The 72089-nt window shown below is 41.7% G+C and overlaps 1 protein-coding gene across 2 annotated transcripts; it reads left to right on the top strand.

The window, feature by feature from the left end:
* The first annotated feature begins 37270 nt into the window (after positions 1-37270).
* LOC135702657 (uncharacterized) lies at positions 37271-39143 on the top strand. 2 transcript variants are annotated; one of them, XM_065223689.1, is made up of 2 exons: positions 37271-37305; positions 37388-39143. In XM_065223689.1, exon 2 carries the CDS (start codon positions 37401-37403, stop codon positions 39111-39113), a length of 1713 nt encoding a protein of 570 aa, XP_065079761.1. In that variant the 5' UTR covers positions 37271-37305; positions 37388-37400; the 3' UTR covers positions 39114-39143. The 2 variants fall into 2 exon arrangements, with proteins under 2 accessions (XP_065079761.1, XP_065079762.1); XM_065223690.1 differs by having other exon boundaries at positions 37301-37317.
* Positions 39144-72089: the final 32946 nt, after the last annotated feature.

Raw genomic sequence — 72089 nt, 5'->3', positions numbered from 1 at the left:
CGAAGAATATTTCACCCCATTGTACCATATGGGATGATTACTTACTAGGTGAATTTTGGGCTTCGTTCTTCGGACATACCCAAACATGGAGCAACGGAAGTGCACTCACACATCACAGGACAGGAGACGATCATCGATCATCGATCATCATCGATCGGCAACAGGAGCGGTGGGAGAAACAACGTTCTTTCGCTCTCAGCCATCCCAGAATCCAAAGACAGTGACGATCAAGGCAATTAATTGGATCATCAGTGCCGGTTGGACCTCAAAGGAAGATGGATAGGCTACCGGGCAGAATTTTAACGTGTTCTTTGTTACTTGTGATATTTGTAACTTAATGTAAATATATGTAGTGGTTTTATGTTTATATATAGTTAGTGATCGGTTCTGAACTTCAGCGTTAAGGGGGCGACCCCGGCGTAGTGGTTAACATCCATACCTCTCACGCCAAAGTCACGAGTTCAAATCTCACCCCCGGACAAGTCACGAATGACTATAATTAAAAAAAAAAAAAAAAAAAAAAAAAAATTAAGCGTTAACACTGCGGGAGTGCAGTGTTTTTGCTACATCAAGCGTTCCCATCAATACCACCATCGTGTTGGAGGAGTGGAGCACCACTCACATTATACAGTCCACGAAGGAACTGTACAACTGAGGCTGGTGAGCTGTATGTTGTTTGGAATGAGGGTGACACGCTTGGTATAGATGGCCAACAGCGGCTCACGAAGAGCTACTGATTCCGATCAGTAGTGGTGCGGCTTCTTCCTCCTTCTATGAATGTTCATGTGGGCTGCAGCTCGTTGTGTACTGGAGAACAATGTTCAACGCCACGTGTCGAAAGCACTGCTGCTGCTGCTGCTGCTGCTGCTGATGCTGACGACCGGACACCACCACACACGGTGATTGGAACTGAATCAGGTTGTGGGCAGCCTTTCATTGGGTACTGGAGAACACCACCACTCACCACGCGGTGAGACCGGATGGAATTCAACTTTTAAATCTGTCTTAGGGAAATCGCTTTTCGCAGGCAATCAGTGATAATTTTAATTATCATAGCAACAGTTGCACATTCGTTCAATTTTTCATAGTAACATCGTAGATGCGTAGATGCGTAGAATTATTTCTGATCGATTGGTGATAAAATTATTGAAATTGGTCCAGGGACAGCTGAGCTATTAACGTTCAAAATCTTTCATAATTTTGTAACATGCTCCATTTTTTGGTTTTCACAAAGTGTACCCCCATATAGAAATCACAGACGTAGTCCTACGTCAACATTGACGATGTTTTCTATGTTGCTTGGGTATCACTCCCCGTCATGCACAATATTGGGCTTTTAATTCTCAAAAGTTGATTGTTTGTGGCCAATCCAGAGAGTGGCCGTCTTTCACTGGGTGGCCTTCTTCCGCCCTCCTCACTTATCTGATTTGGAGTTAAAATTTAAAAAATCCACTACATATTTTTCAGCTTGCCCATCAGAACCAATAACATTTAATATAATTCTTCAAATCCCATTCTACCATTATTCAGTCCACACGAGTTCAGCTTCATGCCGGACAATTCCAATGCCATGAATACAAAAAAAAGTAGAGTGTCATATTAAAACTAAAAGCAATCGACAAATAAATCGAAAACCATTCATTCAAGATAATTAATTCTATTTAACGGTACAATAACTCAATCGCATTTCCATCAGGTTTCACTCGTTTTTTCCTACTTGGAGCGCGGGAGTCAAAGAGCACCGCTTCCTGTAGGACCGAAAACAATGGCCTCATCCCACTTTAGGCCAACGGCGACGCTGCCACGAGCGGGAGGAGCACAGCAAAACAGAATAAAACTGACCACCGAGGAACGAACGTGGCAGCACAGGACAGATAGGAATCCTTTACCCATTTTGAAATTAGTCCAATGCTAATGGTGTGCTAGGGAAAATACACGGAAAATTAATTTCCATGCATTTTTTGTTGTCTCGCTTCTCGTATTTCGTTTGATGTGTGTGTGCGCGCAGATTTGCATAAAATGCACCATTTCATCAGGACAAAAACTAACATTGGACCGGTCGCAGGGGGACGCATCAGGAAACGAAGAGCAGTTCCTCTGTTGATTGCTAGGAAAACGTCGAAAAGCGGCCCGGTAAAACTAGAATCGAGCACAGGAGGACAAAAAAAAAATGGAAAATGAATCCATCACACCACCGGCAGCTGGACGTCATAATGGAGGTGGACAACGACGAAAGTGAATTCTGAGTGCTCTTCCTAGTCTCCGTCGCCAGGGCCCCGCTACACCATAGCTTTCATGCAACGCGCGAGAATCGGCTGCCTACGAATTGTGTCATTACTGTTAAAAATTCGCGCTCACTTTTTTGTTCTGTGTTCCAGCCTTGTCGTCGGCTTTTTACTGGGAAATTGAAATCATAATTGGAACGAATTTGAATGCAGATGGATTAATTGAAATGTCTAGAATTGTGGCTGGGATTCTTTTAGCGGTGAAACCTGAGTCAAATTGGGCCATCACAGTCTTAATAAATTTGCGAGATTGCATTGCATTTTTCGTTTCAAGTAGCAAGAAGCGAGTTTCCGTTTTGGATTTTTTGTAATGAAATCATGTTTCGGGCGCTAAATGGTTTTTGTTTTTTCTTAAAGCAGCATTTTACGCGATTTTTGCTTCGCCTCTATTGTTGATCGAGTGATCAAATTGAGTTTAAAAAATACTGTTCCCATCCTTGATGAGGACATAATTTAAAAAATTAAATCGCCTTAAAACTGAATTGAGGCATTTTCTGGCAGTAGTTTTATCGACCAACAATAGAAAAGGGTCTATCAGCTTTCGCAAACAAAACTTGTAATTCCCTTTTCGTCCGAACCGAAGCTCGCCTGCACAGACCAATCGCAAAAGCTCCAAAACTACCCCGGAGTTCCAAAAGCGCACATCTAAAAAAAAACACCAACGTCGTCATCTGTCGTGGGAACGGTGCCAAATGCTTCGGCAGCAATTAAGCATATTTAAATGCTGGATTGTTTCAAATTACACGCTCATTAATAAAACACTGTGTAGTTTCCGTTGGCTCGTCCGTCCGCCGAAAAAAAAAAACTAAACAGCCATTTCGTTGCAGTGTCGCGCGTCCGTCGTTGCAATATACACTGAATATGTTCTAGCTTCGGTCAAAACCCAATGAAGAGAGAGAGAAAGAGTATAGAATGAGCGCCAAGAACGAAGGCTGAGGCGTTAGACAAATTGGCCACACACGTTCCAAATCACCAAGCACTCGGTCGGTTCGCTTTCCCTCCCCCGTTCCGGCGGCACACCAAAAATGCCGAGGTGAAGCTCCAAATGCAGTCCCATTTCGAATGGACATGCCACCATTAGAATTTGGTGAGCTGCTGCAAATTTCTATGCTGCTGCTGCTGCTGCTGCTGCACTAAATACTGTGCTTAACTGCACATGTGTGCACGGGTAGTTCAGAGAGCGGGCTTTGGTGGAACGAAAAGAATTTTTCGACACGTTCAAATCTTTTTCCCAAGCGGTGCCGCCGGCCGGTTTCCTCAGTTTTCCTTGCATTTGATTGGGAGGAACGGTGGAATTGTCTCGGTTGCCCCGAAACTGGTCCCAACCACATATAGCAAATAGTTTTGTCCATTCGGTCAGTTGCCTTGGGCGTGAGCAACACCATCTAGCTAGAACAGTGTTGCCAGCTGAATGGATGGAGGAAGTCGATGATTTTTAATTTATTTGCATACATTTAGGAGTAAACGGAATAATTTTACAAAGACTTAGTTTATTTGTATAGCACACTATCTTTTCAGCAACACTTCATACTTTACCTCCCTTCTATACTAGGCGAGGGTCAAGCGTACATACAGATCCGTAGAACGCCTAGTCCAACATGACCGCCGTGTCACGTTGATGAATGTACACCGAATCCATACCGTCAGCTGTCGTTCGCCGACGTTGGGGCCTGCTGGTTCTGGTCTCAATCTCGGACCCGGGAGCTAGTCCCGGCAAGTGGCGCGAGTGGATGAGTGAGTGGATGTTCACAAAGCACACGTTGATTGTGATGAAGCTGATGTGGTAATGCTCCCGGATCAACTGGCCAACGACGGACAGTTAGGTGAATAGGTCGACCGATGCAGTTGGATGGGAAGAGGGGTTCTGTGTGTACTCAGTTGTTGCAGTTTGAAATATTATGTGAAATAGAGAAATGGTTGCGTCCACATGAATGAATGAATTAAATAATTCATTAAACAGGACTGCATGGGACATTTGTACACTTGCTGCTTGATGTCTGAGTCGTAGGAGGGGTCCATTTCAGGCTGTGGGATTGGCGAATCGTTTCGGAAGCTCGTGGCTGTCAGCCACTCAACCATCCGGTCCCACGTGGGGACCGATTAGGAGGTCGATTTCGGTTGCACAAGTTCAGAATTCAGCATCTACCCCCGTAGTAGAATGTGGAGGATTTGTACTGATGGGCACTGGACAGGTTTGGTGAGCTGTAAAATGCGGAGCAACGCTATTATTTAGAGCCGTGCATTACGCGAGGAATCTATGTCATCACGGGTTGATACAATTTCTGCTTGTTCTGCACTAGTTTGCGGTGGAAACCATCAATTTAATGACTAAGCATCAAGTGAAGCATTATCTCCATTGAATGCGTTCGATTATTCAAGCAAACGATGGTTTTTTATTTTGGGTTTGGTAATCTGTCTTTGCATGGATTTGTTGCTGTGGAACGAAACTGTTCGATTTTTTTTACATTTTGGATTCCCTTCAATGCAATGTGGCGATTCCATGTGATGCATATTTCAGGGCTGGATCGCTAACATACCAAACATAGTAATTATAGTGACCTGAATGGGTCAAATACAAGTGGCAATCCAACACCCGCTAAAATTGCTCGGCAGAACTGGGGTACTCGTAAACGTCTAATCAAGAATAGTTCGGTTCAAAACCGTATTGATGCGTTTCGATCAGAACACTCAGAACCTCCTAGAGGCAAAGAGGGTAAGATCAACCCATCCTACGCGATGTTGCTAAGTATGTGAAGCTGGGTGTGCTCCCAAAAAAGCAATTTTAGCTAAAATAACAGGACAACGAAAAGCACCATTGAAACCAAAATTTGGCGATTATGTTTTCAAGTTGGGCTATTTGGTCATAGCCTGTAAAAATAAAGAAACTGCAGGCTGGCTAAAAAGCATTATTTCTACAGTAACTCTCTGGTCAGGGGCAAAACTGTTAGCAGTGGATGAAAAGGAAATCCCACGTCCTGAAATACTCATTGGTTTCTTCCCTTGGAGTTCAGAGGACAAAAATGAAGATATTCTGACTCTCCTAGAAAGTCAAAACGATGGGTTGACTGTTGATGCATGGAGGATACTGCAGCGCAACGTAAAAAACCAACATGTAGAACTAGTTTTCACTGTCGACGGAGGATCCTTGAACTCCATCAATAACAGTAAATTCATCCTTGCATTTCAAAAGAGAAATCTACAGGATGGTAGTGAAAGACCAGGGCAAAGGGATGATGGTGAATCTCAAAAGACCCACGTTGGCACTGGCGATGGCAATATGATCGTAGATCAAATTGACGAAATCCCAGGACCAAGTGGTGCGAGAGCAAAAAACAAACCGTAATGCTCCTGGCCACACTACAAATACAGTCGGTGACAAAAGAAAAGAAAAGAATACACCACAAAAACAAGGATCGAAGGCAGGATACAAAATTACAAGGATCCAAGCAGAAAAGTATCCAAATAAGAAGGACCGCAAAACCAATGTTGGGGAAGAACCATGCGAACGGCGAATAATAACAACACAGGTTCACAGAGGTTCACAGAGAGAAAACTGGACATTGCCCTTATCCAGGAGCCATGGACAAATAAATGTAGGATATTGAGAGTTCCTAAAAAATCTTGTAAGGTAATTTACGATGAAGGAAAATTAGCTCCAAGAGCTGCAATTTTAGTAAATGGAAGAGTAAATTTAGTTCCTATTACAGAATTTATAAAAAGAGACATTCCAACAACTCACGGGAAAACGGAAATATACATTGCTTCAGCATACTTTCCAGGAGACTTGGAAGATGTACCTCCACCAGAAGTAGCGGCGTTTCTTTCATACTGCAAGAAACAAAATAAGGCATTTATAATTGGCTGTGATGCAAATGCTCATCACACGATATGGGCTAGCACGGACATCAATACCAGAGAGGAGTAACTTTTAGATTATATTTCTAACAATGATATAGATATATGTAACAGAGGAGATGCTCCAACCTTTATAAATGCAATTAGACAAGAAGTTATTGATTTGACTTTGTGTAGTCCAATAATCTCAGACAAAATCAAAAATTGGCATGTGTCAGACGAAATATATTTGTCTGATCACAAGAAAATATTATTTGAATATGAAGCAGGTCAACAGCTCACACAAACTTTTAGAGATCCTAGGAAAACAGACTGGGAGCAATATAATTCAGAGCTAGTGGCAGGAAGAGACACGATAGCAAATGGCTTTAACACTTGTGAAGAACTTGAGAATAGTTCTAAACAACTTTCGAATTTGATCCAACATGCCTTTTATGAGAGTTGCATCGAAAAGGAACGCTCTACAAACAGTAATTGTAAATTAGTATATCGATCTGAACCTTTAAAGTGAAACATTCAATAGAAGGATTAGGACCTAACCCACGGTATTAGCCAGGGAGTCTACTACCTGGAAAAACCTGGAAAGCCGGGAATCCTCAGAGATTTTTATTTTTACTAGGAATCAGGGAATCTCATCATTACCCCTAGGAATTTACTAATTTTCTTACAAAGGATATTTCAAATACAATCTTTTAATTTTCACATCTTGAACTTTATAGATCCAAAGTGGATTGATGTTTACAAACAAATTTTTTTTTAAATTCAGTGGCTTGAATATGCATATTTTCCACAAATTTTAAAATTTGTACAAGTTTATGAAATTTTGGTCTCTAAAGTTATAATACTTCAAGAAATTTTCAAGAATCTGGAGTCAAATTCCTTGCACAGTTTTAAATGCTCATGAAATTCTGAAAACTTTTACACGCAAATCAAAAATTTATTACGTTGAATGTTAGTTGCATTTCCTCGCATCCTCTGCAGCGAATACCGCAGAGAATGGTAGAAGTTGACCATGCAGACGATGCAATGATTTTTATCTTTTTTATTTCGTGTTCTGTCTACGCTTTTGAATATTCAAGCAAGCATTTACCATGCGTTTTATTTATAACATTGTACACGCTATTTTGAGACTACTCAGTGACTAAGTAGATCGTGCTTATTTTTTCATGCTGTATAGAGTTGTCAAAAATTGAGAAAACTGGTTTTGCTACAATGAGTGAAATATACTCAGATTCTGGGTAAATAGTTCTGATATAAATTTTTCCTACGTTCAAAATGACGCAGTTTGAAATTGAGAACAGGCGATTTTTGCTAAAATTAGTTTATAGAAGCGAAGCAGTAAAAATGGAGCAGCTACGTAATAGCCTGGATGGCAAAAGCTATCAGCAGCTAATTGGTGAGGTAAACAACTTCAACGAATAGTTCGTTGGTATCAATATATGCAGAATTATCATTTTCATGTTTTTTTTTTAATATTCTTCCTGGCTGAAATAATGTATATATAAAGCATTCATGGGACATTCATTAGTTTCTTTCGAAATGGATAAGGTTTACTCAGCTACAAAATGGTGAGTTGACAACCTGGAAGGAGCGGAATACCTAGCCCTGGTCCTCACAAGTTCCTACTTCACGCCTCCTCGAGTCATATGATAACAAAAGACTACCAGCTGAAACATGGACACAGCTGGTTGGCGTAGCCTGGGCAATGTTGCCAGTCCGGCAATAGCAAAGTGAAGAGGTGCGACGCGAACACTGGTGCGGTAACCATAGTACGGTGATAGAGGAAATGCTTCACCAAACCTGAGCGTCTGCTCACCATGGAGGTGCGGCTCAAAACGGCGTCTGTTCTCCATGTTAGGAGCGGCTGATCACCGTCCTAGTGCCAGCGTGGGACTCTAAACAGAGCTGTGCACGATGGTCCCCCGGCGAGACAGGGGGTTGGGGCAGGCCCAACAAGCCGCCCTGGAAAAAAAAACAAAGTTGCAAATACCGAAGAAAGAAATACGGATCGGAACAATCGGCACAGACCTACGCGACGAAATAAGGACTACGATTGGAAACTCGGAACATGGAACTGCAAATCGCTCGGCTTCCCGGGTTGCGATAGGTTAATCTATGACGAACTTCAACCACGCAACTTCGAAGTCGTAGCACTGCAGGAACTTTGCTGGACGGGACAAAAGGTATGGAAAAGCGGGCATCGAGCGGCTACTTTCTACCAGAGCTGTGGCACCACCAACGAGCTGGGAACCGGCTTTGTAGTGCTGGGTAAGATGCGCCAACGCGTGATTGGTTGGCAGCCGATCAACGCGAGGATGTGCAAGTTGAGGATTAAGGGCCGTTTCTTCAACTACAGCATCATCAACGTGCACTGCCCACACGAAGGGAGACCCGACGACGAGAAAGAAGCGTTCTATGCACAGCTGGAGCAGGTGTACGACGGCTGTTCGCAACGGGACGTCAAAATCGTCATCGGCGACATGAACGCTCAGGTAGGACGGGAGGCATTGTATAGACCGGCAATCGGGCCAAACAGCCTGCATGCCGTATCGAACGACAACGGCCAACGATGCGTGAACTTTGCAGCCTCCCGGGGTATGGTAGTTCGAAGTACCTTTTTCCCCCGCAAGGATATCCACAAAGCCACCTGGAGATCACCTGACCAACACACAGAAAACCAAATCGATCACGTTCTAATCGACGGGAAATTCTTCTCCGACATTATCAACGTCCGCACGTACCGCAGTGCGAACATAGATTCGGACCACTACCTAGTTGCAGTATGCATGCGCTCAAAACTCTCGACGGTGCATAACACACGTCGAAGTCGAACGCCACGACCCAACATTGAGCAACTACGGGACACCGGAGTTGCCCAGGACTACGCGCAGCAGCTAGAAGTTGCACTACCCACGGAAGAGCAGCTTGGCGCAGCTTCTCTTGAAGATGGCTGGAGGGACATCCGTTCAGCCATAGGTAGTACTGCTGTAGCGGCACTAGGTACTGCAATCCCGGACCGAAGAAATGACTGGTTTGACGGCGAATGCAAACTGTTAGTAGAGGAGAAGAATGCAGCACGGGCGAGAATGCTGCAACACCGCACGAGATTGAATGTGGAGCGATACAGACAAGCGCGGAACAGACAAAACTCGGTTTTCCGAAGGAAGAAGCGTCAGCAGGAAGATCGAGATCGCGAGGCGATGGAAAATCTGTACCGCGTAAACGACACACGGAAGTTCTACGAGAAGCTAAATAGTTCGCGCAAAGGCTACGTGCCGCAAGCCGATATGTGCAAGGACTTGGACGGTAACCTTCTCACGAACGAGTGTGAGGTGATTGAGAGGTGGAAGCAGTACTATGACGAGCACCTCAACGGTGAAGCAGCAGAAAACGAAGGTGGCACGGCAACAGACCTTGGAGCACGCGCAGAAGACGACAGGCTACCGGCCCCTGATCTTCAAGAAGTTGAGGAGGAGATCGGTCGGCTGAAGAACAACAAAGCAACTGGTGTAGATCAACTACCAAGTGAGCTATTGAAATACGGTGGTGAAGCACTGGCTAGAGCGCTGCACTGGGTAATTGCCAAGATTTGGGAGGAGGAGATACTACCGGAGGAGTGGATGGAAGGTGTCGTATGCCCAATCTACAAAAAGGGCGACAAGTTGGATTGCTGCAACTACCGCGCGATCACACTGCTGAGCGCCGCCTACAAGGTACTCTCCCAAATTCTATGCCGCCGTCTGTCGCCATATGCAAGAGAGTTCGTGGGGCAATACCAGGCGGGATTCATGGGTGCCCGCGCTACCACGGACCAAATTTTCGCGATTCGGCAGGTTCTGCAGAAATGCCGCGAATACAACGTGCCCACACATCATTTGTTCATCGATTTCAAATCCGCATACGACACAATCGATCGAGATCAGCTATGGCAGATTATGCACGAGTACGGATTTCCGGATAAACTGACGCGATTGGTCAAGGCGACGATGGATCGAGTGACGTGCGTTGTTCGAGTATCGGGGACACTCTCGAGTCCCTTTGAATCTCGAAGGGGGTTACGGCAGGGTGATGGACTTTCGTGTCTGCTGTTCAACATCGCGTTAGAAGGTGTGATCAGAAGAGCTGGGATAGACACGAGTGGCACGATATTCAGGAAGTCCATCCAGCTCCTTGGTTTCGCCGATGACATTGACATTATGGCACGGAACTTTGAGATGATGGCGGAAACGTACATCAGACTGAAGGCTGAAGCTAGACGGATTGGACTTGCCATCAACGCATCAAAGACAAAATATATGAAAGCAAGAGGTTCTAGGGAAGACAATGTTAGCCTCCCACCCCGAGTTCAGATTGACGGTGACGAAATCGAGGTGGTCGATGAGTTCGTGTATTTGGGCTCACTGGTGACCGCCGAAAATGATACCAGCAGAGAAATTCAAAGACGCATTATGGCAGGGAATCGTGCCTACTTTGGACTCCGGAGGACGCTCCGGTCGAATAAAATTCGCCGCCGCACGAAGTTGACTGTCTACAAGACGCTGATTAGACCGGTGGTCCTTTACGGCCACGAGACCTGGACTATGCTCGTGGAGGACCAACGCGCCCTTGGTGTTTTCGAACGGAAGGTGTTGCGTACCATCTACGGTGGAGTGCAGATGGATGACGGAACGTGGAGGAGGTGAATGAACCACGAATTGCACCAGCTGCTGGGAGAACCATCCATCGTCCACATTGCAAAAATTGGGCGACTACGGTGGGCTGGGCACGTCGTAAGAATGCCGCACGACGACCCAGTGAAAATGGTTCTAGAAAGCGACCCAACAGGAACAAGAAGAAGAGGCGCGCAGCGGGCAAGGTGGATCGACCAAGTAGAAGGTGACCTGCGGACCCTTCGCAGACTACGAGGCTGGCGAACTGTGGCCATGGATCGAGTAGAGTGGAGACGACTTCTTCGGACAGCAGAGGACAACAAGGCCTTAGCCTGATTGGTAAGGTAAGTAAGGTTTACTCAGTTGACACATGTCATCATCTGAGTAACCGTTACTCAGCTTCCTCAAAAGGCACGTTTTCTCAAATTTGAGTAAAAGCATATGTACCCATTTTTGGATAACTTTCCTATTGGCTGCACTGAGTTATTTTCGACTCAAAAATGAGTAGGCATAAAATAGCGTGTAGAACTACGCACACACTTGCCACGATTCTATCCAATTACCGTTCAGCAGAAGCAAACGAAATCGAGTGTGAGAGGAAATGAGCGCTTTTTATTCGCTGTTAGCCTATCCATGTTCCAGAGAAAGCACAGATTTGATAATCGCAACGTACGTGGATCGATATCTCATACTCTGTTTATGCGATCACCACTAACATCCTTCGATGATGAATTTCTCATTATTGTAAGCAAATCTTACATAGGTTGGGTGTAGGAATTTATGAGGAGCAGAACTCCTGTTGCATTGCGTTACGTTTGTAATGTAGTAACTCGTAGATTGCATATTTACTAGCAACTGTCATGTGTCTCATTTAACGTTCTTTATCTGATTGCTTAAAGAAAACCATTAGGGAGTGAATAGCTCTCCAAGCAGAGTTCAGAACAGGAAAAGCATGACAATAACCATTTTTGCTGACCACGCCCATATTCTCCGTTACGGGAAAGGAAGTATATTGTTGGTGTAACATCTACTTAACGAGAAGCCAGCGACTCATCAACGCCCCCATACATGCTGCGAAGTTGGATAGTTGGGTAGGACATGGGTCAGGATTCGCTTAAATAGGCGATGCGACCATAGTAATGGATGTAATCCACTATCTTCTACTCAGTAAGCAAAAACGGCAGCCACCAAGCTAGCCGAGCTCCTCAATTTAAATGCTTGGACATAATTTGGTAAAGTTTTTATGAAATATAATGTAAACAAATAAAAAGGAAGGATCGCACCCGAATTGTAATTAATCAGGCTTCCTGTGATTCCTAAGCATAAGATCAATTGTTCTACCAAATGGAGCACTATCTTCTTGATCCTGATAATTATAAAATCCGTTCCTCCTTACTTACTTTGGGAAGAAGTGCATCGGAAATAACGCATTGTCGCTATGAACATCCGAACGTTAGCCCACTTGATCCACGACTCCGTTCAGTTCCTCGTTTCCGATCAGCTCTAATTACTTCCGATGAACTACATTTTCAATCCACTCTCAGATCCAATATGCAAAAAACTCATATTCGTAATACCCCGGACAGACTATGGCTTATATCATGTAATATAGGCTGGCTTGCAATGAGCACTCATATATAGGATTTACAGTGAATACTAGATGTATGAGTGATCATTGCAAGCCAGCCTATATTACATGATATAGGCCATAGTCTGTCCGCGGTATAAGAATCTTCACAATTTTATAATTTAAATCACAGAAATACGGTAGCAACATTCAAACACGTCACTTCTTCAGCGCGACCTACTTCGATCTCTTTAGAACTCTTGTGAATTTCAGAGGAAATTTCCAAGGGCAATCTTATACCCCGTACAGACTATGCCTTAGCACTCATACATAGGATTTCCAGTGAAAACTAGATGTATGAGTGCTCATTGCAAGACAGCCTATATTACATGATATCAAGAGCCCCATGTGAAAAGGGCATACAAGCTTTTTGTAAACAAACCTTCTTATGCCCTTTTCTCGCCACCCATACATCACCAACGCAAACCATCAACATCACCCGTAAGAGGAAGCTTTCTTTTTCCCGATGATGTTGTTGGTTTTCGTGAGTGACCCTCGGTTGGCGAGAAAAGGGCCTACAAATGTTTGTTTTCAAAAAGTTTGTATGCCCTTTTCACATGTGGCTCTTGATATAGGCTATAGTCTGTACGGTGTATGAGGATAAGTTTGTGGGAGAAAACAAATCCGGAGCATAAGTCCTTGGAATTTTTCGAAGAATACTTAGGAGATGAGGGGGATGCATAAAGTGGGATTACAATTGAATCTGAGAATAACTCCAGGAGATCTTCAAAGAAATTCGAAAAATAATTCCATAAACAAATTATGAGGAGAAATCTAAAGCATTTGTGAAATTGATTCTTTGGTGACTTTCAATGTGAGTAGAATTCCAAGGGAAGGAGTGAGCTTCAAATGGAAACCTGAAATGAATTCAATAAAAAATTCTGAGAATCTTTGCCAAGGGTTTCGCTCTGAGGAGAGTTTCATGGTTATTCCAAAAAAATTAAAAGAAAGTAGAATTCAGAGGATTGTTCCAATGAAATTACAAATACAAAAATTCCTGAAGTTAATGAAACTGCCTTGATGTGCTTTTGTAGTTTGAGAAATAAGTCTGATGCTTTTAATAGGGTAAATGTTGGCTTCGGCACCCATTGACTGTTTTCGGCAACCAAAATTTAAGCGTTAATTTCACTATGTTTTCCCATCAACGCACTTCCCTGAATGTGTCCAAACGATTGTTTAGCCTTTCAGCTTCAATCTGATTATATTTGAACGATCGAGCAATCCAGTAATGCTACATTTTTCTTCAAATAAAGCATACGCACTACAAAATGAGGTTGATTTCGAGTTGCCGATAATAGAACAGCTGGTTAACACGCAGTTCTAATGGGAAGGTTGCCGAAGAAAAAGAGACTGCCGACAATAGTCACACTCACCTGAGAAGTTTGGAGCGTTGTAAAAACGCTTTCAAAACGTTTTGAAAAATTCTGTCGATTGGAATGGATAGAGAAGCAAGCAGCAGATGAATGTAAACAAACAGACACATCATATATGTGCGTGACGCCGAGAAAATGCTAGTAGAAGTGCAGACGCTGCTTAGATTGACGAGAATACGTAAATTCCCCTATTTAAACTGACACTTTTAATTTGTAAACTTCTGTTGCATTTAATTTTTAAACTTTCTTGAATTTTTTCGGACTTCCTAACGATTCCTTAATTTTCCTAACGATCGTGGATCTTCTCTAATGTTTAAACAAAATTTATGTTATTTATTTAATGTAAACGAATCTGCTTTGAGGTTCTTTGTTCTTTCCTGAAGTTCTCGAAACTTCACTAAATTTTTAACAGTTCTCATGAAGCTTGTTAAACTGCCGTGAATTATATTGAACTGTCTCAAAAATGTTTAAGCTTCCGTGAACTTCTGAACTTATGTGCAGACCTCAATCATTGTCTGAACAGCTCTTAAGTTTTCTGAAAATCTACTAATTTTCGAATACTTATGAAACTGAACTTTTTAAGCTTACTAAACTTCCTTCAACCCTCCCTCATTTTGCTAAGGCCCATGAAAGTTCCTGTAATTCTCGGATCTACCGTTACGTTCCTCAGATTTCTATGAAGTTTTCAAAATGTTTGCGGAGATCTTTGCACTTCTTTGAAGTTTTCGAAGTTTTTCTTTTTTTCCTTGATTTGTTTTCCGTCGATCTTGTTTTCCGTGCTGAACACCAATGCTACCGACGCAAGGGAGGCAGCTCCCACACCTGGACCCTACCTATCGACCAATCAACTCATGAACCGGGGATCAACGACTTTACTTTCCGTGATCAGAGATGTTATGCCTCAGAACATCCCGGCGGCGCCGAATGGGATTGAACCCAGGCTTGCTGGGGTGAGAGGTAACCACGCTTACCACTACACCACCGGCGCCGCTCCGAAATCTTAATGCTTCCGCAATTTACTTGGATTCAAAACGAAATAATTAATATACATTTTAAAGGCCCTTCGTGAACTGTGACTGAATGAATGGCAAATTATCTTCTGAAGACATTATAAAGTTGTCCACTAGGTTGTCCATTCATAGTCGCTCCAGTGATGAAAACATTTGTTTTCTTTGCACAACTGCGGATGCTTTGCCAAATCATCAACTTGTGTGCAAATTTATCTGCAAAGATAAATCCCCTTTGGCAAGCTAAAATTGTCACAGTTGGTTGGAAATGCTATCTAATATCAATATTAAGCTTTAGTGTGATAATTGATAAGCTAGAGAAAGCTCTGAAGAGGGTAGGTTCATAGTTCCACTAGAGTATGGCAGAGTGAAAATGTAATAGAAGTAGAAAATGAGCAAAGGACCATTAATGCGATAGTACTAATCAAACACACACTCCTTTCCATAACTCATTCAGTTATGGATGAAGGGACTTAAAGTATTTCTTCAAATCTACAGACCTTTGCTTAATAATGCTGTATCTCAGGGAATAATCAAATTATTTTTTGCTGATAAGTGTTTCTTATGTTAAAAAGGATGGAATACGGTGGTGCTGTCAGAATGGCAATCTAAATATACTCATTCTGAGATAATTCCATTTTAGTTTTGATACGCAATTATAACACATTTGGCAACACTGTAAAAACATAGTAAATTCATATTTGGATTCCTTGTCTAATATTCTCATATAAATACACTATATTGTTAATTGTAGCTTTATTTGTTCCGAAGATATTGATAAAATAAAGTAGTGCGTTCTTGAAAATCACGAAAAATAGAAAATGCTCGCCTGGACCATGAGGTGCTTCGATCGGCACAAAAATTTGTTGTTTATCCCCTCTAAATTTGGTTCAAACCGGAGGAGGTTAATTTTTACTTTTGTATTTTTTCTCGGTCAATTGGCGCAGAATGACCCATATATTAATGCGAATTGATATCATCACTTCAAGTAGTTTAAAAGAAAGAAAAAAGGAAGAAAATTATGAAAATGGAGTGTCGCTAGTAACTTTTTTATTTCATTTGTTCTAGAATGTCAAAAAATTGAAATCAAATCATTGTGGGCCCAGCATAGGCCAATCGTTAAATTTTTCATAATCGGGAATTTTTTCCTGTAAAACCTGGAAACTCTGTAAAAACCTTGTGGAAAAATCACTGAGTTCCTGTACTTTTTGCGATTTATGAGTAAACTGAACTCAAGTTTGGGCTGTCTTATTGGCCGTGTATAGAAGTACAACAACTTCGAAAATCAGAACGAAATGTAGGGCATCGATTGGACTATCAAAAATTACTTTAGTGACTTGGCCTTAAAAAAAGGATACTTTTTAGTAACTGGCTTGAAAAAAGAGACCAAGTCACTAAAAAGTGACTCGCTACCAGCATTGATATTTTGCTTTAAAGCAACGCAATTCTGGCAGTACAAAGCAAAACACAAGGATGAAATACGCCAAAAAAGTATTATATTCCACCGATGGAACTGCAAGGTAACTACAACTTTGGAGTTATTAAACTGAAATGCTTTGGATGAGTGTCCAACGACCTGACGAGTGTCCAGGAGCTTACCAATTTCTAAGCAGTACAGGTGTTTGCATTTGAAATCTCTTCAACCATTGCCCCTGCTTGGAATAGAGTCCCTCCCTCTGGAGACATTAGTCACCCTAAATTGCGGCAGCTAATTAAATTTGCTCACTCAGTGTAGGCTACCACTGGAAGACACTTTCCATAAACAAAGTTTAATTTTAGTTTTGGGAGAGAATTTTTAATCAACACACGTCTCATCATCTTTGCCGACAGTTTGTAAAGAATTCATTTGCCTCAAAATTATGCAAGCCAAAAAAAAAAAAACAAGAGAACAGGAGCCTTTTTCCATTCTCATCAAAGTCAAATAGCTTTTGTTCGGCTCCTTTATATGAGAGCCCACCACATCACCACGACCGTGCCGATGCAAAACTATTCGCATGAAAATATGTTTTTAATTAAAACTTTTGATGACGGCTGCTCCGTTCTTCTTCGTCGTTTATTTTTGGAGGTAGTAGCCGTTCCTACAGCTGAATCGTTTTCGAGAACAAGATCATTCTGGAGAAAATCACCCTTTTTTATAGATACCAGTATATCGAAAAAGAACCAATCTTCCTCCCGTTGTCAGTGGGTCGGTCAACCGGCTCATTGATTCACCTGAGCAGCAAACACAAAATCATCAAACTAAACCACAATGAATGCCCGATGGACGATGAAAGGGAAAAAGTTTTCCCATTTGCACCTCTCCTGGGAGATCCCGTCCGTCCGTCCGTCCGTCCGTCAGTTAGACAGTCAGCAGCTAGTTAGTCAGTCAACGGGCGATGACGTCTCTCGGTATAGCGCGCGCCCTGAGCTCTAGACCATTTTGTCTTTTGTTCAGGCATCCATTCAAGCCGTTAAATCAGGTAGAAACACTGATTACATTGTCACACTGTATTCAAGAGTTGGGGTAAAACATCCCCGTTGCTTCACCTCTCTGCACCCTGTCCAATTCCGAGAATGGTAAACTCGAACGTCATTGTATGTGATTTGTGGTGGCCAAAGTGAGCATTTTGTGATGGTTTGTTTTGTTCCCGGGCATAACCACAAAATGCGTTTTTCCTTCTGAATGACGGTGCACTCGATTGTCACCGCCGCCCAGTCGTCGGTTTCCGGTGGGAATATTTTGCTGTTGGGGTTGTCACAATAGGCGTCCCGATGCCGAGGACAATAGATGGGCATTCATTTGGTGATTGAAATAAATACTTTTGCATTCTTTTTTGGTTACCAAGTCATCAGTTGGTTTAATCCAGGAGGTTGGCATAGGTGGAGCAAGATCAGCGCCGCATTTGGCGTTCGCGAGACTGGGGGCAGTTTCTAGATGGGGATCGTAAAATAATAAAAGATTCGCTTTCAACACCTGACAGAAACCCTTATTTTCAAACGCAAATGAGGGTTTCTTTCAGTCACTATAGATATTTTTTGACCTCACATTCAGCAAAATACGTGCGGACCTTTTTTACACATTTTAAAGCTTATTCGATGAGTTTTATCAGATCACACACAAATGCAAAATAATCAGCAATACTGAAGAAAGAGGGAAGAACTCCGAGCAAATTAAAATAACCAAGGAGGAATCAACTCTGCACACTGCGTCGAAACACAGTATGACACACTGTTCGGCACGTTAAGGCACTCGATGATATGTATGACCACTTGCACGGCTGCTACTGGCTTTATTTCGTATTCGGAACAAATGATACATGAAATAAATGCGAATTTTTATAGAAAAAAGTTCGAATCATTCGCATACCCAAAATAGAAAATGTATGAAAATAATACAAAGAGCAACGACCGTCCCTGGTAATCCCATCTTCAACATCATCTCGGCGGTTCTACCTGCGCGGATGGCTGTAAAAACAACTATCTCATACCCACTAGCAGTCCTTGCATCACTTGCAATAGGAAAAAAATTAGTTATAAAGTTATAAAGGGAATTCCAATGAGATCCTGACAAAAAAATCCAAGGAAATCCTGAAAAGAGATGCAAATGAATTCTGATTTGAAATCCAAGGGAATCTTATTTTGATAACAGTTTCAAAGTAATCCTAATGTGAATTCTAATCCGGAGAATAGTTTCTTGGTAATCTCGAGGAAGATTTCAAAAGATCAAAGAGCTTCTGGAAACAGTTAACAGTTAAACTAGTTGGAGCAGATAAAGCGTGTTTCGTGATTGTTGGGAGTTTCTGCTGCGGTTTGAGGAAGGAAAGGAGTGAGTGCTATTTTTAACACCGGTCAAAGAAGTAGCGACAGCATGTCTATGAGAGCTCTTCGAAATCATCGTGATGTCATGGACTCTTTTGCAACATTTCGAAATCTTTCCTTCCATTATTATTTGAAACAAGTTGCTATCCATCTCCTTAACCGATCAGACGTATAATACCATTCTCGAACTTCTTTTGTGTGACGCGCGTGACCCAACTAACAATTTTAGCTGCAGATTAGCTTATACAGCCAAAAATTGGCTTATACAGCTTATTTTTGCCTGTATAAGCTAGTCTGCAGCTAAAATTGTTTGTTGGGGAGTTTTGTTGCCCATAGCCATGCGGGCTTTGCGAGAAAACTGTGTCGTTTTGGATACATCCATTCTGCCTAAGCGGCCGTGTATTTCGAAAATCAAACGATTTTTAGAAAGTGAACTGCAACTTGATATGTCACAAGTGAAATGCATCCAGCTACACAATGTGAAAAACGTTGTATACCTGGGTATGCAAAGTAACGAAGTAACAAGAAGAATCGCTTCAGCTCATCACCTGAAGCATTTTATGGAGTATGAGGGAAAAAGATCTCTATTCCAATTTATGTCGAAAGCAGCGCTGTCGACGTACGTTTGCATGATCTCCCAGATGACATGGAAAATGTGGCTATCATCGACCATATGCGCCAGTATGGAGAGGTGATAGCAATTCGCGGTGAGGTTTGGAAGAGTTATTTTCCAGGCTTCAGCAATGGAGTGCGTGTTTTAAAAATGAGACTTATTCTTCCCATCCCGTCATTCATCATCGTGGATGGCGAAATTACACTGGTATCATACCCAAACCAAGTGAAAACATGTCGCAATTGTGAGCGCAAATCTCATCCAAAGCAACGCTGCTCCGATGTGGCAGCAGCAGCAGTAACAGCAGTAGCAACAGCAGTAGCAACAGCAGTAGCAAACGAAGACAATACTCTCAGTAGCAGCACCAACAACAACTACGTTAACAGCAAGAACAAGAACAACAACAACGCACACAAACTTCCACCAAACGCAGCCAACAGTAAGCAGTGGCCCTCGCTCCCGAAATCGATACCAAATGCAGACCAACAGCAAAACAACAAAACCGAAACGAAACGCCAGCGATCAGTCGACTCGGACACCACAAACAATGCAACCAAAAAATTGAACGCAAATGACTCAAGCGAAAGTGATAGCAGCCTGATCTCTGTGAGTAGTGATATTTGTCCATATACACAGCGCCCATATACGATCCCAAATCTTTCGCATATTGACGATCCTGAAGAACGGTGTGCATTGATCGAGGAAAGCAAGAAGAGGATTGATGCCATCTATTTAGAGCAATTTGAAAATAAGAAAAAGCAAAATAATGTAATTTAACTAGGATTTATTGTATTTTGATAGACCTCGGCTCCGTAATGTTTAACGACATTTGAGCCTAACAAATAAACGAATAGTTAGTTTTTCAATTAAATGGCGATATGGAGGGACGGAATCATCGCGTTTTGTAACTGTTGAGCACTGTAACTGGTGCTCTGAGAGTGACATATACGAGCGTCAATTTTGACATAAATTTGAGTCATAACAGACGCGAAATATAGCTCAATCAAACGTACTTTTCGTCGAGTAAGTAATTTTTCAGTCTCGGAGCACTGTCTCATATTTTATGTCAAAGATGGATTCCGCCATGTGTAAAATTAGTAATTTCTAAGTGTGTGGAGTTTTTGATCCTTGAACAGGTAGTTACCATCTTGGATTCCGAAATGGCGTCAATCATCGATTTCCATTGCTCGTCAGCAAGTCCTCATCAATTGGCAACAAAAATTGAATGATGGTGATTTGGGAAGATGGTTCCATTCTATTCTCCCACAGGTGTCGAACAAACCATGGTTCAAAGGGTTGGACATGAGCCGCGACTTTATACGCGTTATATCAAGGCTTATGTCCAATCACTGCTCGTTAGACTCGCACTTCTGTAACTTACTTACATTACTATCACAGACAAACAGACATAACACTCGCAAGTTGTTCATCGAACAAGCATTTAACGGTCAATTCAAAAGTATTGTAGTTGGTAGTACCGCCACCTGTGGCGCGCATAGTCATTTCCCTTGAGTTTGACGTTTACACACTACCGCCATCTGTTCAGCGTACTACCCACCACAGTGTACTCAACAGATGGCGGTAATGTTTTAGCGACGATGTTTTACAGTGAGAAATATTCAATGTGTTATGTCTGTTTGTCTGTGTTACTATCTTCATGTTTCTTGTTTTGAGTGTAGCTAATGCGTTTCACAACATCTCCTCTTACTAAGAGCAAATAGCCACCTATGTTTTAAACCAAGAAGTAGCTTTGAAATATTTCGGTATGAGGAGATCAGAAATGCATCGCAAAAATGTTTGTCTAAATGCAGGCGAATTTTTTTTCTCTGTTCGGGACATAACACCACTGCGACCAGTAATTTGATCTATTGTAGTATATCCCGTGTCCTTAGTTTAGTGCATGTCGTATTACTCCATCACTATTGAGAAATGATGAAGTATTCGGTTTTGATACAGTTGTCATTCTTGCCTTCATCGCAAGGAATCGATTCTAACTGAAAGGTTCCGCTATTTATACCCTTCGGAGTTGGAACACCCTCCAAAGGCGCGCCCCTTTGTCAGTCAAAATTGGATCTCTTAACAACAAAAACAAGCTATGACACCGATAATGACCATGCATCAGAACCCTAGTCTTAACCACTTCAAACTAGGGAACAACGATTAAAAGATTAGGAATCACATAGGTGAAGACTAACTAACTCATTTTTTCCTTGTTTCAAGATCATCCTCGGTCCAGGCAACCCGAGGAATTATCACTATCAACAAGGCATAAAAAGTAACAAGGACTAAGATGTGTTCCTTTGATTACTGAAAAATCCTGTTCCCCTAGTTTGAAGAAGTTAGGACTAGGAATCGGTGGTAGATCTTACATCCCGTAACGTACCACGAAAAGGTGATCTACCCACGTTACGGGGCTGCAGGCGAATTACCCAGACCACCGTTTGAAAACGGTAAGCTATGGATTTTTCCATCTCGGAAAAATTCCAAATTGGCGTCAATAATCGATTTCTAGCCTCTATAGGTCGTCTCCGTTCCAGAAGTACCCATATTTAGGAGTATTCTACACTTTTCCACGTACCGAAAGTCGCCATCTTCCGGAAGTTCACCTAGCGTCCTTTTTCTGGTCACAAGTCCAAATTATTTGTATTGAGTCTTCTATATCTGCTTTCTAAAAAAACGAGTTCTATTATGAATTAACCACTTTTACGGTTGGTTTGGACCTTCCAAAAAGTTATCCCGAGGTCTTCAAGGTTCATTTTCCAGTAGCAAGTCAAATTCAATCTAATGATTCTTCTATAAGTCCTTTCGAAAAAAACCGTAGATATACAGGATCAATTGAACACGTTTCGGGTTGTTCCGGATGTTTTGGAAGATCACCCAGTGGCCTCCAGTGTTAACTTTCTGGTCACAAGTCTGAATTCATTATAATACGTATTCTATAAGTGCTTTCGAAAAAGCCGCAGTGCTCTAGAACCAATTAACGGTTGTTCTGGATTTTCCAAAAGGCCATCCTCTGGCCCATAGGGTTCATTTTCCGGTAACAAATCCGAATTGAGTCTTTAAAAAACCACTGAGCTCTAGGGCCAATATTATGAACTAACCGCTTCTACTAATGTTCTGGATTGTTTGGAAGGTTGCTCACGTTCTGGTCACAAGTCCGAATTCATTAGAATTAGTCTTCTAGAAGTACTTTCGAAAAAAAAATACAGAGCTCTAGGCTGTTACCGGCGGGTAACACAGTATTGTTTAAAATATTGATGTGGGGAGTAGGGCCAATAAATTGTAGTGAAATAACGGCCGATTCAAGGTGGGGGGCGATCGTTTTCGAAATGTGTGGATCTTGTGTAAGGGTTGTATTAGTAGCTAGGAGATAGGAGTGAAGGCTGCCTACGATCGGGGGCGGATGGAGAGAAACGCAACACCACGGTCGATGAGAAGAGGTAAGAGAGAGCCCGACGGTCAGTGGACTTGGTAAGTAAGTCGTGAGCCCTCTTAGAAGCGACAAGGAAATTTGAGTCACCCTCGCCATCGGTCCAAGCCACGCGGTGTGATAACGCGTTGTTTTCAGGACCGCTAAGAGACCTGACCATCACCCGTTCCCCGGCCAATTCATCCGGTCATCACGAGGTCCTGAGTATCGGCCCGCTTGTTATTTAGTCCGACGACTTTTGACGCCGTACTGGCCGAAAGAAGACCCGCCATTGTTCGTCGTCAGCCCCTGCTATTGCAGGTTGACTGCCCTGCAAATCCGAGATCACCCCGGCCATTCAAGTCCTCACGTTGCCCACCCGGCAGCCGATCAGCACCCGATATACCTCCCGGGCTACCTTCGTCGCCGTTTAGAGCCAGGATTACCGGCAAACTCACACGGGCGTCTACCATCGCCGTATCCCGGCCAGGGTCTGCCGAACCACCTGCTATCTTCACCGCTTCCCGGCCCAGGACCTTCCCAAAGCTCACCCAGTAGATTCCAGTGTCCATTTTCCGGTCACCAGTCCGAATTCATTTAAATGAGTTTTGTAGAAGTGCTTTTTAAGATAAATTTTATGAGTTTACCACTTTTACGGCTGTGCGTTATCTTCTAGAAGGTCATCCAGTAGCTATTTTTCGATATCAAGTCCAAATTCATTCTAATGAGTCTTCTATAAGTGCTTTCAAACAAACCGCAGGACTCTAAGACCAGTTTCATAAATTGACTGAAATTTTACCTAATCACAGAACAACGTAGACATTTTCAGTTCATGTTCGTCAAGCGAAATGAGCATTGTTTTCCGATTATGTCTCTTTTGTAAAGTCTAATGTTTAGCCTACACTATTTTTTTCCTAAACGGTTTTACACTCGAAGTTTTTCCAAGTAGGATTGTTTGAATAAATTGTGTGCCAAATCAAATACGCCCTTGTGAAAAATTACGCTTGTTTACAAATGACCCTTCACAGAAACAAAATCCATTGGCTAAAATACTATATTGATGGTTTAAATCAAATACTCCCACCAATAGATTTTTGCAGAAACGAAATTCATTTAATTTTACTATTTTTTCTATCAAAACTACTATGCCGTTTGAGTAAGCATAGTAGTTTTGACAGGATGGTAGTAAATTTGATTATATTTATAGTAAACTATACTGAACTCATGGTAGATTTAACGGTATTAAGCGAATATAAGTGTTTTCTGCAAAATAGTATTCTTAACTATTATCTTTGTTTCAGTGTGTGCAAAGTTTGATCCAAATCGAAGATTCTTTGCGCATGATATCGGCTTTCCTCCATGCTCAGTGAACCCCCACACAACGTGACTGTCTCGCGCAGACAGCAGCAGGCGGCAGATGGCAGTGTTGCTAGGAAATAATAATAATGAGCAGTTAGTTTGGTCAGCAATCAGTAATGGCTAAATAACTTTTTCTACAAGCGTCGGATCGTTTTGCGGTCTTCGAAGAAAGGTTTCCTTCCTAGGGAGTAGTTGGATTGATTTATTTTTAGAAGACATTGGGTGAAATCGATTATAATTGAAAGGTCCCGCTATTTATACCCTTCGAGTGTTGAAACACCCTCCAAAGGCGCGCCCCTTGGTCAGTCAAAATTGGATTCCTTAGCAACACCATTAAATAATGACACCGATAGTGACCATGTATCAGAACCCTAGTCTTAACCACTTCAAACTAGGGAACAGCGAATAGAAGATTAGGAATCACATATATGAAGACTAACTAACTCATGTTTTCCTTATTTCATCCTCGGTTCAAGCAACTTGAGGACTTATCACTATCAACAAGGCATAAAAAGTAACAAGGACTAAGATGTGTTCCTTTCATTACTGAAAAATCCTGTTCCCCTAGTTTGAAGTAGTCAAGACTAGGAATCGGTGGTAGATCTTACATCCCGGTGATCTATCCACGTAACGGGGCCTCTTATAGGTTTGTCTTGTAGCTTTTGAACTACACACTTAGAAATAACTAATTTTACACGTGACGGAATCCATCTTTGACATAAAAGATGAGACGTAAACGAACATGTCATGTAATATTAAGTGTTTCGAGACTGAACATTTCGTTGCTTGAGCTGTATTCGCGTTTGTTATGACTCAAATTTATGTCAAAATTGACGCTCGTATTTTTTAAGTGTGTATCGGAGCAAACGTATTATTGATTTGTGCACGTTGAAATCAAGGATATTATTAATGTTTTCTACCTGATAGACCAACCCAGATTTCATTGTAGCAAACACTGTTGTTTGGTGTTCTGAATGCACTCACAATGCATTCCACCGTCAGATAATTTTGCAGCTACCAAGAAAGTTGTGAACAACGACCAGAGTGCAAAACTCTCGCATAGACAGAAAGTAAAATTCTCTCTCCCACTCACTAACTGAGCAGCATATTTTCACTGGATTCAAGCTAAGTAAAATTTTAATTAACATATTTTTGCCATCCTTTTTCAAGTGCGAAAGCTCACTATTCGGCTAGCTTGTTGGGTACTTAGATCAGGTCGAAATTTATAGGAAGCACTTTCCCCTGTGACTTCCCTCCCTTACTCCACCGGTGGCACCAGTGTCTGACAAGATTGAGGAGATTCGTTCATCCAGAAGCTCTCAGAATACTCGAGAAAAGAAAAAAAAACTACACCAGAGCCCTAAATTATTCTGCAGCACAGACCCTGAGTCCAAACTAATACGAGGAAAACACCATTCCTCACTATCTTCTAAGCAAAGAAAGCTTGCTAGGAAAAATTGCTGTGCACTGACCGACCGTTCATTTCGTTCATATGCATTAGAATTCCTCCTCGGCAAACAAGAGATGAAAGAAGAAAAATCTGGGATCAAAAGTTGAGCTTTGAGGAGATTTCCCCCTTCGACGGATGCTCTCAAGAAGAACATGTCACAGCACCCGGAAGATAAATATGCAAGCGCACGCAAGCTATCGAACTGTGTACTCTGCTTTCCTGCTATCGTCCGCATGTGTGGTTTGGGGAATAATTTATCCGGGTTGACATCCCGAGCAAAAAAAAAAAAACAAGATGAGGAATATCTGCCCCTCTGATGATGGCGAACCAGTTTGGCCTGGAACTTTAAACTTGATACCCCCAGCGCGCTGCTAGAAAGTTTTCCCTTCCGTCGTAGAATGATCAATGATTCTCATTAATTCAATTCGGGCATGGAACCGCACCCGGTGATGACCAGTTTCGGACCGGCCCTCCCAGATAAGGTTCATCGAGGGTGACGAAAGTCGTCTCTGCAAAATAATTAATCACAAAAGTGTCCATCTCGCAGATAGAGCGACATCCCATTGGGGGAAGAGCAAATCCAGTTTTGGGGGCAAGATTGCTGATGGAGTGGTCTTTCTTGGCCTGGAGGACCAGACGGATTTGGACGAAAATGCTGATGACATTGATTGTGAGAACGGATGTGCGCACTTTTCAGTGGGTCGTGGGGTATGCGTGTGTTCCGAGATTGATTTCTGGGGTTAAGGATATTGGAATACAAAAAGGTTTTCCTGCATTTCGGGCCAGTTTTCGAGATGACCAGTTTCCTTTCCCTTCGGAATGGAAAACGAGACAAAGTGATATCGGACCAATGTTAAGGGTCATTTATCCTCGGAGATAATGATCATATTGATTACGGTGCCTGTCTATGAGCCGAAAGTATGGGCCACTGTGCAGTGAGTGATTCATTTGATTAAACCCTAGAGGGGCTGAGCGCAGCAATTCATGACCCATTTCTATGTTGGTTTTCTAAAAACTAAAGCATCCTATAAGCTTACGTTAAGAAGGATTGGGTGGGTGAATGAAATTAGAGCCAGAATTACGATTATTTAAATAAAGGATTTAAATACGGCTTTAATCGAAATATGAGGGGTGTTTGGGTGTTCTAAATTTTTATTCCGGAATTTCCGGTCATTATTTTCAGCTGGGTTTAAATCCATTTATCGCCGTAAATACGGCTCTCATCGAAATTTTTAGGGGTGTTTGAATGTTGGATATATTTCATACCCGGATTTTCCCCAAAAATATCTTCTTTCCTTTATTTAACGTCATTTTCTGTTCCGCAATCTAGTGCTAATCACCGACGGACGTCGATTGCCATCCATTGACGGCAATCGAATGTGCAGGAAGGCAGCTTCCACACCTACGTAGGATATCGCACCCATCCAACACACATGGGCCGGAACCAACGCCTTTAATCTCCTTCCGAAGGAAGACGTGACCAGAGGTTTTTGGTGCCTCAGAAAAATCCTACCGACCTCTGCTGGGATTGAACCCAAACCCATTGGCGTGAGAAAGCAGTCACGCTTACCACTACACCACCGGCGCCGGCAATTTCCCCAAAAATATGACCTAACCCATTATTTTCGGCTGGAGGGTTTAAAAATATTTAAATCCATTTATCTCCGTTAATACGCCTCAAATTCAGATTGAAGGGGTGTTTAGGGGTTCCCCAGGGAAGTGGTACTCCTTTCTCTATTTACACTAAGTTACCATAGCCAGCATAACCGCGGGCTCACACTGACTGAAAAATCAACACATTATAAATGGTGGGTTGCTTTGTTTTTTTTTTTTTTTTTTTTTCATTCGTTACCAACAATACCATTATAGTGGATGTTATTCTACGGTTGAACGGGTCGAAGGTTTTGAGCTTTTAATTGCATAACAGTGAAAGTGATTACCGGGATCACCGACAATGTTCCTTTATTTTTTTTTATATATTTATTAAGAAGACTTTCAGCCCTGGGCTGGTTCGTCTCCGTCGTTGCTTTATATTTTCACACCAAGAGAATACCCGACAGGATATATGAACGCCTGCATAAGGTTCTTGTGGATTTGGAGACAATGGAATGTTTGGAAAAGAATGAAAATTCAATGAATAGATGGATTCAATACACCCATTCGAATTTTTTCATGTTTTTAGGGTCTCTGATAGTTGTATTCACCACAAGAGGTTGAAAGAAGAAGCTGTTTGTCTTGTCCCAGGACTTATCGGCTCGCTGCTAAAAATGCAGCTGCAGATTTTTGGTAACAAAAATACAATTTGTGGTCAGTATTCTTAGTACCAGAGATCAGGCAACTAGGAGTGGAGTTAAAGGAATACCGGATAACACTCCATCCACAATCAACGGTACCTCTCTGTATCTGTTCAGTTTTCCTCAAACAATATAAGTTTTTGCCTGTTAGTTTGCTTGAATGCAATTATCCTGAAATCTGAGCACTTTGTGTTGAGGCATAAGCAAATTGTACGTTGGATTATGTTCAAATGATGGTCTCCAGAAGTTCAGTGAAATTGGCTTGATTAAGAAGGAAAGCTTTGGAAACAAGGACATCGTATTGTTTTTCAATATTAAAGGGTGTCCCACATCAAATTCCACCACGGAAAAAACGCCGAATTATCTAGTTGACCGATCTTTTTCAAACTTTCAGACAATTAAATATAATTCATTAGTAAGCTTTTGGCATATTTATTTTATTCAATTGCAATACCATAATCGTATGCTCGCACCTTACGTTTAAATCCACTGTATTTTGCCGTTCGTCACGATTTGGAGCCTTCTGCACTTTGTACGGATGCAGTCCCTCCCGGTCATTGGCTCTCTGAACGAAAGACTTGGACAGATTCAACTTTTTGGCCACATCCCTGACCGAATCATTGGGATTCCGCTTAAACGCTTTCACGACACGCTTGTGATCATGATCACTGAAAGAACATCCATTCTGACCGCATTCCTCCTTCCGTTCGATGATCGGAGTTTTGTAGTAACGTTTAATCACACGACTCACCATTGACTGCACGATTCCGAGTTGTTTTCCGATGTCGCGATGAGAGAGTTGAGGATTTCCAGTTGCTTACTCAAAATCGATTCGCGAAGCTGCTTTTCGGGTGACGCCATTTTTCCAACTTAAGTAAAACTGATAGAGATAAAAAAATACAGTGTAAACAATACACTCTAAACTACTTCTACCCAAATTTTCAAAAATAAAAAAAAAACCAATGGGTAATTTTCTACAGCGTTTTTTTCCGTGATGCAATTTGATGTGGGACACCCTTTAACATCGTGCCGTTCTCTAACAAGTTCCTAAAACAGAATTGTTAACGTTACATGTATAAAATGAACTTTTACTTTAGCTGGTTTAACGAAATACATATGTGTAAAATTATATATATACCTTGAATTCATGATACGTTAAGCTACAAACTGCGGTAATAAGAGAGTTATCAATTGCTATTGCTTCCACGCACTCTATTTTAGGTAACAACTTTTTATGGGGTAGCGGTGCCGGTGGTGTAGTGGTTAGCGTGATTACCTCTCACCCCAGCAGGCCTGGGTTCAATCCCAGTCGTAGCCGCCGGGATGTTCTGAGGCATAACATCTCTGATTACGGGAAGTAAAGCTGTTGGTCCCCGGTTCATGAGTTGATGAGCCGATAGGTAGGATCCAGGTGTGGAAGCTGCCTCCTTGGCGTCGGTAGCGTTGGTGCTCAGCACGGAAAACAAGATCGACGGAAAACAAATCAAGGGAAAAAAAAAACGCAAATATTTTTTTCGTATTATTGAATTGACTGCAATAAGCTTTAGCAGAGCACGTGATGTCGTTATTTGTAATTAATCGCTTGTAAATAGCCTTGTAGTGTGTTGAACTGGGATTATTAATGCAACCTCCCTTAGCTCTTACCGAGCCAAAAAACATCTCGATGTGATCTTGACTGAAGTGGTACGTATAAAGCTGGTCAACAATCTGGCTCCCTTCTACATATTTTCGGAACATATCCCGGAAACTTTGAATGTTGATTAGAAATTCTAGAAATTTCGTTTTATTTCTGGCACGTTGTTTATCTTGATGCTCTTGATGAACTTCTCAACATACTGAAACACCTTACGATACAAGTCAAAATTTTCACACGATGGAGGCCTTTTGAATCCTTCCGCATTGGTATTCATGCTGTTAAAAATATCGAACAGGTAATTGAACTGACTCAACAACTCTACAGTAGCTTCAGAATCTTTAAACATGCTATCTGATTGCTGATGCTGTTTAGGTGTTTGTCTGTTAGTTTTGGAGCAAGACGTTTCCGGATCGTTGAGATCGTTTATAAAACCCCATCGTACTGTACCATCAGATGTTGACAGTCAACAGTGGTGCGAAAGGACAAATCCATAAACTTTTTTCATTAGCACCTTATAATAGGGTGTCTTCAAAAGAGTTTTTTTTTTATAAATGACAAGACCCATTGAATGAAGTTAAGTTTTAGTTCGGAACTTCACCACAGGGGGTGCTGCAAAATCTAACTTTTTAGTTTGACCATATAGAGATATAGAGTCTTGAGCTAAGTTGTAGGATGTTTTATAAGTAAAAACTTTGTAGAAGACGCCATGTATCTATCTGCTTGCAATTTTGAGTTATGAATCTTTTTTTTTATATAAAGGGTGTCCACGATGAAACTGCCACACACAAAATTGATTCGCAAAATTCGAGTTTTCATCCGATTGCCATCAAATTTTCAGGGATTGAGAAATAACTATTAAACTTCATTTTACCATTTTACTCGTATTTTATTTACAGTCCATACGCAAATGCCCGCACCTTGGCCTTAACCCCGGCCATAAGATTCTGCACAACCTGTGAATCAACCGTTTTTTGCATGTAAACCCATATTTTCTTCAGTTCCTCGACTGTCTTCATTACCTTAGGTCGTTTAAGAAGGTGCTGCTTCATAATCGCCCAGTACTTCTCGATGGGGCGGAGCTTCGGAGTGTTGGGAGGGTTGAACATTTTCGGCACGAAATTGACCTTATTGTCCGCATACCACTTCAGCACGTCCTTGGAGTAGTGGCATGAGGCCAAATCCGGCCAGAAGATTGTTGGGACGTTGTGGGCCTTCAGGAGAGGAAGCAGCCGCTTCTGGAGGCACTCTTTTATGTACACCTGTCCGTTCAACGTGTCCTGGGTCACGAAAGGTGCACTCCGCTTCCCGCACGTGCAGATGGCTTGCCAAACCAGGAATTTCTTCGCAAATTTGGACATCTTCTGAGTGCGGACATGCTCCGGAACGCTGAACTTATCCTTGGCCGTGAAAAACAGGTTGCCGGGGATCTGTTTGAAGTCGGCCTTCACATATGTTTCGTCGTCCATGATGCAGCATTCAACTTTCGTCAGCATGTTGAGGTACAACTTCCTGGCACGGGTTTTGGCGGACTTGTTCTGCTGCTCGTCGCGATTAAGGGCCTTTTGTACCTTGAACGTTCGAAGCCCAGCCTTAGTTTTGGCCTTCTGGACAAAACTTCGGCTTAGGTGCAGCTTCTTAGCCACATCCCTAACGGAGGCGTTCGGATTTCGGTTGAAGGCCCCAACTACGCGGTTGTGATTTTTGGTGTTGTACGGAATACTTTTTCCTTCACTTCTGGGCTTCCGATCGGTGGTCAACCGTTCCTCGAACCGCTTAATCACTCGCGACACCGTGGAATTCGCGATTCCCAACGTTTTAGCGATGGAACGATGCGAGAGATCCTTGTTCTCGTGATGAATGCGCAAGATTTTATCACGCACGAGCTGTTCTTTCGACTCCATTTCCGCGAGTTTTGATCACAGGACTTTAAAACTTGCAGGATGTAAATAATGCACTATGAACTAAATCCACCCCAATTTTCATTAAATTCTACCCAACGGTTAAAAAGTTAGAGCAATTTCATAGTGTGGCAATTTCATCGTGGACACCCTTTAAGTGTCTAAAAAATCCGATTCATGTAAATATTTCCGAAAATATTTGTTAAGGATGACTATAATTTTCTGCAACTCTTTAAAAATCAATAAAATACACAATTTTACTCCAGACAAATAGGTTCTATCTGCAAAACAGAAAATGTTATAGGCAATATCAGCTCAAAAATAGCCAAATTTCAAGCATCAATATGATGAAACAATAGTGAAAATACTATTATTTCATCGAAGACGAAGGCTTATTATTATTGTCTCAGTGCCGGAAGACGCGTTCAGAGAGCAAGAACAGAAGCAGACAGAGAGGAACGAAGAGGAGTGTTTCGAGCGGCTAGGACCGCACTTAAACGAGAGATAAAGCAGAGTAAGTCGAACTGTTTTAACGAGCTGTGTCGAGACGCTGATGTCAACCCCTGGGGCGACGCATACCGAGTCGTGATGGCGAAGATCAGAGGTCCAACGATGCCCGCTGAAATTTGCCCAGAGAAGCTGAAAGTCATCGTGGAAGGACTTTTCCCGAAGCACGACCCAACGTCTTGGCCACCTTCACCGTACGCAGAAGGAGAGGGAGATAACGTCGAAGTCACTAACGAGGAAGTCGTAGCTGTGGCGAAAGGATTTAAGGTGAAGAAAGCCCCGGTCCGGATGGAATCTCCAACGTAGCGTTGAAAGTGGCGATCCAGGCGTCCCCGGACATGTTCAAGATGGTGCTGCAGAAATTCCTGGACGAGGGTCACTTCCCTGACAGGTGGAAGATACAGAAGCTAATGTTGCTGCCAGGCATGGAAAATCATTTGCATTCATTTCATACATTCATTTACATTCATTTGCCTCTAACTTTTTTTATCAACAGCATGCAAAATGAAATACAAACATTGCTCATAGCTCAAATCTGTATCTATTATGCATCACGAACTAGAGCGGGCAGAATATGTTACTGTTTTTCAGTGAATGTAAAATACATTCACTCAAAAACAGTAGTGGCTTCTGTTCGCTCTGCTTCGTCATGCATTAGAGATATGGATTTGACTTGTTGACAAAAGTTGTAGCTAATAAAAAAACCTACAAAAACTCAATACATCATTTTGCGGAATGCTGTTGAAAAAAAAAGTTAGAGGCAAATGAATGTAAATGAATGCACGAAATGAATGCAAATGATTTTCCATGCCTGGTTGCTGCCGAAACCAGGAAAACCACCGGGGCATCCAGCATCGTATAGGTCTATATGCCTGCTGGATACACTCGGAAAACTCTTGGAGAGGATCATCCTAAACAGGCTGACAAAATGCACGGAGAGTGAGCACGGATTGTCGGAAAGGCAGTTCGGATTCCGGAAGGAAAGATCGACGGTGGATGCAATTCGGACAGTGGTCGTGAGAGCTGAGAAGGCGTCCAAACAGAAGCGGAGAGGAAATCGATATTGCGCCGTGATAACGATCGACGTCAAGAATGCGTTCAACAGTGCCAGCTGGGTGGCCATCGCCGAAGCACTGCGTACAATGAGGGTCCCTGACTACAGGATCCTGAGGAGTTATTTCCAGAAGCAGGTTCTGGTCTACGAGACAGACATCGGACATAGATCGATTAGGATCACAGCGGGAGTTTCCATCCTTGGTCCAACGCTCTAGAACGGGATGTAAAACAGCGTGCTAACGCTGAAGTTGCCCAAAGGAGTTGAGATCGTTGGCTTCGTCTTGACGATAACAGGCGAGACGCTGGAAGAGGTGGAAGTGTCGTCAACCGAGGCGATCGACATGATTGGTAACTGGATGCAAGGAGCGCACCACAAAACGGAAGTGTTATTGGTCAGTAACTGTAAAGTGGTACAGCGGGCAGAAATCACCGTCGGGAAGCACGCCATAGCCTCTAAGCGTGTGTTCAAATACCTGGGAGTGATGATCGATGAAAACTTCAACAGCCACGTCGAATATGCCTGTGAGAAGGCTTCGAAGGCCATCAACACGATAGCTAGAATAATGCCGAACAACGCTGGTCCCAGCCAGTGTGTCATCGTCGATACTGAGGTATGGAGGTCCAGCCTGGGTCGCTGGAAACGAAGCAGAACCAAAGGAAACTGAGCAGTACGTTCCGGCTCATGGCCATGCGAGTCGTGAGTGCGTACGGAACCATCTCATCGGAAGCAGTATGCGTTATCGCCGGAATGATCCCTATCGGAATCACCCTGGTGGAGGACAGCGATTGCTACGGAAGTGTACGGAAAATTGTGAGAGCGGAATCGTTGACTAAGTGGCAACAGGAGTGGAACACGGCAGAGAACGGTAATACCGATTCTTTCGACCTGGGTGAACAGAAAACACGGAGAAATCAACTTCCACCTAACGCAGTTCCTGTTTGGCCACGGCTGCTTCAGGAAATACCTAATATATCATAGTCGGCACAAGGATGCTTGAAGCTCGTATTCTGGGGCCTAGATGAAGTTGGCTTCATGTTACAACCCATTGCGTTGGTAGTTAATATATTTGTAGCGGGACAGTCAAAGGTTAATGCTAAAGGCTTCTCAGAACTATCTCTATCAAATTTCGTTGGTCTTTAGCATTCATTCCAGCAGTCAAGAAGTATGCCACCGGTACCTTCCAGCTTTCTTGCACACCGGTGACCATGAATACTAACACACCTTTTGCTGGTAATGTATGGTTTGGAGGCTCTTTTCTATTATATTGGAAAACTCCTTCCAGCCGTTTTAAGGGTTCATTCTATTCCACATGTTGGCGAATTGCCATTTCATCCATAACCAAGCATCCTACCCAAGTAACAATTCAAGCTGATCAGTAAGAACAGAAGCTGATTATTGGTTGACTTAAGGTGTACAAAGCTGATTGACATTAGGCTGAATACAAAGTTGATTAGTTGTGCATGAAGCGAATTGTATCCCCATAATCCAACCTCAATAAGTTAGCTGATCTAAAGATTGAACAAGCCTTCTTTAAGCTTAAAACAACTCCACAAATCAGCAATACGTTACACAAATTTTGATAGCTTGATTTGTTAAATGTCGTCAGTATCTGTGTCACTCGTTGCATTTTCGGCATTTTAGTTCTTCTAAATTCACTGCCTACCTTTCTAATTACAAGCAGGGGCAGCAGTACAGACTAGGAAGAGGAGATTTTAAGGAATAGCTCCAGGTAGATGTGGGCTGCGACGACGTCGGAAGAATTAACATTTGTATTTCTGTGTTTTTACTGCTATATTGCACTGAAGTTTCAGACCACATCCAATATTAATACTCAATTATGGCACTAAAATAGCATCCAAATGACCATCGAAATAAATCACGCGCTTGTGTCCACATTGTATTAGCCGCACTTGAAAATAAGAGGAATGTTTTACTGTCACCAGTTGTTGTTTATAATTCTGCATTGCTGTATAGTACTCTTCCGGTTGCTATTATTCAACTTAAATTTTACGTGCTTCAAGTCAATGATCATACCTTTTGCCACACATATGCTTGAGTGGTCCAGTAGGTGTGATTGATGTCTGTGAATCAGCGACTGCCGGTTCGAATCCCAAAATGCAATGGTAATTTTTAGACTTATACTAACAATATAAATATGTAAATCCTATTAGTCAGCAACAAAATAAAAGCATTTCCACATAAATGCATAAGATATGAAGTCTTCCCTCATTATTTTTGAAATAAAATTAGAAGGCTGAACAAGGGTTGGAAAGACTGTTATTTAATGCCTTAAAAAACTTATAATGTATATTACTGTTAAGCTTTTGGCTGATTAAAATCACCAGATTTAGATGTTTAAAAGCTGAACAAAGGTTAGCGTGGTCTATGCACAAAAAATATTCAATCTAAGGCTGAATTAAAATCGATTAACCAACACTTGTTAAGCATCAAATTGTTACCTGGGCTAATACCAACCGGTGGAAACTAATGATTTTAAATTGACTAGCCTATTGGTTCCAAGCAAATCGATTAACGTACTCCATTCTAGCCGAAATTCTAGTACTACACTATGTTTGTTATGATTTGCTATGAAAATTTGATAGATAAAATGAGGGGTTCGTGGATTTTCCTATGTTTCGAGGGGTGTATCGATTAGCTTGGAACCAAAGATAGTACCAGAGCTGAGCCAAAAAGTTGAGCACGTTTCTTCGGGACCTTCTGGTCTTCGAGTTATTTCTATGCTAATACCCCGTACACACTATGGCTTGTATAATGTAATATAGGCTGTCTTTGTAGTGATTTATTTTCCAGTCGTCTAATTTTTGATCTGAGCTGATTTACTAAAGTTGTTCCTGCACTTGTGGGAGAGCGAGTGCTTTTCCTTCCGTCGTTAACTCTTGCCAATTGATATCACCAGCGTAGCGAATTTGTCTGATGCTAACATATTTAGTATAACATAAATACCAGGCTCGTTCAAAATGTATACCTTTTACGGTTCGCCGATGGTAGAGTGATTTTTTGCGCAGAATTTTGTGTCACGTGTAGTAAACATGGCCCAGTCTGTCTTGATGAATCGAGTTTCTGATCAGTGGAATCTAGAAGCTTGACGCTTTGATTTGATGACTCCGTTATCGTCGAAAGGGGGGGGGGGAGGGGTTCTTGGAACGAGTTTTCACGAGATTAGGTGATATTACAACCTTCTGATTCACGCAGTCAATGCAACTGTTGAAGTTTCAATTGTTTGATTCGATACAAAAAAATCACTTCATAGTAGTAAGAAAATCAAATACCTTTCAACATAACTCAAACATTCGAATATTGTGGGGACTGTGTGGAGATAACAGTACGATTCGCTACTGAAGTGGTTTGAACAAATGCGTTCCGTGTTGAAATTTATAGAGCTCACATCGATGGTCCTATTCCCGCATTCACTATACGCTGTAGCCAATAAAACCTCTGGGAAGCATCCTTGGAGAATCGATGCTTTGATATGCCGCTGGATGATGCAGCTTTATAAAAACGATTTCTGAAACTTACTTCACAAAACATTTCATCTTTAATACTTATCAACATGAAAATCTAGGAATGTTATGACAGGGAAGTCATGAATGGTCCTTTAGATTGATACGTTTTCTCATTTTTATGCTGGCTACGTAAATATGTCGGCGTTCCAGGTCCTTGATGTGCTCAGATTTTCTCCGAAAATATTACTAAATTTATTATTTATAGCTGGTGGATTTCAAAATCTTTGCATTCATTTATCTCCGTAAATACGACTCTAATCTTCAGTTCAGATGTTCGAAAATTTTATACCTGGACTTGCCTCGGATATATGACCATTCTTTTCGGCTAGTTGGATCAAACATCTATAAACCAATTTATCTTTGACCGTTTGATTTTGTGATCGTGATCAATTTCCGTCTTTTATTTAATCTCTATTACCAATTACACCAATTATAAAAACATGCTTACGTTCTATTTATTTCATTTTATTCCAATTAAGATCTTCAGAATCCAACTAAATTTTAATATTTATTAAATCTTCACTAGCTCAACTTCACTCAACTCTAGTTACATACCTGTCAACGCTTAGCAGCTGAGTAAACTAAATCAATTTATACTTATTTTTATTTATCCAGCATTGTAGACAACCTGTCCGTCCGTTTATTTTAGCATAGGGCTCCACAGTACCTGATGGCCATTTTTATTATTTAATATTTAAGCAATAAAACGTAATAATTTCAGAGATCTCAGTAACATTTGTGAGTACTCGGCTATGAAAATCTCTGCAAAACAGAAGTGGCAACACACTTGGTCGATTTTATGAGGGTACGACGAAACGGAGTGTAGTACGACAAAGTGTGGCGAAACCCTATCCAAAGCTTCAGAAGAAAAGCAATCGTATTGAGTGCACTCGAATGCGATTCTCAACGAATAGCTAGTCTCTTAAGTCCTCTTGTGTTGAGCAGCCATTACCTCTGTACATGAGTAAAGTTTCTGGTGTCCTATAATTAATAATCATTACTCCAACATTTGCAAGGAGACTAATTTCTGAACACCTCTTAATCAGATTCTTCACTACCATGGAAGGAATCCAACTGCTCTTTTACCTTCTGCTCTTGGTGTCAACAATAGTTGCCGAAGAAAATTGTCCGATTTCCAACGACGAACTCTCAAAGATTGGCGAAATTCTGACTCATATAGATAAACCCATTTACAAGGAAGAACAAGACGTTCATAGCAATAGTGATGAATGTGCCCACCTGCTCAATAGCATTCACATACAGCTGAGGCGGTTGACTCAAAAATACAAGCTAATGAATAAGGGTTACGTGAAGGTCGAAGAGTTTCAAAAGATGGCCCAGGAATACGATAGGCAACTGTTGGAGTTGAACAAAGAACTGGATCAGTTTAAAAAACAGGCCCAGGGTAGTGCAGAAAATCGAGTGAACGAGCTTAAAAAAAATATCAAAACTTTGGAACAAAACGTGAACAAGCTGAACAAGGATATCAAAGGAGTGACGGCAGAGTACGAAAAAGTGCAGAAGACTTTATGCATAACGTATCTTGAATCGAACCAAATCAGCAAGGCCAAGGACAAGGTAAAAAAAGTGAATTCCAAGTATTTGATTGAAATCATCCAACAATTTTTGAGCATCAGAAACGGCAGTGTGCTGCCAGTAATTGATTTCTCTTCGGCAATTCCGGATCTGGATGACCGTGGCGAAGCATACAAAACGATCTACAGTTTTATTGAATCTAAAAATAGATTAGGAGCAGACGATTCGCTCTTACTGGAAGCAGAAATTCAGAAAATGAATGCAACATTAGAACCGGGATCGAAAATCACCGATGATAGGAAAAACGAAATTCAATCAGTGTTGCAGAACTTGTCAATTTATTCTGAGAAAACATTCATCAAATGGACTGGGGATTTAAACCAATCGATAAACTTGGCAGTTATCAAGAACGCAGTGGACCGTTTATTTCTCACGCAAATGAAAAATCTTGGCGAAAAGATTGGATTTAGAAAGGATTTCAACAGTGTAAGGAATCTTCTCAAACTGCTGGCGTTGTCGAACAATCGTTACAAGATCGCAGCCTACAGGACGTTGATTGATAAGAAAGTTGGGCATGCTTTCGGTATGATCTGGTTTGATATGATATCGATGGACTACGCCGAATTGAAGGCGGATCCTCATGTTTCGGGACTGTTCAATGAAACGTACGACCTACTTCCAGACAGCCTGAAGAAGCTTAGTTCGTGTAAGGACAATGTTAACATCTATCACAGCCAGGAACAAAAACCTGATCAATGCATTGTGACAACTCAGAACACGGTTGAGGTAAAACATCCAAAGCTTAAAACCACTTTGGGACGCTTAAATCAAGTGATTGCTCGGTCCACTGGGTGTACACGCTTTCGACTGGAGTTTACCAACGATAAAGCATCGGTGAGAATTGTCAGTGCGGAAGGAAATGCTCTCACCAACATTAACACGGCTGTACCAGGAAACGTTTGGTTTAGCCAAGTAGGAGCTCCGTATATCAATATGAATGGAGCGAAGCTTGCTAGCAGCCAGGACTGGATTTTGGAGGCGAACCATAACAACGACACGATCAAAATCGAATCGGAGTTCAATGCCTATCAGATGGGAAAATCGATTGATCATTTGCTGCTCAACAGCACCGGACAAGTCCCTTTCGTCGTGATTGGAAGGTATGGATTTTTGGGACTGAAGATGAATGGCGTTCAACAGCTTGTTGAGTGGAAATTCGATTGTGCTGCACAATAGAGCGTGGAATAAAAATTGCAAGTAGTTTGGGATGTTTGTTTTTATTGGCATTGGACGTGGGTTTCCCAATAAGAATACCTAGATCAGAGCCTCTGGCATAAACATGAAATTTGACGTCCAGGTTTGAGGGCGGGAAATGGTTCCAGAATTTGTGACTGTACCTGTAAAAATATGGGCAATTGCGTGATACTTTCAAGGCTCATGATATTTTTTATACGGATTTCTAAGAAGGGAGCTCTGGGAAGAACGTTAGAGAAACATCCAGTGAAATTCAGTTTCAAGGCAATCCTGAGGAACTTTAGTTTCCATGCAGAATACCATTTTACATTTTTGGTCGCAGTGCATTTATGTTCCAAACAGAGGAAAACAAAAGAGGATGCCATGGTAGTTATGAGTAGAATTGTATGGTAATTAGGAAAAGGATTCAAAGGAAACGTTAATGAAAATTAATAGCAATTATTGAGGTTAATTCTTGGAAAATTTTGCAAGAAATGTCTAAAGATTATTTCACGATAACATAAATATTTTCATGGGAACTGTTACAGAATAGAAGGAAAGAAGGATTACAATTAAATCTGATAATAATTCCAGCAGAACTTAGAATGCAATCCAAGAGAATTCTGACTTGAATGCCAAATAATTTTAAAAAGAAATCTATAAAAAAAATTGTGAGGAGAACTGCTAGTGAATTCTTTGGAAAAATTCAAAGGGTATTCTGAAGTGAATTCAACGAAAATTCTGAAAGGTGATAACTTCATTGGTAGAAAGGTATTTTTAAAGAAAATTTCAAGGGAATTGGTTTTTCAAAAAACACTAAAAATTTTGAGGAATATGTCAATATTCCGATGAGTATTCCAAGGATATTCCGGTGATAATTTTTAGAAAACTAAAAAGAGGATTCCAAGAAATTTATGGGGTTTATTTCACTGAGTCAAAGGGAATCCTTACCATAATCAAAAAGATTATTTTGGGTAGAATTCAACGGCCGTGTTGCCACCAGAGATGCCAGATATACAGACATGTCTGTGAATGTACAGACTTTAATTTTTTTCACAGACATTTTTTTCGTTACAGACATTTACAGACTTTTTAGTTTCTTCACAGATATTTACAGACTTTTGTAATCAAGTGAAAATTTTAAAATTTGGTTACACTGTTTTACATCTTTAATCAAATTACACGTGCGATGCATTTTGCAACACGCATTAGAATTTCACACGTTTTCACCACACGAACGAGCTGTCACTTTTATAGAGATTAGTGGCGTTTAACGTACACAAACTAGCGAGTGCATTGTCGTGTAAAGTTGATTATTATTTTCCTGCAGTTTTAGTGCTGAACGAAACAGCCATTTTCGATGTTTTTTTTTACATGAATAAGAGTCGTAACAATGTGGAAAAACAATCGAGAAAAATCAAAGGGAACCCGAGAGGAAACCCCATAACGAACTTTTTCAAACGATCGGGTAAGCTATTAGTTAAGGAAAATCAATATGAATACTTGCACTAACCATTATGTTGAGTTGCATGCAGTGCGCAAAACAGTCAGGTTCATTGAGTCATTTTGATATGAATATGAACTGCCATCTGCCTCATCATTCACTGCCTCGTGAGAGTCTGAATGAATGAGAGGTAAACGAGTCACTGACAGCCGAGTACTCAATCAGTAGCTCAGTCAACACGTTTATTCTGCCGTGATCATTGGCGTAGCTAGACAATTTATCTGGAGGGGGCCTAGATAATTCTGGAGGAGGCCTGGCCCCCCTGGCACCCCCATTAGCTACGCCAATGGCCGTGATGATACCCAATATTTGTTTTAAATGACTGAGCGTACATTTTCTATGGAAAAATGACTCACTTACATGCTGTGTGAGCGAAGGCAAGCGGTGTGCGTCGCCTGCTCGTGAGTGACTGAATGTTTTTGTTGGCTCTTTCATTGCCTCGTCCTTTACCGTTTGGTACAAACGGTCTGCACAGAGCAATGGATTGAATAGTGCAGTGCTTTCACACTCAGCCTAGACAGTCAATAATTTTACGCTCTGGTTCCATGTGATTTGAGGTATCGTACGATGCATTTTGGCGCATGTTAAAATCTGTCCACTTCCCGAGGGATCCATTAAAAGAGGCCATTGTTATCATTGGGTCTGAATATGTCCACGATTGATCTTATAGTAAAATTCTAATGTGATTTAGGTGTCGCATGATGATTTTTTGATAAATCAATCTTTTATCAGTGGAATCTGGAATTCACAGTTTTGTTCATATTTTCGGAACAATAATTCCGATCGGGAAAAACAAATCAATAGCAATCTATTGGGATCTGAAACACATCTTCTGGACCTTGTTCCACTCAAATTGGTCAAGCCATCTCTGCGAAAATTGAGTGAGTTACACTCATATGAACTTACATACATACATACATATATACACACATACAGCATTATTTTCCGATCCCGTTGAGATGAGTCTATTGCAATATGCCATATGTCTCTCCGGGACTTGGAACAAAATTGTGTTTTTCAAGTGATATCAAGCCTTTCGGTACAACTTGGTGAACGAGAAACGCGAAAAGGTTGGTATTATCAAAATGTGTTATATTTAGCGAAGTTTTTCTCCCCCAGGTGTGTAATTATTTTGAAAAATGTAATGAATGTGTTGCTTAATAGAGCTTATTTTAAAACTGTATATATAAAATCGTTACAACAGTGTTAGTGTTTAGCGCCAATTCATCATACTTGGCTTCGTTTTAAGGTACTCTCAATTTCTCGATGATCTTTATTTCGATATTCCTTTCTATCTGAATCGTTTCAGCGACCCTGATCAGTGCTGCAAAATCTCGACAATACACGGTGATATTGACAATTTTGCTTTGGTCACTCATTTGAGCTAACAGTCACAGTCAAAGCAAACCATGTCAATTGTCAATGACAATGCTGTCAGTAACGAACATGTGTAGATTTTTTTATTATCTAAATTTGTAACGAAATAAGATGGCTTTTGCAACAAAATTACATGGAGCCGTTAAAGTTAACAGGCATCTACGCCCTAAACTACTTGGATAACAATAATGGGACTCAGAATGCACGAAATCACATTTTTTTTTAGTAGGTGGATCTTTGTCATTGACGAAAAAAATGAATGATATTTTGCCAAAGGTTTTTTTGAGAATCAAGTCTGTCAGTGACTAGCTGATGAATAATTTTGTTAATATCACGTGAAAGTCTGTCAATGACAATGTCAAATCTCAGCACTGACCCTGATCCTGACTCATCAACAGTTTTTGAGCATGAAGTGTTTAAAATCGTATTAATAAGCTTCTAAATTGTTCATTTGAGTGTCGATTTCTCCATATTCAGGTGGTGGAAAGTTGAATCCCTCACTAAGATGTAATCGTTGCCCCACTGATGGCGTGCAAAAGGACCAGTACTAAGCATCTAACGGATTTTCACACTACATGGCATATAAGATCGACTCAAATTTAAGTTTTCTAGAAAACGTAGTAACTGAGTAAAATTTACCAAGCCTCATAAATCTTTTCAATTATGAAGTATACACTCAAAGAATAAATCACAAATCCAATGAGAATTGCTCCACAAAATCACATGAACCTTATATGTCAAATTAAATTTAAGTGATTTATCATATAGAACTCATGTGATCACATGAATGTTATGTGAAATTCAGATAGATATAATTGGATTTGTTAATGGAAAACTGCATGCTCATATTTGAAAACGAATTCCTGTAAAATCTCGTAAAGTTTTCTCAGTCTATAAGTTAACTACGTTTTCCAGAATATGAACAGTGTTGGCAAAATCATCAATCAAATAATATTTTTCCGCTCTCATACACTCCTAATCTGGGTCTGGCGGACTCGTAATGGATTTCGAACCAATTTGAACTGTCAAAATCGAACCATTTTTTACTGTTCTTATAAGAGCTCATATGGAAGAAACAGATTGGGAGTATTGTAATCTGAGTAAAACGTGTTATTATTTTTGGAAACATATTCATAGTTTTGATGAACAAACGTATTTTTGTTTTTTTTTTAAACTTATTAAAACAACTATAAACAAATAGAATACAAATAAATTAGCAAGAAAATCTTACAGCATCATAGATTTGCTACTGAATCGTCTCTTCTTCACTTTCATCTTCTGCATGTTTTTCAAACGATATGTTATAAATGAACGGATCAATTTTGCTTGAGTATCATGGCATTTAGGCAAGTTAATTGGAATTTGGAGGAGTATGGAGAACATAGCTTTTTAACATCCATTTTTTCTTCTTTTACATGCCGAATATAATATGAAAATATTTTGTTCATTGCCAGAAATTACTCATACAAATCGTGATTTATGAAAATGCTTTCTAGTCGGAAAACTTGGCAAAGCCAGTCTTAGATGGTTTTTCACAAACGCAATGTTCGTAACATTTAGAGCATGTTGCTTATTTTTTTCAATCGCTGCATGCCACATAATAGATCATGCTTTTCGGAGAATTGTTAAAATTTTCGTCACAAATATAAATTCTGAATTTCTCACCAACCGGAAGACAGAAGGCTGTTTCGTCGTTGATCCTAGAGGTTTTTTCCAAGCAGTACTCTATCAGATGAGATCGTTCATCACTCTCATATGAAGAGCCGCCAACGTGAGGCATGTATCCTGAAATTGTGATCGTACGAAGGGAGTCCCGAAACTGAACTGCGTTTGGACGTGATTGTTTTGCTCGCACTTGGGAAAACAGATTTTCAATACAGTCTTGGATAAATCGAGACGTTGGAAGAGGCTGTAGGGATAAAAAATATATTAAGAACATACACAAATATATAAAAAAAAATATGAGGCAGAAACAAACCATTGGAGTAATAACAGCTTTAGTTGCTATTATCACTGATGATTGCCATGGTTTCCAAGCTCCTTTTTCACCAACCTTCACTAGTGAAACTGAATCCGAAAAGTTTTCCAATCTTTGAATGTTTTGCTCGTACTTCCGGGAATCTGATGGGTCAAGCATATCTGAGGAATTTTCTCGGGAGTTCATGAGCGCATACCAGCGAGCAACCTGCTAGATGAACATTGCAGTCGTCAAAAGATCTTTTCGATTTTCTTGATCTGCCATAAATCTTAGGGCATTTGCTACGTCTTGATTCACATACTTAGACGAATTGACAACTTTCATTCTATCTACATTTGATACGTACAGTGAGAAATCTACATCCTCTTTCGTCAACGTATGAACAGGGTAAACTTGCATCCGAGATTTCCAAGCCACCAGTTCGGTCAAATGTGAAATATCTGCGGCATTTGTTTCCAAGTGATGATGTTGGACAAAGGAATCGTCAAAATTAACAATACGGTTGTTGATCCAACCTCGAACAACCGGTTTATAAACGTGGACAGGGTCCGGAATAAACTCAATAAATCGAGATGGATTAGCTGGATGAGGAAGAGTGTAGTTATTGGTGATGGTTTGTTTTCCAGTTTTGATTCCGAAATCTGCCCACAACCTTTTGTTACATGCTCCGCAGTCACTTGTAACGAAATGAACATTGAGCCCAATATTTTCTGCCTCATGGATAACTCTAAGAATTTCTGATTTCATCAGATCACCATTAACTAAGTCGCTTGTAGCCAACAACTTGTTTCCAACGACGACTCCACACGCCAACCAACATAAACACCAGCGCATTATTCGCAACAACAGTAGGATCTCCCAAAGTTACGTGTCCCAGATCTGTTTTAGAGATTGGGTCAAAGCGAATTACATCCTCAATAGCCATTCCATCAATGACAATTCCACAATCACGCTCGTTTTTGTCAAAACTATGAACTTTATGCTGCAAAAGTTCAAAAATTTCAGGAGAAATGCCTATAAATTAAAAATGAAATTGTATAGAATTAATTTGATTTAAGTTTCCTATAGAGAATTTTATTTTACCCGGAAGAAAGTGCAATGCCTCAAGTCGCTGGCGTAGGCTTCGGCGACTGACTAACGGGTAACCCATCTTACGTAGTTCTTCATACCCCTTACCACATGCAAACTGTAGTTTAAGGCAGCGTCCAACGGTTTCGTCGCTCCATCGTTTAGGTTTTACAACTTGCCCGGAAAGCACACGCTGTTGATCCTCCGTAAATATACGTTTTATGCCTCGGTTCCGATCTGATTCCTTTTGCAGGCGATGAATTTGAACGCATTTAGCTTGCAATTTAACTTGGGTGTTCTTCAACCGTGTGGCCCTTTTAGTCAACTTCCTGAATAATCGATTAATATGGTAAAAACGCTACCACATATGACAAACATTATAGATTACCTCTGCTTTTGTTCCTCTCGCTGCCGTAGAAGACGTACGTGCTCTTCAAGTTCAAAAATTCGTTACGCAGTGTCCATCTTATCTTCACACGTTATTGGTTCATTTGATTCTTCATTATTTTGCGTCAATGAACTAATTACAATAGAAAAGATAGGAAATGTATCATGCTCAAAAAATTAAGAAAGCATTTTGAACTTACTCGCCCAAGCCGCTGTCTGCTTTAAAATCAGATGCAGCAGTTTCCCATTCGAAATTGTCGTCGTCTGTGCGAATAGTTGGAATAGACGCCTTTTTCCGGTAAACCGCGTTTTCTCTCACTTTTTTATTTTCCAATTCGAAATTTGCACAACAGAGTCTTGCACTGTTAGGAACTGGGGTTTCCGGATCAATCTCGCAAACTTCTCTTCACCGGTGCACTTGCAGTGTAGCTGCAAAACTTTGCGTAACATCGTAGTTTAACTGCTTAGAAACTTTTATGAAAACCAAATATTATTGATACAGTAGAAAACCGGAAAATTCGACACGCGCCAATCGATTTTACTCTCAATCTGTACATAAAACATAACGTCGGACATAGTGCGCTGTATTTGTACAATGATGCGCCATAATGCACACCATATCCGACGCTTTGTTGTTGTACAGAACGAGAGTAAAATCGAAAGTCGGGTGTGGGGTATTCCGGTGTCAAACGCGACCGACAATAACAACGAACTACAACAGACTACAACTACACAGCAAAAAAATAATTTTGATATCACATCAAAGTGGATGCACTACAATCATGTCGAAAATTTCATGTAATTTTTATGACCACATTAATAAACAAATGCAGTAAAAGCAGCGTAATGTTAGTTCATGCATTGCATTAATGATAATTTTGTCCTTTTTAGCAAGTAATATTACACCATATTTTCGACATGATTGTAGTGCATCCACTTTGACGTGATATCAAAATTATTTTTTTGCTGTGTACCAATCGATATTTCAAGAGCGTCACTCACAATCTTGCACACATTTGCTTTGTTTATCAATTTGACAACCGTTCGAACAGAGTAAAGCTTGCTGGAATGCGTCTTGGATAGTGTCTGAAGCTGGCTGCGATTCGACTTCGCCAGACCCAGCTCCTAATATCACGCGTGGATCAAAATATCATGCTTGATATTGATTTTATACCCTGGATAGACTATGGCTTATATCATGTAATATAGACTGTCTTGCAATGAGCACTCATACATAGGATTTCCAGTGAAAACTAGATGTATGAGTGCTCATTGCAAGACAGCCTATATTACATGATATAAGTCATAGTCTGTCCGGGGTATTACAACCTCCTTTGATATTGCGAGACTATTCACAGCATGCAAAAATCAAGCTGAGAGTTGACTCGACACAAAAATGATTCCGTTGCACATCGTTTTTTTAGAAAGAGAAAGCGTAGTTTGCAATCTCTTTTTAATCTTCACTGATGGCACACACGAAGGGACTGCTGCAAGCCGTTATGGAAGTTTCGGTTGCATTCGGGTGTAAAGCAAAAATCATGTTAGCTTGATATTCCGAGCTCTGCGATATCACAGCTTGCAAATCAACCGCAGATGTTTGTTTGTTGATTTTTTCGTAATCGTAATTTATCTTTTTCATGAATTGCTTTCAATGTATACGGCGTAAAAGGATGCATTCTAAGCTCCAATTAGGTTCAATTCGTTAAAAGCAGGCCTTTTTTGCTCGAACAGGGCTTTGACTGACAATTGAAATTTCACATCTATCGCAGGACACCCCCCCTCCGTTCTAATCCCTAACACCCCCCCCCCCCCCCCCGTCGCACACAAAACTACTGCAAATTTTATACAACCCAATTACAGACAGTTCTGAAATTCACAGACATTTCTGAAATTCACAGACATTTTTCGCAGACTTTTGAAAAAAATATCTGACATCTCTGCCCTACACTATAAAATAACATTCACACATACGTACACTGCAAATAAAATTCACGTAATATTCACCTGACAAGGTACGTAGATATTTTCCATCGAACTTTTCAGGTGAATATTACGTGTTTTGGAATAATTTTTTTTTCAAATGTGTCACATGAAAATCAAGTGATTTTCACGTAAATTTTATCGGACGTACCGAGGGCGTCAAATTGGCTTCACTTTAAAGTTACGTGATTTTCTAGTACATGTCACTGGATTTTACAGTAATGCTTATGTGAATTTATGGTAGATTTCCTTGGTTATTTTTTTTATTAAATGCATCTTAAATAATAATCAGGCCTATTCTGCGCCGCGAGTGAGGTGAGGTCACCCGCTGTCACTAGTGAAGTCACTTTATGTGAGGTGATTTTTTAGTTGAAGTACTCGGAGAGCCACCTCACATGAGATGACTATTGTTATCTCACCTCACTCGCGGCACAGAATAGGACTCAATGCATTCTAGTAAAATGTTCTATTTGACCAAAGGCAAGCCTACAGTTTTGTTTGAATAAAAGTTAACTTCATTAGTTGGATTTTTGCTTCATTTAATTAGCGTTATAAGCTTAGTTAATCTGTATCAAACCTATTCTTAATTCTATATATTTATATAAGGACCGTTAATATGGTGCACGGTAATTGGAGGCGCACAAAATATATCTATATTAAATATGTTTACTATTGAACTTCGTTCTTTAGCCTCGTATGCCAAATAGTACTCATTATAATCGCTCGTTTCCCACAGCTGACTTACTATGTAAAATGCTCCTGCCAATGAAATAAAGTCTAAAATTTAGTATAGAAGCATTACTCCATTTCCTATCCACGTTAAGAAATTTCCAGCAATATACTTGGTTCCTTTGTATTCAATTACATTTGCAAACATAAATATGAAACCGGAGTTAAACTGCAACGGCTGTGATAGAATAATGAAGTAATGCTTAAGTCGAATGCCACTTGTATGTATGTATGTATGTATATACAATCCAACTTCCACTGTCCGGCAGTGTTTTTATGGAAGAAAAATGTTTGCAATATAATCTATCATTATTATACTGATCTCATTGCAAACAATTTTAGCCCGGAAGTTGAAAGGTGATAGCTCTGTTGAGATTCAGTAACCCATTTCAGAATGTCTGGTCACTCACGTCCATTCCGAGGTTACTTTCACTTACAACAAGCCCCGCATACACGTAGTACTGATATAAAATGTATATTGGTATTGCGTGTACACTTCCATCATCAAAGCAATTCCTGCTTTGTAGATGGCACGTATTTAGTAGGATGCATTTCATATTTTTATATCTAGTTGTAATCAGTTAGATCTCACCGCTTATGTGTTGTGTCCTCGACGTGGAAGCATCGTAGTCTAATCTGCAAATTCATCTTTCCCGGTTTTTGTCCAGGGGCAGAACGCCAATGCTTCCGGAAGTGGAGGCGTAGCACCGGAACACACTAGCACGACGCTACAGCAACACAACTATTCAAACAAAATTCTAGCCCGGGAATTTTCACAATAATTCACAATATTAAAACACTGATAAATTAATCATAATGAATCTATAAACACATGATAATAATAAAAACGAATTACTTTTTGCCTTAGTACAAGCCAAAAAGCACGCGGAAAATACGGAATTTGTGACAGCGACTGCTTAAGTCGAATGCCACTTGCATTAAAATTACCGGCAGTTCAATTTTTATTGAATATTTTGTTTGACACATCGTAATAAAACTGCAAGCTAGCTTTTTCTCCTTGCGTGTAGCAAAGATTTTTTTTCCGGATGACATTACATGAGCATATTGCATGAATCTTCTATGTATAGCTTCATAACGAAAACATATCATTTTACTGATTGGCCCTGAAATGGTAATAATTCATGGATAATGGACAATGAAGTGATGCTTAGGTTTGAGGTCCTTTTCAAAGAGTTTAATGTATAAACTATGATGATTATAAATCTGCTCGCGTAATTGATCTATTTCTACTAATGAAAATTAACGTTTGGTGTCACAAATTGACTCACTTCCGGGAATACTCTCAAGAGGCTTGGAATTTTGGTTGATATTATTTGTTGCTCGATGTGCCTTCGTTGTTGAGCAAGGCACTTATAATCGCTGCTTTCTGTATAAAAAAAACGGAAATTTTCAATGGGTCATTTATTGGTTTGTTGTAAAATCATAAAATTTAGACATTTACATTTCTGTTTCTCCAGGAAATGATAAGCTCGAAAAAGACATCATAATTCCAATTTACGTCCGGTTGTTGAAGCACTTCTGTAGGTCTTTGTATGAGCTTGTGAGGAGCTAAAATAATCCGATTCCACTCTCTACAATTAATAGTACAATGAATTACAGAATATTCAATTATTGATTAATTACACTTACGCTCAAAAACTTTAAAACGTCCGTCTGTGAATCCCAAATCACCTAACAACAACAACGAACTCACACTTCTTTCTGTCGCCATTTGAACTTACAAATATGCAACGATAATTTTCACACCAAGAGATCATGTACAATTTACGTGAATTTCACATAACATTAACCAGTATGCCACTTGACTTCGACCAGTCAATCCAATGGAATTTATTACCATGTGATTGAATTTCATATGCATTAGGTGATTCTTATTGGATTGCTATTTTTGAGAAGCTACCTGAATTTACAGGTGAAATTTACGTTCCTAATTGCTTCAGTGTAAAGATAGAGATTTAAAAAAAAAAATCCGAACATAAAGATACTCATTAGAGTGATGCAAATTTTGAAATTTTCGCTCCACAATACTTAAACGATTCCAAATCGGATCCTGACTAACCTCTCAAAATTTGAACCCATTTGGTGAGAAACTGAGATGGCACAAACCATTTGAAGTTTGTATGGGAATTACTATGGTAAAACCAAGATTTTTGTTCACGTCTATCTAATAATTCACCATATCGGTCTGCTTCAAAAGCTTTCAACTTTACTTGTAGGAAATTTTCCCAGCTACAATTTTGCTCACGACCACTTTTTGATTAAATGCAAGGATCGAAAGTTATCAATGGCTCAATGCACTAATGTCTTATGATCATGCTCAATCAACTGCACAGCAGGCAACATTGGTGTTTCTGGGGCGTTGAATAGGACGCAAAAATTATGGCTACTATGTCACACTGCAAAATACAGTGTTGCCTACAGAGCAGCTGCTTGATCATGTAATAAGTTTACCAATCTCTTAAATAATTAATAACTATTTCCTGTCTCGTTTTACATAGAAACGATCTTCAGCAAAGTTGTAGCTGAGAAAATTTTCTATAAGAATAGCTATCGAGCTGTATTGCAGCTCAATATGGAAAAAGACTAGAAGGCAATGAACAAAAAGTTGAGATTTCCCATAGTAATTTACATGTAAACTTCAAATGATTTGTGCGAAGTCTGTTTCTAACCAAATGAGTTGTAACTTTTGGAGGCTAATCACGACCCGATTTGAAACCATTTAAGCACTGTGGAGCGAAAAAGTCAAATTTTGCATCAGTCTAATACTCATCTTCCTTACATCGACCAGCAAGCTTCACACGTTAAATACCTACAACTGATGCCAAAAATAAACCATGATTTCTATGCAAATACAGTAAACACCCAATTTTGGCAGCCCTTTTTTTGAAAAACTATTCAAATTTTCTACGAAAGCCATGCGTTTTTTTTTCAGGGGTCTGATTTCACTAAAGTATGCCTTAAATATCCATCTTACAGATGATTGAGAAATATTTGGAATTACCATTATGTGAAATTATTGAAAGCGTATTGAAAGTCTGATACTGACGAAATTGGATCATTACTGTATTCAAAATACAAACGCAGTCAACTCACCGCCCAATATGCTAATCTGCTATCTCCAACAAAATTACAGCTGTTAACTACGTCAAATTCAGATGTCACAACGTTGCACACTTCTCTTTCCACATCTTTTTTTAATGGTACCTCAAAGACAACACAAAAATGAAACACAAACTCAACACAATCCTCAACCCTTATTTTCAACGAAATCCACAGGAGAGACAGGTTAAACATTTCCAGCTGACCTCCATCATAAGTGCCATTAGGAGAGCAAACCTGGCTGCATGCATAATCAAAGCCGAGTATAATTCCGACACCCCTCTCCATCCCACCTCTCTTGAGTATTCCAACAAAAGAATCGACTCCCGTCAGTGTCATATCGTTTCGTTTTCAACCCGACCCTCAACCCGCACAGAGGCAGACGAGCTTACAGGAGTTACACAGAACATGCGGGGATGAAGCGTTCGTTTATCCTGATAAGGTATTTTTAATTAATCCTTTTGCTCATCTCACGTGCGCTGCCTCGTATATTTTTTTTGCTGCAACTCTCTCCAACAGGTTTTTTTCGTCCAACCTTCGCCGCCCCCTTCCCCACCCATACCGTCGATACAAACACTCGCATTGGTACTCATCATGTAGCTTCTGCGTCTAAACCGCACCTACCCACCCACGCCAGCGATGAATGAACGAGAACAGGTGCTTCTTGGAAGTTGTTGCGGGTGGCTGTTGGAACCCACCCGAACGAAGGCAAAAAGTATCAGTATCAAAATCCCGAGTAAAATCCAATTATTTTTGCAAAAATGAAATTACAGAGCAAACGACGCTCTCCTGACGCTACTGCTGCTGGTGGATCTGCTGCTACGGCTTGCTCCTGGGGTTGAAGAGGTTCAATTCCAACCCCTGCTACTGTTACCGATGATGCTGCTTAACTGGCTGGCCCTTGGAATGATCGTACCAAGAAGGAGGACCTGATTGAAGCCATTCCCTGGGTTAGAGGAGAGGTCAAAATGGGGCGCAAAACGAGCGGTGAAAAATAATTCCCACAAAAGATCTTTAAATTAAAATGGATATGGATACTGTGTGGGTTTGCATGCCACCAACCCAAGCTAACACAAGCCTTCCTCACATTGGGCCAGAGAAAAAATCCGAAGCTGGCGAAAGGATCCAAGGATTCTGCATTCTAATTATTCCGTGTGTGTGTGTGTGTGTGTGTGCGGCTACATGCTTTCTCCCTCGATGCGCCTTATTCCACCTGTGGAATATCCATTCATTGGGAATGAGCATACTGTGGGGAACATGCTCACGTAATTCTCATGCCGTAAGAATGGGAATCTGAAGGGGTATGAAAATGTCAGGAAAATGGTGCCCACTTTCTTTTGATGCGTTGCTCGAATATAATTTGCACATTCACGCTAATAAAATCCCTTCCCCTTGGACTGAGATACACACATTAATGGGAACGCACAAGAGCAGGTGTGGATGTATTCTAATTTGATGGCAGGTTGATGTGAAGAAATGTTGATTGAAGCAAGCTTTCCGGCCTCGTCGTATATTAAATTACTACTATTAATTATTTTTAATTAAACACGGTTCTTCTCATCTGCATTGGAACATTGCTGGCTTTGTAAGCTTCAATGTTGCTGGAAGCTTCAATGGAACCAGAATGGAAAATTATACGTACGGCACTAAACGAAATTCATATATAGGGGAAATGGATGTAATGTCGGCCTAAATGCCCCTAATTTGGGCCCATGCATAAATTCAGCAATTGACTAAATTTTCAATAGCGACTAAAAATATCCATTAGTACCGTCCCAATGACGCGTTAATCTAGATAAAATTGATGAATAGCAGATTTAGATCCACAGGCCAATATTAGAGCCATTTCCCCTAATTTGATTCAATATTAGCAGTAAATCCACCTGATGAGGAGCGTAGAGAAGTTTGAAAAATGCTTCAAGTTAATGGAAAGTTGCAATCGATACCTTAAAAGTTGCAATAAAAATTGTTTGGCCTAAAAAATAGAAAGATAACTCAGTTAGTTTTTAAAACAGGTTGCTTCTTTTTTCTCTTTGTAACCTATTTCATTGCATTTTGATTTCAGATAAATAAATAACTCGAAAAATATTAGAGATAGCGTATTGATGTTCCCTAAACATTTTCTTGTGAGCTCTATTTGCGTTGATTGCAAAAGTGTCCCAAACGCCATATTCTACCAGTAACGTAAATCGGTAGCTTAATATTTTTAATTCAATAGATAGAGACATTAAATGTGCTACAAAGTTGTGGAATATAATAAAAATGAAAACTTCTTAGAGCATCTTTTTCGTTTATCTCTTCCATATTTGGAGATATAAGCCATTTAAGAAAACAAAAGCCAAAAATCAGTTTTTCTGTCATATTTTTTTCAAACATCACTTTTTTGGCCTACTATGTTCAAAGCGATTGTAGTTTTTATTAAAATACACTTTTTCTTCAAAGACACTACACCAGTACAAGTCTTCTGACAAAAGTTATCGTCAGTTTGGTAGTCTTTTAGCCCAAACTTTCAAGCGTAACATTTCAAAATGGCGCAAGTACAACCGATAGTGTTTCATATCACTTTAAAAAGCTTATCAAGAAGTTCATTGAAACAACATTTGGTAATTTTTGTTTTTTTTTTAAAATTAAATCCGCTTTGAAAATGAGGGTTTTTATTCCATAAATCTACATTGTTTGGATTTCCTTCGAGTAGTAAAGAACCAGATAGATGATTTATAGTAAAAAAATATATTTATAACTACTGAATAAACCAAAAACCAAAAACAAAATAAAATAAAGCTAGTTTTCAAAAATTAACTGCTTGGCTTTACCTGGTAGTGCAGGATTGCCCAAAGACAAAGATGCACTATTGGTTAATGTTGAATAGAACCGTAATATGAACCTTTGTTGTTGAATTTTCGGAAGTGGAACTCGTGATATCTCCGGCTGCATTTATTCCTCGTCTCCTGAACCTCTTCGTTGCACATTCCAATTGGAAACACCGTGTATTTAATAATGCCAGCCCCATGGACTAGCAAACTTGTGCACTGTTGGAAACAATGCATACTAATCGTATAAGACTCTAGTCTCTTCAGCATAAATTTCAAAAGAAATAATTAATATTCGACTTACAGTTATTTACAGTAAGCAGAATATGAAATCGCTCCAACATTTGTTTTTTTTTTAGTTCTTTACTAAGGAGATTTTTAGCCTATGGCTAGTTCATCTCCGGAGAAAGGTGAGGGCTCAGAGTGATTAACCTCTAAATACATGGTATATTAACATTTTGTAAATAACTTTGGTTGCTGGCTCTTCAACTTATATGAAAAAAAAAAACAATATATAAAATAATGAAACAGAGGAACAACAGAAAACAAAATGATTTAAGACAAGCTACAAACGATTAATCCAAGCAAAACAGAGCTCAGCTGGCATGGGTCCAATAGGGGAAATCCATTCAGCTGAGATGTCCTGACGGCCGAAAGAAATTCCTGCTATACCAAGTGGTAGATTTTGGCTTCTTTTAAGAAGGTCACAGGAAGTTAGCAAGAGTGACTCCCGAAGATTTTGGAACTCCGGGCAGTTGCACAGGATGTGTTCGACGGTGTAGGGTACCCCACCGGGTACTGCGTAACGGCAGGCCACCATAGTTATAGTAGAGTTTGGTGTGCCCGGTTTGAAGCCGCGAAATCACGCGTTGATCCCTCAGGTTGTCCAGTTCACACTATGGTTCAGTTGACACTTTGACTTTGCGGATGAAGGCAGTTCTGTTGCGGAACCACTTGGCTTCCCATGCCGCTCGAATGCTCCGCATCATCCACCGTCTGACGTCTTGTAGGGGTACCTTGTTGGTGAGTCTGGGACCCGATGTCCCGGCTCCAGCAAGGTGATCAGTTACCTGGCAGTCCGCAGTGTCCAGGAATCCATGTGTACACGGTGTTCGGTGGGGCGTACTTGATAATCGCCTGGATCCATGGGTGTTTTGGTGCTTCCGAGGTGATCGCTTGAACGACGCTGTGTGAGTCGGTTAATATAAGTATCGGTTTGTTGGCTGGCGTCGTAGCGGCACGGAAGTTCGCTGCAGCCTCGGCCGAGAAAACCGAGCATTGTGGAGGAAGACTGCTGCTTTCAGCAATACCGTCTCCAAAAATCCCGATACCTACTCCGTTTATCGATCGGGAGCCGTCGGTGTACCGATGTACGTGGTCGGCATAGTTGGACCCAAGGAACTCGGCGACCGATCTGCGCAAAATCATGGATGCATCCCCTGCTTTGAAGCGGTTCTTGATCCGATTGTTCAATTGGATTCGTCAAGAGTGCCAACTTTTCTCTCCATGCCAATGGACTTTGGCCACTGGGGGGAGGTCGATGTCGGCGGCGCGGTGCGGAGGACTCTGTTCCCCTCGTCGAGGACACCAGGCACGAATTATATACCGCAGGCATCGGTTGATGAAGACTTGCGGCTTTTGAGTGTTCTCCGCTGATACACACCACATCTCGCTGGCTTATAACAACACAGACTTCACGTTCGAGTTGAAAATTCGGATTTTGGTGCGTTGACTTATCTGGTGGATCTCCATACGTTTCTTAAACTCGCAAAGGCAGCCCTAGCCTTCTTGATTCGTGCACCTATGTCGCTCTTGGTCCCGCCATCAGACACTATTTGGCTGCCAAGATATTGGAAAGTTTCGACCTTCTCCACTGCTTGCCCCACTACCGTAAAGTTGGAAGGGTTGCCCGTGTTGATATCCAACGGTTTAGTCTTGTTGACGTTGATGGTGAGAACCGCCGCAGAGAAGCGTTCGGCTAGGTCATTGAACTTACTCTGCATATCATAGCGCCGTTGTGCTAGTAGAGCAACATCATCAGCCAAATCGAAGTCGTTGAGATGCTCCATGGTGATAGGCTGCCAAAGCAGCCCACGGTTCGGTACACGGTCAATTGCACCTACCATGATCTCGTCGATTACGATGAGAAACAGTAGCGGTGATAGTATACATCCTTGTCTCACACCAGCGACTACCCGGATAGGGTCGGACAAGGCTCCGTTATGCAGAACTCTGCACGTGAAAGCCTCATACTGCGCTTCGATGAGGTTGACGATTTTATCCGAGACTCCCTTGCGTCTCAGGGCGCCCCACAGATTCTCGTGATTGAGACGGTCGAAAGCTTTTTCGTAGTCAATGAATACCAAATAAAGGGACTCTTGGAATTCATTGACCTGCTCCAAGATGATGTGGAGCGTGACAATATGGTCCACACAAGATCTTCCAGCACGGAATCCTGCCTGCTGCCGTCGGAGAGTCGCGTCTTCTCCTGTATCTGATTCAGGATAACTTTGCACAAAACTTTAAGAACAATACACAGTAACATGATGCCTCGCCAATTGTCGCGCACAGTCAGATCCCTCTTCTTTGGGACCTTCACTAAGATGCCCTGCATCCAGTCGGCCGGAAAAGTCGCGGTGTCCCAGATATCACAGAATAGTTGATGCAACATTTGTGCGGATAGCATGGGGTCAGCTTTGAGCATCTCTGCTGATATGCGATCGACCCCGGGGCTTTGTTGGACTTCATACTTCGGATAGCTGCTTCAATCTCTTGCAGTGCTGGGGCCTCGGAATTGACGTGAGTGATGCGCCGCACCCTAGGCGGATCATGCCGAGACGTTGATGGCTGATTGGCCGTCGAAACTTGAAAAAGTTGTTCGAAGTGCTCAAACCAGCGTTTCAGCTGGTCAGTGGGGTCGGTAAGCAATTGTCCAGTCGTGTCCTTCACTGGCATCCTCGGGTTCATCCTTGCTCCACTCAGGCGTCGTGAGATATCGTAGAGGAGGCGTATATCGTCAGTGTTTGCGGCTTTCTCCTCTTCGTCGGCCAGGGTGTTCACCCACGCTCGCTTGTCCCGTCTGCAAGGGCGCTTGACTTCCTTCTCTAGAGCCGAGTACCGTTGACGGGCTTCGTTCTTGGCTCCTCTGGTTTTCACCCGCTCTATCGCGGCTTTTGCTTCTCTACGCTCCTCAATCTTCCGCCAGGTTTCATCTGCAGGCTCCAGCAAGGTGATCAGGCCCAACAAGCCGCCCTGGAAAAAAACAAAGTTGCAAATACCGAAGAAAGAAATACGGATCGGAACAATCGGCACAGACCTACGCGACGAAATAAGGACTACGATTGGAAACTCGGAACATGGAACTGCAAATCGCTCGGCTTCCCGGGTTGCGATAGGTTAATCTATGACGAACTTCAACCACGCAACTTCGAAGTCGTAGCACTGCAGGAACTTTGCTGGACGGGACAAAAGGTATGGAAAAGCGGGCATCGAGCGGCTACTTTCTACCAGAGCTGTGGCACCACCAACGAGCTGGGAACCGGCTTTGTAGTGCTGGGTAAGATGCGCCAACGCGTGATTGGTTGGCAGCCGATCAACGCGAGGATGTGCAAGTTGAGGATTAAGGGCCGTTTCTTCAACTACAGCATCATCAACGTGCACTGCCCACACGAAGGGAGACCCGACGACGAGAAAGAAGCGTTCTATGCGCAGCTGGAGCAGGTGTACGACGGCTGTTCGCAACGGGACGTCAAAATCGTCATCGGCGACATGAACGCTCAGGTAGGACGGGAGACAATGTATAGCCCGGCAATCGGGCCAAACAGCCTGCATGCCGTATCGAACGACAACGGCCAACGATGCGTGAACTTTGCAGCCTCCCGGGGTATGGTAATTCGAAGTACCTTTTTCCCCCGCAAGGATATCCACAAAGCCACCTGGAGATCACCTGACCAACACACAGAAAACCAAATCGATCACGTTCTAATCGATGGGAAATTCTTCTCCGACATTATCAACGTCCGCACGTACCGCAGTGCGAACATAGATTCGGACCACTACCTAGTTGCAGTATGCATGCGCTCAAAACTCTCGACGGTGCATAACACACGTCGAAGTCGAACGCCGCGACCCAACATTGAGCAACTACGGGACACCGGAGTTGCCCAGGACTACGCGCAGCAGCTGGAAGTTGCACTACCCACGGAAGAGCAGCTTGGCGCAGCTTCTCTTGAAGATGGCTGGAGGGACATCCGTTCAGCCATAGGTAGTACTGCTGTAGCGGCACTAGGTACTGCAATCCCGGACCGAAGAAATGACTGGTTTGACGGCGAATGCAAACTGTTAGTAGAGGAGAAGAATGCAGCACGGGCGAGAATGCTGCAACACCGCACGAGATTGAATGTGGAGCGATACAGACAAGCGCGGAACAGACAAAACTCGGTTTTCCGAAGGAAGAAGCGTCAGCAGGAAGATCGAGATCGCGAGGCGATGGAAAATCTGTACCGCGTAAACGACACACGGAAGTTCTACGAGAAGCTAAATAGTTCGCGCAAAGGCTACGTGCCGCAAGCCGATATGTGCAAGGACTTGGACGGTAACCTTCTCACGAACGAGTGTGAGGTGATTGAGAGGTGGAAGCAGTACTATGACGAGCACCTCAACGGTGAAGCAGCAGAAAACGAAGGTGGCACGGCAACAGACCTTGGAGCACGCGCAGAAGACGACAGGCTACCGGCCCCTGATCTTCAAGAAGTTGAGGAGGAGATCGGTCGGCTGAAGAACAACAAAGCAACTGGTGTAGATCAACTACCAAGTGAGCTATTGAAATACGGTGGTGAAGCACTGGCTAGAGCGCTGCACTGGGTAATTGCCAAGATTTGGGAGGAAGAGATATTAACGGAGGAGTGGATGGAAGGTGTCGTATGCCCAATCTACAAAAAGGGCGACAAGTTGGATTGCTGCAACTACCGCGCGATCACACTGCTGAGCGCCGCCTACAAGGTACTCTCCCAAATTCTATGCCGCCGTCTGTCACCATATGCAAGAGAGTTCGTGGGGCAATACCAGGCGGGATTCATGGGTGCCCGCGCTACCACGGACCAAATTTTCGCGATTCGGCAGGTTCTGCAGAAATGCCGCGAATACAACGTGCCCACACATCATTTGTTCATCGATTTCAAATCCGCATACGACACAATCGATCGAGATCAGCTATGGCAGATTATGCACGAGTACGGATTTCCGGATAAACTGACGCGATTGGTCAAGGCGACGATGGATCGAGTGACGTGCGTTGTTCGAGTATCGGGGACACTCTCGAGTCCCTTTGAATCTCGAAGGGGGTTACGGCAGGGTGATGGACTTTCGTGTCTGCTGTTCAACATCGCGTTAGAAGGTGTGATCAGAAGAGCTGGGATAGACACGAGTGGCACGATATTCAGGAAGTCCATCCAGCTCCTTGGTTTCGCCGATGACATTGACATTATGGCACGGAACTTTGAGATGATGGCGGAAACGTACATCAGACTGAAGGCTGAAGCTAGACGGATTGGACTTGCCATCAACGCATCAAAGACAAAATATATGAAAGCAAGAGGTTCTAGGGAAGACAATGTTAGCCTCCCACCCCGAGTTCAGATTGACGGTGACGAAATCGAGGTGGTCGATGAGTTCGTGTATTTGGGCTCACTGGTGACCGCCGAAAATGATACCAGCAGAGAAATTCAAAGACGCATTATGGCAGGGAATCGTGCCTACTTTGGACTCCGGAGGACGCTCCGGTCGAATAAAATTCGCCGCCGCACGAAGTTGACTGTCTGCAAGACGCTGATTAGACCGGTGGTCCTTTACGGCCACGAGACCTGGACTATGCTCGTGGAGGACCAACGCGCCCTTGGTGTTTTCGAACGGAAGGTGTTGCGTACCATCTACGGTGGAGTGCAGATGGATGACGGAACGTGGAGGAGGCGAATGAACCACGAATTGCACCAGCTGCTGGGAGAACCATCCATCGTCCACATTGCAAAAATTGGGCGACTACGGTGGGCTGGGCACGTCGTAAGAATGCCGCACGACGACCCAGTGAAAATGGTTCTAGAAAGCGACCCAACAGGAACAAGAAGAAGAGGCGCGCAGCGGGCAAGGTGGATCGACCAAGTAGAAGGTGACCTGCGGACCCTTCGCAGACTACGAGGCTGGCGAACTGTGGCCATGGATCGAGTAGAGTGGAGACGACTTCTTCGGACAGCAGAGGACAACAAGGCCTTAGCCTGATTGGTAAGGTAAGTAAGGTTTCATCTGTGATCCACTCTTTCCTCTGGGTGCGCAGTTCACCCAAGTTGTTCTCGCTTGTTTCTATAAAGGCATTCTTGATGGCCGTCCATTTATCTTCCACACTGCCGCCTTCTGGAACGTGCGCAGCTCGAGTCCCAAGTTCTTCAACAAAAGACCTTTTTACCACTGGATCTTCAATTCGGCGTGTGTTGAACCGCCGCCCGAGTCTCTCCTCCCGTCGCTGGATCCGCGCCATGCGTAGGCGGATTTCGCCGATTAGAAGGTGATGATCAGACGCGATGTCGGCGCTGCGTTTATTCCGGACATCAAGAAGGCTCCGTCTCCATTTTCGGCTGATGCAGATGTGGTCGATCTGATTTTCGGTATGTCCATCACGGGAAACCCACGTGACTTTGTGTACTGGCCGATGGGGGAAGAGCGAGCCCCCGATTACCATGTCGTTATTGCCACAAAATTCTGCACACAGCTCACCGTTCTCGTTCATTTCTCCGAGATCATGGCGTTCCATGACACGCTCATAGTCCGTGTTGTCGGAGCCGATCTTCGCATTGAAGTCGTCAGTGTAGATCTTGATGTCACCCTTTGGAACCGTATCCAGGAGGGCATTCAGTTGACTGTACAAATTCTCCTTGTCCTGTAGCTCGGCAGCATCGGTTGGCGCATAACATTGGATTATGGTAAGGTTACGAACCCGTGTTCTAAATCTGGCAACGATTATCGTCTCATTAACAGGCTCCCACGTGATGAGCGCAGCACTTGCCTGGACGCTAAGTAGGAGACCAACTCCACGATGGTGGGGAGCGTTTTCACCTCGAATACCAGAGTATAGTAGTACCTGTCCCGACGGCAGTTTGTGTTCTCCAAAGTTTGGTCAACGAACTTCACTCAGTCCCAGGATTTCTAGCTTCATGCGTCGCGCCCCGTTGGCGAGTTGTGCCAGTTTACCCTGCTGGGCTAACGTCAATACATTCAATGATGCAATTCGTGTCCGTTGTTATGCGCTAAAAGTCGTTGCCGTTAAATCAGTTCGATGTCTTTCTCTGTTGGTTTCTGTAACAATTGTAAAAGGTTTCAGAGACAGTAGGTGGTTGGCCTTAGGTCTCCTATCCGCCGTGATGGGGCTGCCATCTTAGGTGTAGCTTCCGGGGAAGAGGATTTCTTATTCAGCCGCTGGATGCCAGTCAGACGCTGTTTGAGCTGCACCTCCATGGTGAACAGACGCTCGGTTTGGCGAAGCATTTTTCTCTATCACCGTGCTATGGTTACCGCGCCAGTGTTCGCGTCGCACCTCTTCACTCTGCTATTGTCGGATTGACAACATTGTCCAGTCTACGCCAACCAACTGTGTCCATGTTTCAGCTGGCAGTCTTTTGTGATCATATGACTCGTGGAGGCGTGAGGTAGAAACTTGTGAGGACCGGAGCTAGGTATATCGCTCCTTCCAGATTGTCACGCACCATTTCGTAGCCCAAATACCGGTATCTGCTCAGTCGATAAAGGTGCAGCTACAAAGCAAGATCAGGTAGGTAGGTAGCTGGGTTCGATTCCCAGTCCGTTCTAGGATTTTTTTGGGTTGGAAAATTTCTCGATTTTTCTTTCAGGATTTCTCGACTTTACTAGGCATAAAGTATGAGTGTACTTGTGTTACAACTTGGGACACTTTGTCCCTATAGGTTCTTCTGGATTTTGATATCTTTCCGAAAATCACAAACGCACTCGTTGGTGGTTAGAACAATAATGATCTTTATTCAGAATTATATTCCTTAACACATTTTTCCTACGGGAGACACCTGAAGTCATTATGTGACAGTTTATGTAAACGATCACCAATCAGCGATCGATATTAACAAACGAGAGAATGAGAGAATGAGAGAGAGAGATAATTTGGAGAAGGCAAATTGGTTAAATCGGTTGCGCTGAAAATGGCTTAGCAACTAGGAATATCGGCTGCCCGGAGTGCGCCTTGGCGACAAGCAATACGATATCCTTAGACGCCGAGTATGGGTTATTGAATTCGTTTTAGCGTTCATCGAACTGCTCCATGCACTTGCTGCGTAAGGAGTTCGATGTCCGAGTGAGGCATGGGAAAATGCTTGTTACTAATTGAAAACTGAAATGATATTTTGGAAATTGATGACATGTGAGTTGCGCATGTCACACTTGTCACACAATTAGAATTATGCAAAAATGGTACAGGCATCAAATGCTAACAATTGATAACTGTCGAAGAGCATATACATAGAAAACTAAGTTGAGAGCACGCAGTAAGCTAATATGCGATAAGCAATAAGCTAATATGCGATAAGCAATAATTTACTAATGTGATGAAGAAGAATAAGAAGAAGAAGTGAATGGATGATACCGATATTAGCAAAATAGATAACTCTGCTTGTGAGTCAATAAATTTCGATGATTTTGAATAATCCAGTGAAAAAATTTTCAGCTTGGAAAGCTTTTTCTAAGCACACGGATTGCCTATCGAAATTTTCCTGTAATATAAAACTAATTCTCAGTGTTCACTCGGCTGTCGACAAAAGCAGACCACTCTCGATGTGTGCTACGCGATCGTCTGTTTTCTCGGCAGCAACCATTGTGTGGTCCTCCTCATTGTTCTTCATCAGCAGTTCTTTCGGTCGATGCGTCGTCGACTTTGGAAAGCAACCGTTTCGTGATGAGTGTGTGAGTGCTGACCACGTTTTGTGTCCATTGCTGCAATGGACGCGCTCTGACCCTCGTTGGCGTACAACAATTTGCCATACAATGAAACTACTGGAAGCGGCTCCAGTTCTGATGGAGGAGGCTTTTTGGATAGCGGAAGATAAAGTGTTTATTGTGTTGTATCTTTTGACTATATTTTTAAGATGTATTGTATAGTGACCAAGAATCCTCGGCTCTGTAAAGTTAATTCGGTTGAGCCTTACCAAATAAATTAATAAACAAAAAAAAAAAACTAATTCTGGAGAAAGCTTTGTCCAGCTAACTGATTGTAGCATTCAGCTTGTTTTTTGTTTCCACACACCATCCAGATCGCCGCCGAAGCTGGAAGGCAATCGTATGTTCATAAATAAAACAAAACGACCCTGTTTGTTTCAAAGTGGCCATCGCGAGCGGGTACTTGTTGTTGATGACGACACTCCTATAAGGGGTTACGTGTAGGTGGCCGAGTGTGTTCGAACTAGCACAAGAAACACACTTTGCTCCTAACGGTCTTCTAACTGTGCAGAACTGGAACAAAAATAGAGCACACTCTAACTCTAGGGGCTGCAGCTTCACGAAACGTGGTCGGAGGGTGAGAATATTATCAGCAACGATACAAATAATAACCAGCAATGGATTTATGCAATCATATTGCTGCCGGAGAAAAAAAAAGTTACCGACAATGGTGCTACACACCACGTAACACAGTAGAACCTGGAGTGGCAACGGAAATAAAACTACTTGGAAATGGGTTCCGAGATACCTATATGTAGCAGGAAGTTGGAGTGAAATAAATATAAACGAAATGTTTTTCTGAACGCTCCTCCATGTGGCAGAAATGCGCCGAAAGGTGGAAATAGGGTGGTTGTTAGATAGCGAATTTTAAGGTTGATAGTTATTGACTCTATCGGATGGTTACGCAACTTCCGTCGTTTGGATGCTGAGAGGGGGCATGTTTACTGTATTGTCCGAGATGTATTGATTATTGTGTAGTTTTCCCCAACGTGTGCACATCCTCACTCGCTTTGATGAAGACAGAGACTGTACCGTTTTTATCTAACTCAATTCCTGCAGTTTCAACGTCGTCGTTCACTGTTTTTTGTTTTCCCGTATTGGAAGTTTTGCGCACGAATCGGGTAAGCTTCGAGTTGCCCCAAGATGAATTACAACCTGAAGATTATGTAATCAAAATTGATTTATTGCAGCTTGAATTGCACACTCTTTGCAAGGATGTTTTGCAGTCAGCGTTTACGTGCACGATGTACAACAAAATGACACATTATGACTCCATGGTTGGATGGGGAGGGGGCGTTACAAAAATGTATTAATTTTCCTCTCCCTCATCACGATAAAAATTGTCGCAAAGTCGATGTCATATTTTTTGTTGCTGCGATTGAGATCTCATGATAATATTGCTTGTACCTTTCAGCAAGCATGACGACAGCAATGTTTCTGATTTTCCTTTGGATTTCAATTTCCTTTGCCACGTCTAGATAAGATGTCAATTTCATAGCATTGGTTGACCCATTCCGTAAGAAGAGTTTGCTCACAAAGAAGTCCTTGTCGGAATTTCAATTAATAAATAGGTCGTAAATTCAACGTAAATTCCCCTTCACTTAACTGAACCGTAATGAGGCACGTGTTTCACCCGGGATGTAAAGATGAGCAATAAATGTCAACCGTGCTTACGCACATGGCCCCATTTGATAATTATAGAAAATTGCTACAATTTGATCCCTACAAACCCGGTTCACATTATAATTAAAATATAATGAATGCGACTCAAATTACGCCCATTTCAAGCTGTTCATTCCACGCCATCCTTTTATGCCGAGCAAAATATTCTCCTCAAAGATTCCGGCTTAGCAAGCTCCAAATCCAAAGAAGTAGAGTAAACATACCTTCTCTAACCCCACCCACCTGACACCGAGAGGGGAGAAAAAAATGTTTTAGATTTAATTAAATTCAAGCTACAAACCAGCCAGCTTCCATCAGCACCTGGTGGAGAGTAAGTTTGTTTAGCAAACACTCGAAACATCATCCGCAAACGCACCGCCTCGTCGTCATCGTCGGGCAAGGGTTCGACTTACGAGCACATTCTACACGGAGTCACGTCCCCGCATTATCGTAGAGAACGGCCGGTAGTGCGAGGCAATAATTTCTAGGAAAATGGGTTCCTTAATTTTGCTTACATCCTGCCAAAGGATTTGTTATAATTCGGTATGCAAAGGTATTTCCCCGAAGTGGATCGCAACGCAACGGTTGGCTTATCGCTTTACAGTTATGGGTTTGTTATTTTCAAACTTGTGGGAAAAATCGTGGGAGCTGACTGCAGGGCTATCGCGGAGATCGTATTTCATTTGACTTTATGGAGGGGCACGATGTGCTGGGTGACTGGTTTGGATTATGGTGCGGTTTCGTTGCGTTCGATTAGGGGAATTGGTTTGGGATGAATTGTGGGAAAATATTTATATTGTATTCACATTTGAATAAGACTCGTTTCTCTTTTCACTTACACAGGATAGAAGCTTGTTAATTCATAAAAAAAAATACGAAAGCTATGTTTTAATAAACAATGTTTGCAAGAGTTCAAAAAAATTAATTAGAAACATTGTTATAGGGGCCTTCCAAAGCTCAGTTGGCAAAGGAGCAGCTGCAAAGTAAGACCAGTTGGCATTTGTATTTTTGCAAATTTCGGCCATTTTGGATCATGTTTTTTTATATTTTACAATTAATTATAGCACGAAATCGTTACTTCTGGTTGAAATTACTTCTGAGACAAAATTGTTGGGAAAAGTAAAACATTACTGTAAAAAATATACACAGATTTTTTTGTTTTTTAGTAATTTTGAGCCAGCATTTCAAAAAAGTGTTAAAAGCTCAAATACCTTAAAAAGTGTATCTTCAATTTTTATAAAAATAATTAGCATTAGCATCGATCAAGTTGCACAATATCGTATGTGGTACGAATTCAAAACTATTAAGAGCAAGACGGATATCTATCACTGGACAGATATTAAATAGGGAATAATTAGTATCTCCCAGATACAAACATATCCCTCTCCAACAGTTAAGAATTGTCCTGACCACGTCCTTGCAACTGGTAGGGATAGGAAAGGTATGTTAGTCCAACATTTACTTAAGAGAGATGCAGAGAACTCTACGACTCCTCATAAATGTCTCGGGAATTTAGGACTTATGTTAGTAGGGAAGGTAACCAATAGGTGTTGCTGGAAAATGTAGATTTTTTGACGTAGAACTACGTCTGTGATTTCTATATGGGGGTACACTTTGTGAAAACCGAAAATGGAACATGTAACAAATTAAGAAAGATTTTGAACGTTAATAACTCAGCTGCCCCTGGTCCAATTTCAATAATTTTATAAGCAATCGATCAGAAATATGGCTACGCATCGATAACAATGCTTCCAAGAAACAAGAAACTATTGAAAAACTGGTAAATGTCCCGCATTGTTCAAAAGCGTCGAATTAACTAACAAATCCACCAATTACCTACATGCATATGCTGCTTCCCCAGCACAGTCGTCAGAGAGTAGTAAGTAGACGAAACAAGTCGAAGTGGCATTCACCTCCGATCCTTGGGCGCGTGCGAATAGGGAGGATGGAATTGCGTAATATTTTGCACACTCATCGCCATATTCTGTTCAGGGCAATCTTAGTCATACTAAAGAGTATAAACAGAGAGAACCCCGCTAACATTCCTATTATTACACAAAACACAAGCTCCTGCTGCAGTTAACAAAAATATTCATTATATCATACCACGTAGTCCTACGTCATCATTGCGTACAACCCCATTGGGCTGTCCCTTGTAGGTTTTTTTAAATATATGGTGAAATCGCTGTCCAGAGCATCTGCTGGAAGATAATATCAAAACATAATATCAATGATAAAAAATTCCTTTTCACTCGTGACGCATCACTTAGCTCTACACGTGAACATGTCATTGGTCTTAGGCATTTAAACCTACTTACTCATCCTCTCTCACAAACCGGAAACCACCCACACCATCCAAAAACACTATCATATAGGGGAATGCTTCACCTATCCGACACAGCCGCCATTTTATTACAAAAGTCAAACGCTGTCAAAATCAAAATCTGGGAATGTATATTGGGGAAAATTGAGGAAATTAGCATATGTATACTTATTTTGATCCGATACATAAAAGCATCCACTGAGCTCTCTTAGTCGCCATTCTGTTGAACTGCACTGCAGCTTAGTGTTATTTTCGGTTTCGACAACACTTTCTCCCTCATCATCATAGCATGCGTAACTTTCCAAATCGACGCATCTGATCTAGTAAACAGTCACCACACTCGTACCCCCATTGAAACTGCCGGCCCTCCAAATTTTATGAAAATATTTATACTTAAAAAGCTCATGAAAAATGCAAACTCACACCAAGTTCAAAATTTAGACCAAAAATTGTTGTTCTACGATTTTAGTCAATTTTAAAATGTCCATCAACATAGAACATTTATTTCCAAAAACTTGCATTTTTCATGAGTTTTTTTCTATTTAAATTAAAATAAAATAAGACATAATTTTTGAGATATTTAAGTTTTTAAAACTTTCTCCGAATTTTTGCTCAAATTACTAAATAAAAATACTATGTTTTTTTTTTCCAGACAAACTTTCCATTACGCTACAGCTTTGTCTCAGGCGTCATTTTGATCAGAAGTGACGGTTTCGTGCTACAATTTATTGAACAAAGGCGACGCCATTGGAAAAAAATAAAGATCCAAAGTGGCCGATTTTTTGCAAAAAAATTGATTGATTGCCCATAGCAAACAATTATGCGAATTTGAAGCAAATCGGAGAAATTCGAGTTTAAATTTTTACCTTTTTGCATTTTCAGTGCATTAAAAGAAAAATTTAAATTGTCTCGCATATTTTTGTAGGTGTTGTGCTTCTGATTATTTGATTATTATATTTCATATTACTATAGGGGAAATGACGGCTTTGGCATGACAGACTATTTTCGGCAACCCAAATTGAAACACTATTTTCACTGGATTTTCTTACGAAAACACTTCGCTCAATGCATGCAAACGGTTCTTTATGCTTTCAGCTTCAATTTGACTATATTTTTGCCACTGAGAAAAAGCAATCTAGCAAGGTTTTCTTGAAATGCAACACGCGCACTACAAATTGTAGCTGATTTCGAGTTGCCGATAATAGAACAGCAGATTTACATGCAGTTCAAATGGAACGGTTGCCGAAGAAAAACTGGTTGCCGACAATACTCACTCTCACTAGAGAAGATTGGAGCTTTGTAAAAGCGTTTCAAAACAGTTTTTGACAATTCTTTAGACTGAAATTGTTAGAGCAGCTGGCAGCAAAAGATTGTAAACAAACCAATACGGCATATGTGCGCGTTCCTTAGAGAAAAAGGCTATAGAAAGGAGGTCGCTGCTTAGGTTGCCGAGAATACGTAAATTCCTCTATATCAATCGAGTTCGGGATACTATAATCGTCAATACGTGTCTCTGCGGTGCTTAGTTTTTTCTCTATTTTTTCTAACTAACTCTTCAAATATATATCCAAAAGTTGGTCCAAGTAGTGATATACGAATTGCCGAACGATTACTGCCAAATATATGTGACTATTAGTGTAAAATAATACGTAAAAACCCCAAAAACATTATTGCTGAGAGTGTGAACCACAAATAAACGTGGTTTCGTTTGTTTAGTTTGCCTACCATTGTTCTGTGAACAGTGTATATCGTATACTGTTGATAGCCCGAGTCGAAGTCAATACCGAAAACGATACCTATAGGAATAGTGAAGACAAATCAACAGTTTGCTAGGTTATCTTAGCATCCTGGCCTGATGGCCGGGAATCAATCTGGCTTCTCTGGGGGTCAACCAGGTGACCCCGGGGGGAGAAGCAACAAGACTACCAGACTGGACGCTAAGTGCAGATGAGATAGGCCAGACAATGGTGTTACTGATGCGTCGCAAATTGGATGATACTACTTCGGATACCGCAAGCGGCATAAACAAAAAGCAGATACCGCTGCCCAATCCGTTCATCATCAGTGCATCAACAGATTTAGCGGTAGGCTTGAATGAGGCAACGAAAGTAACGATGAGTAAGGAAGGTCGTGGAACTCGTTATTTATTTCGCACTAGCTCGAAGGCAGCGTTCAACAAATTGTGCCAGATCACCCAACTCACCGATGATACCATGGTCGAAGTAATACCCCACCCTACGCTGAACGTCGTGCAAGAAGTAGTTCACGAACCAGATTCTACAGACGTTGATGATGACTCGCTTCGAAAGTACCTTATGCCCCAAGGTATAAAATCTGTCCGGCGTATTACTAAGCGGATTAATAATGCTGTAAGAAACACTCCACTTATAGTGTTAACATTTACTGGAACTATCCTTCCAAAATTCGTACTATTTGGTAGGCTTCGTGTCCTTGTGCGTGCTTATTATCCTGCACCGATGATTTGTTTTAAGTGTGGTTCTTACGGTCAAATTTTGCGATCAAACGAGTATTTGTCTGCAATGCTCTGAGACACATGACCTAGCAGATGGAGAACAATGCAAGATCGCACCTTACTGCAAACATTGCAAGGGCTCTCCGTGCACCTCACGAACATGCCAGAAGTACAAGGACGAAGAGAACATTATCCGTATGCAAGTTGACCGCAAAATTTCAACCGCCGAAGCTCGTAAAATTTATTTTGAGGAGACTACGAAAAGCACCATGGCCAGTAAAATACAAAAAAGGCTAGATCAGGCTGAATCTACAAAAGATAAAATTATCTTGAATGACAGAAATCAGACTCGTTGCGATTCGCAAAGGAAAGCTCAGCAGGAAACACCATCGAAACCAGTGACTCCAACAGAAAACTCGTCAGGATCATGCCAGAATTCACAACGACTGTCGCGTAAAGACCGAATCAACAATGTCCCACGTAGCAACATGATGAAAAATTCGAACAATTCGTTCAACGAGTACGATATGCTAATGCGTAGCAAAAACAGGAAACACGCGATGAAAATATCTTTAACAAATTCCAGTCATAGTCATGTCAAACGTCCTTCTTTGCCACCCGATGCTGCCGAAACCGTAGCAACACCAGGCTAAACAGAATTCGCTCTACAATGAACCAAGAAGTGCAAAATGATTTGGAGCCCCATCAAAGCATCTCAGCACCAGCAATTACTCATCCTCGGAATATCGATCATCGATGTCAACCCTCAGAAAAGGAAGCAGGACTGGATGGACAAATTCTTCCGACTTTTTTCTCAAGGAAATCTTTACCAATCGCAGCATTGACTAATTCTACGTTATGATCAACTAAATAATCAGCAAGTGGAACCTGATACGTCGTCAAAAGGAACAGTCGCTGAAACATCGGATTCGCCAAGCGCGAGGCTCTCTACGTCGACCCTGACCAGAGATGTTCCGAGCCCGCTCGATAAGCCTCTGGCGGCAGTTGACGTGGACAGCCCCTCATCAAGGGCAAAAACTGTGCCGCTGAAAGTAGTTGTACTTTATTCAACCACTTACGATCAACAATACCACCACAGAGCTCAACTTTGCACGTTATCAAACAGAACCGTTGCCGAAACATCTGATTCGCCAAGCGCGAGGCCTTCCACGTCGACCCTGACCAGGGATGTTCCGAGTGTGCTCGACGAGCCTCTGGCGGCAGTCGACGTGGATCACCCCTTACCAAGGGCAAGTATTTCTCAACATCTAATAAGCTGTTATCCATTGCAACCTACTCGAAAATGCCACCTTTCAGAAACCAATCTAAATCTATCTTACCACGACAACTCCACCCCGAAAGAAATCCAAACTTGCCGAAACTCCGACATGGCAAGTCCTCACGAGAACGCGTCCGGGACATCTGACATCTCTCCGCAAGATAGACGACCTCCATTACCATTATCTCCAGTATATACGTACAATTATTCCGAAGGAATACCAGAAAATCGCCGCCGAATTGCTTTTCAGTGGAATATCAATGGCTTATACCGAAACCTGTCTTGGCCATACAAGAACACCACCTTCGACCGCACGCTACACGTAATCTGGCTTCTTTGCTCCGGGGCCGATATACGTGCCGTACGCTGACCGGTAGCAACATATACCAAGGAACGACCCTCGCTGTCCAAGTAGATGCACAGCATGTTGACGTACCGCTAGACACACCGGTACTAGACTAGACTTGAGCAACGAATTCACTGCACAGTCGTCAGCCTTTATATTCCAGTACAACCCTACCCAAATCTGGAACATGACTTCGATCATTTAATCTCCCAGTTAGAACCACCTTTCCTGATTCTAGGCGACTTCAATGCACACCATGTAGCTTGGGGTCACCTCGTGATGACACGAGAGGTACGGCTATCATTCGTATTTGCGCAAAATACGATCTCATAGTTCTGAACGATGGGAGCGACAACTACACCAGTGGGCAGAGGAACACAGCTATAGATTTGTCACTATGTTCGAGTAGTATTATCGATCAACTTCGTTGGCATGTTCATCGCGACCCAGCTGGTAGCGATCATTACCCTATCGATATTGTCGGAAATGACAGCCCTCCAAGGACAGGACGAAGACGACGCTGGTTATTCGATCGTGCAAATTGGTCAGCCTTCGAGGCAGATATCGACAGTCGCATATTTATCGGCACAGCCATGGAGTTGGGAAAGATCATTACCGCAACGGCCAAGGAACACATACCAAGAACTTCAAGCACCAGGGCAGCTAGATGTCTCGTGGTGGAACGATGAGGATAAAAAAGCAATAAAATCACGGCGGAAGGCTTTTCGAGCGTGGAAGCGTACAACACCAGATGACCCGAACCACAAATCAAAAATGGAACAATGCCAATGGCGAGCGGCAAGAAGAGAATGTAGATCAACAATACGGCACGTTAAGCAGACCTCGTGGCAGCAAATCGTCGATGGCATTAGCCCACAGTCAACCACTCAAGAAGTCTGTCAGCGATTGAATGCACTAAGAGGAAAAAGACGCCTCT

Source organism: Ochlerotatus camptorhynchus, unplaced genomic scaffold (assembly GCF_037179485.1).
Source record: "Ochlerotatus camptorhynchus isolate MF236.1 unplaced genomic scaffold, CSIRO-AGI_Acam_v1.1 ptg000196l, whole genome shotgun sequence".
Classification (NCBI taxonomy): Eukaryota; Metazoa; Arthropoda; class Insecta; order Diptera; family Culicidae; genus Ochlerotatus; species Ochlerotatus camptorhynchus.
The sequence above is the reverse complement of the archived record's forward strand: the minus strand, read 5'-3'. Positions and strand labels throughout refer to the sequence as shown.

Coding starts and splice junctions, on each gene's coding strand:
- LOC135702657 (XM_065223689.1), top strand. CDS start 37,401: ATGGAAGGAATCCAACTGCTCTTTTACCTTCTGCTCTTGGTGTCAACA.